The 65,316-nt window shown below is 34.9% G+C and overlaps 1 protein-coding gene and 1 long non-coding RNA gene across 2 annotated transcripts; one reads left to right on the forward strand and one right to left on the reverse strand.

Moving 5' to 3' along the window:
* Positions 1-5,998: 5,998 nt before the first annotated feature.
* Positions 5,999-51,584, reverse strand: Ced-12 (engulfment and cell motility Ced-12). Its single transcript, XM_069830943.1, has 7 exons — positions 50,561-51,584; positions 47,032-47,367; positions 35,648-35,893; positions 32,900-33,354; positions 31,793-31,923; positions 24,596-24,755; positions 5,999-6,593 (listed from the first exon to the last, which is right to left on the reverse strand). Exons 1-7 carry the CDS (start codon positions 51,416-51,418, stop codon positions 6,539-6,541), a joined length of 2,241 nt encoding a protein of 746 aa, XP_069687044.1. The 5' UTR covers positions 51,419-51,584; the 3' UTR covers positions 5,999-6,538.
* Positions 51,585-52,567: 983 nt separating this feature from the next.
* On the forward strand, positions 52,568-59,368 carry LOC138703234 (uncharacterized). Its single transcript, XR_011333007.1, has 2 exons — positions 52,568-52,716; positions 57,589-59,368. It is a non-coding gene; the product is annotated as an uncharacterized lncRNA (long non-coding RNA).
* Positions 59,369-65,316: the final 5,948 nt, after the last annotated feature.

Here is a 65,316-nt window from a genome sequence, read left to right on the forward strand (position 1 = left end):
AAAATCAGCACGAGAGAATTGTGAACATACGAAATTATTCTTCAGAGTATGTGGTTTCAGGATTTTCTCAGCCATCTGTCAGCAAATATATAGTAAGTGCATTAGTTTTTCTAATTACATGTCAAATTTGGTAAAGAATAGTTTGGTATTTTTATGCCTGCTCCTACAGGATGATTCAGAACTTATGTTACAGAAGAATACGATAGATAGAGGGTACTAAAACAAACATTTTTCATTAATCAATGTGTATCCTACTTCACATCAGTATGGCGCTGCACTTGTTTTAGTGTTCTGACTGTTTTTCACATTGTCATTGTTTGTTGTTGCTATGTGTATTGTTTCGTCATTGTCTGTTGTTTTTAGGTACATTTATTGAAAGCTCAGTCATCAGACAGTCAACATTAAAAAACTGGAGTGTTAGGGCCTGAGAGAACTAGCCAATGTGCATTTGGTTTTGTATCAAAGCACAGTGATACTCCAGTTTGCAAGTTGTGTGTTGTTCACTGATTATGCAACTTTCACACAGATGGTATTTTTAACACACATAACCAGCACATTTGGGAGCAGATAAATCCATATTCCATTGCAATTAGTTCTCATCAGATGCTATTTAGTGTCAATGTGTGGTGTGGCAACATTAACGACACATTACTCTGTCCACAGGTCATGCCAAATTGCTTAAGGGGAGAAAATTATAGGCACTTTTTTTTTAAACATTCTGCCCATTTTATTAGAAGAGGTACAGCTTACAGTATGTGCCAGGACATGGTTCCAGCATGACGGAAATCCTGCGCACTTCAGTCTTGTGGCAAGACAACAGCTTATGGCAACATTACTGGTGACAGATTGGTTATCAAAGTCTGGTCCCATGGCCAGAAACATCACCAATCTTAATCCACTTGACTTCTTGTGGGGAATCTGAAGACAGTGTATGCCACACCTCTAGATCATGTCGATCTTCTTCCATGAATTCTCGATGCCTGTAACACCATACATACTACACCTGGCATATTTGAATAGGTGTGGCAGTCAATGCTTCGACGATGCCAGTATTGTTTACAAGAAAGGGGGCATTAGTTCGAAGCTCTTCTGTAATGCACAAGTTGTCAAGCGTCATTGTCTGTTGTTACATTGAAAACTTAGTCAACAAAGAGTAAAGCCATTGGCCATTGAATGAATGATTGCCTACTAGCTACAACAATGAAACAAGTGTAGTGGTGTGAGATAGAGCATCCATTGCTTAATGAAAAATGTTTTAGTTCCTACAACTACTACATTCTTCTGTAACGTAAGTTCTGAATCACACTGTATATATAGTGCTGGCATTAAGAGGTATTGTACTGTAACTTTATTGTATCGATTTTTATGATAATTTTATTGTTAATGATTTATTTTGTACACATAATTATATAGTACAAGCCTATATAAAATAACGAGTACAGTGGGACATCGATTATTCTAACTAATTGAGACCAGGTAGACCTATAGTTCGGATATGCAATTGTTCGGATAATGGAACATAAAAATGGCAGAGTACATAAAATATGCATGAAGTTTCTTTATGATATTGTACTGTTAAAATACTGTACTGTACATACAAAATATGACACAATACAGTACGTACCTTATTGCTTGAAGACATCGCTGATTTTTCATTGCTGAAGTGATTTTGTATCTATAGTTAACACATTACATTTTTGTTATGTATTAGAAGATGCCATGCCTCGTAGTGTTTACAGGATGATCGAAAAACACAATCCAATCACTTTAGCACAGAATACAAGACAATCCAGCACTTGAACAAACTTCTTCAAACTGAAAATAAAACTGTTCGTTACAGAATGATCGAAAAACACAATCCAATCACTTTAGCACAGAACTCAAGACAACCCATCACTTGAACAAATTTCTTCAAACTGAAAATGAAACTGTTCGTGTTTATTCAGTAACATAAGGCTATTTCACTTGAACAAATTTCTTCAAACTGAAAATGAGACTGTTCGTGTTTATTCAGTAACATAAGGCTATTTCACTTGAACAAATTTCTTCAAACTGAAAATGAAACTGTTCGTGTTTATTCAGTAACATAAGGCTATTGCTTGTCAATGTACCGTTAGATTCCTTGCACTAAAAGACAGTGAAAAGAGATGGGTTATTTCTGCAAACAATAAGCATTCCAAGTGAGAGAGTTCTTAAACATTTACGGTCAGTAATTTGTCAAAGCTCACTGAAGTGAGATGATTTGCATAAACAATGTGCACAAGGAATTTTCGAGAAGAGCCTTGTATTGTAATACAGTGGACAGTACAGTATCTCTTTAATATCTCATCACTGTTAATCATGTCAACTGGGATCTTTCTCAATATGTTACAGAGGAAAATAAACATACTGTAGCGTGTGTACAGTACCTAATTAAAAAAATTAATCAAAGAAAGTATGAGTCCGGATATTTGATATATCGGATGATTGACATTCGGATTATCGACGTCCCAATGTAATGCCAATTTTGCAGCTTACAATACCAGTTTAATCTAAAACAATCGTAGGACGCAGAATTTCTATAAATTCTTTAGTCCTGCTTTTTGAACCAATTGGTCCTGTTTTTTACTCATAAGTATCTGGTAACCCTACACACATCTACAAAAGCAGGTCATAAGATGGATTCGAGAATGCAGTAGCATGTCACTCAGCAAGTCCATACACAATTGCCTTGTTAAAAGATCACTCAGTCATTGGTTAAAAAAACTTACCTAAATTTTTTTCAAGAATACGTACAATCATCAAAATAAAGCCTTCTCTGTCCAAACATTTTTCGCATCTTATCTGCTTAAGACATAGACCATTATGGTCTGCAATTATTTTCATGAAATGGAGGTTATTGCTTGACTAAAGTTTTTTTTTTTTTTTAATTCCTCTTAGGTATGAGAATTTGTCTTTTAGAGTATCCTTAAGAGTATCCTTAGAGTATCAAGGAGTTAGGTCGGGGGATTGAGGTAGCTACAGACTAGTAATGACAATTCTGTCTTCAAATATGCCCCATAAATCCGTCAATGCAACCAATGACAGTATGTTTCATGGTAGAATCCTGTTAAAAAAAGTGTATCATAGTTAAGTGTTCGTGTAGGCTTCTGCAGCTGGTGTACTTGGTCTGTGTAGAAACTTCAGGGCTTATACCACGTTGTCTTGGTGTTGGTGGCTGACGTTTCAACCACTGTGTTGTGATCATCCTCAGAGCAGTTGGATAAGGAAATAGTATGTGAGCTTATATATATATATATATATATATATATATATATATATTATATAGGAGTCTCAATGGGGGAGGACTTTCAATGATAGGTCGTAGGTTCTCCTTCTGGCATCTGATTGGTTCTTCATTTCCAATCCGATTGAGGTCTGTATGGAGGGGAGTGTTCGTATTAAAGACTGGCCCTGATAAGGTCCGAAAGAAGAGGGATTCCGTGAGGGGTGACTTTGATTCCGTGCCCGTTGTCCAGATGAAGGGGCGCCGCATACATGTGGAGACACTGGTTCATTCTTATGTATGATCTTGGAATAGACTTCCCCATGAGTTGCTGAGTTGTAACCCATCGTCCTTGTTAATGTTGTTGGGATGTAGTCTGATGTGAATGGCTTCTTTGACCAGTCTTCTGTATGTGTTGTCTTCTTTATCTATTATCTTGATATTGTCGAATTCGATAGAGTGGTCTGAATCTGCTGAGTGTAAGGCTATATCTGATTTTTCGTATGGGCCGTATTTGCAGAGTTGATTGTGTTCCTTTCTTCTGTCTTCCACAGTACGTTCAGTTTGGCCTAAGTATTTCAGACTGCAGGAGCAAGGGATCATGTATATTCCAGCTGATTCCATACCTCCAATCAGCTGGAATATATACAGTGTATCTAAATACACGTTGAATACAGTTCCTGAAGGCTGTGGTTTAGATTTACGAAGCAAACAGATAGTCTACTCTTTGTTGTGAAGAAATGTATAAACAAACTTAGGGATCACATTTTTTCATGACGGTATGTCATTTTTCACAGTATGTCTTATGGCCATAAAAACCAGTGGCGGTATTCCATACCGGCACATACTGTCTCACTTCCCTCGCTGACCACACAGCGGTCGAAACATCAGCCACCAACACCAAGACAATGCGGTATAAGCCCCGAAGTTTCTACACAGACCATGTATCTATAGTTCCTTGTATCGAAAAGCTGGAAAAAAGATCGCAAACCTGTGTCACATATTGCTTGGTATTAATTGGTTTGTTCTTAAAAATACAGGCCTTATTATTCTTTCGCCATTAAGTGCACACCATACACAAACTTTTCAATGTGGAAGAGCACTTCATGAACAAGATCAGGCTTTTCAGAGTTCTAGTATTGTACCTATTGCTTTGTGAACCGACATGCCTATGCAACTATCTGCAAGATCGCAACCACAGTTTATGGATTACAGTTATTTTATATGGTTTCATTTTCAACAGTTTTGGGACCTTGTGTGCAGAACCAAAAAACGGGAATGTTCCAGCCGAATTTCAATGTCAGCCAGTTTCTCTTCAGTAAGAACTTTGCGATTCATTTTAGATTTCGAATCTTCAACACTTTCCATCTTCCCAGTTTATTCACGAGTTAGTAAATTGTTGAGCAAGACAGCACTTCTAACACCAGGAAATTTTTGTTCATATTGTTTACAAACTTTACAAGTGAATTTTGTTTGTAACTTATAGCATACATAAATCTTTGTTCAACTAAAAATCTAAATTGAACCATTGCACAATTCTTGCTCTACTGTGTAACTAGAACAGTACAACACTGTGCCTGCACTGAATTACCAATACATCATCATGTGTAGCTTATATTGAGCAACGGGTATATTATATGTAAGCAGTTACTACAAATACCTTCACCATCATGGGCGAATGCTGCCTAGCATGGTTCGATTTCCAGCTGATGGTACATTTGATCTTTCTTACAGATAGTCCTCTTTTTAACTATTGCAAGAGGCATTATTATTGAAGTTACATTACATAGATTAGGAATATTTTGGTAACCCTTATTAAAATCTATATAAAAAAGATATTATAATACTACAATTATTTTCGAGAGATGTTGAAAAATACAATGAAACCTCGCTAATTAGGACTTCACTAATTTGGAATTCGCGATAATTCAGGCAGCTAATTTTTGTTTTCACAAGACACTTTGACATTAATACTCCACACATTCAAGTAGAAGTAAATGCAAAGAGGAAAAATGTAGTAATAAGTTCAAATTATCCAACATAAGATTAATTTACATATATATTAATTGATTTTTTGGATTGTAATCTGAAGTACTGTACCACAAATTTTATCTTGTCTTAAAATAACTGTGTCGTGATGTACGTAAAGGAGAGGAATGCAAACAGACGCAGACAACACTTACCACTTGTCGAAATCACATTCTGAAAATTTCAAAGCTAAATACTGTACTTCCTGTGCAGTATTCGACTTGGACTAAAGAACTTCAAAATCGTTCTCTTTTAAATAATGTTTCGTGTTCCTTAAGTTTGTAAAAGCTGGTTCCTTTGCAGTAATTGACTTGGACTAAAGAACTTCAAACTCGCTCTTTTTTTATTGTTTTGTGTTTCACAGTGTATCTTCGTAAAAAATAAAATAATTAAATACTAAGTTAGAAATTAAACAGCTATATAACTTTTTTTTTTCAATTGTCGAAATATTCCTGTTCCAGAATATTCTCTACAATTCGGATTTTCACTAATTCAGACTTTATTACTTTTTTACCTGGTTATTTAACAATGCTGAATCAACTACCCTACTAGGTTATTTAGCATTGATGGGATTGATAACAGCAAGGTGATTTTTGACGAGATGAAGCCAAGAATTCGCCAGAGATTACGTGGCATTCCCTCTTACGGTTTGGGAAAACCTCAGGAAAAAAAAAGTCAACAGATAAATAATCAGCCCAAGCGGGGATTGAACCCACACTCAAGCATAACTCTAGATCAGCAGGCAAGCGCCTTAGCCGACTGAGCTAAACTAGTGGCTAATTCAGACTTTACACCAATTATCCCAAATTAGTGAGGTTCTACTGTATTAGTTCATACCAAATGTGACAAATATATTAACATATCCTGATCAAAGAAAGTGATTCCAGCTCTAAAAAACATGTTCTTATGAGAGATATATCTTACCTTTTTATAAGATTTTTTCTACAATGATTCAAGTTATGCACTCCTATCACATTTTACGAGTTTAAAAATGCCCCTACAGTAACTTTCTGTATCACTAACAGTAAAAATGCAAAGCTTGTAGGACATCTTCATTGACATTTTAGGAGCCTCGCAACTACCTAATCCTTTTTAATACCAATCAGATCTTAGTCCAAGAGTATTAGAACAGGAGTGAATGGTAGGTAAGAACAGTAGTCAATCATCCATCATTCTTCATTATCTTCTTCATAGAGAAACATGCAATGTGAAGCCATGTGTTGTCAAAGAATGATTTTTTCCCTGTCACACTTGCAATGATTCTATTTAAGTGTAGAATCTCAAAAACTTCGTTGAATGATGTGTTATTATTTGCAGAATGCTGGAACAGAAATCTAACATAACTTCTAGGAAAGTGAAAACAACATACTGAAGAAATACACAATGATCAGATGTAGTATCTGATCACAGTCAGTATTTCCTGAGTACTCTTTTCTTTGAGCATGTTAAAGTGTGTACACAAGTAGTGAACGAACAACGAAAGAATGAATTTGCTGCCTGAATTCAGAACATGTGGTCGGTCCAGTGAGGGTGAACCAATTGTTTGGTTTGCCTTCAAAAGTGATCCGTCATTTGTCGGTACATCAAAGAAAGTCCACATTCGATGTTACTTGTTCGTAGTACATTGTAGCAGCAGAGCACAGCAGTTAATATAATTTCACCAACTGGCACTAGTATGTCAAAACTGGAGTGGACTGAAGTAATTGTCATCATCCCAGAGCCATATTTACATATGGGCCGTGGCCCTGGGTGGCAAATTTTTGGGAATAGTATCATACTCGAGCTGTGAAAACTTGAGAAATTTTATACACGAGTGCATTTATGACAAACATTTTAGCCTTATATTAATTTTTATATATCCAAACAATAGGCATTTTTACACTATATCTGAACAATATGTAATTCATTAACTTATAAGTAAGAGGAAGTACAGTCATCTGATTAAATGCCAGTCAGTGTTTTATTTCATATGTGCATCACATAATTAAAGCTCGTAAGTCGCTTAATTTTTACATGACAGCTCATGACATCTCAAAGCAAAATAATACCTGTTCTATGCAAAAAGTGGCAACTTACTGGTTAATACCTGAAAATTAAAGAGTCCGTTTGGTTAGAAAAATTAATTATTTGACTTTAACAAATTTATGTTCAATATTTTTCTTCTTCCATTGTTGATATTGTATTCTTCACAATAATTTCAAAACCATTCCATTCCGAGGTGCCAAAAATTTTAAATACTGTCCTACATCAACCTTATTGAATTTTATCAGAACCAGGAAATTTTTATAGAAATCATGGAACTCAGTTATTTCTAAACTTAGAATAAATATATCAAACTTGTATACGAATCCCCTGTTGCGAGATATTGAAGAGTTAGTGTCATCTTTCATGAACAGATATTGCTTCTTGCCAGTCGTCTTTTTTACAAATTTTTTACCTATTTTGCATAATAGACTGATATTTCAGTCTGTTGCTGAAATTCGAAAGAAGCCCTAAACTATCCCATTAAATTTAACATAAATCATTAAACAAGTCTATATTCTATACCGATTGTGACTTCCATATAGTGGCATCTGTCATCATTCCCTTTTATTTTCCAACTTCATTTTTGTTAGATTACCTGTAATAAATGCTGCACTGCTATAATAAATCTTCATCTGCCATTGTTGTAGATAACCAGCGAACATAAATGTTCTCTGACCATTTGCTGGTTATTTGTATGTTGCTCCAAACAGCATAGGTTCACTTCATCATTTGTTAGTTATTCGTTTGCTACATGTGTACACACCTTTATAGATTTTCAGTATGTACCTCGTACTACATTAGGATTACAAATTAAAACTATCTTAGAACATTAAAATACTATGATTTCATTGAATTCAAGTTATCTTTATTTATAAAAAGCTCTGGATTTATATCTTACAATAATGTCTATAATTTTCATAAAATAATGTGAGAAATTCTCTCTAATCATGCAAGTTTATAACACACAATACTATCATTTCTAAGAGTGTTCATTACCAATACCTAACTACGTCCTTGGCAAAAAATGAAACAGCTCTTTTATCGAGAATGGTGCCACATTCTTAGCAGAAAGAAATTCGCACTCCACATTTTACAGAGATTCAAGACTGAACACATATTTCCATCCAATTAATCAAATTCGGAATCAAAGATCTATGAAGACATATCAAAGATTCAACTATGAATGCAGCAAGATTAGTTCCAAATATAACCTGAGAATTAAAACCAATCAATGATTTTACACACAACTCTGGAGATGCAGGTCTGTACAAAATATATTGTATGGTTCTCTTGTACAAGTTTGTAACAGACTGGCACAGTGCCAGACACCAGCTATAAAAAAAAGAGGTCACCCAAATAAAGCCGTGTTCCAAATTCCGAAAATCTTGTGTAGGTCTATTCAAACATACTTAATCTCTTTCCATGATTTATTTATTATTACATCTCAAAAAAATTAAATAGAAATATAACAAGTAATGTAAATTATATATACTTTTTGTGTATAAATGGCAAAGTTTGAGAATATCACGCAGACATGAAAAATGAAAACATCAGAGAAAAATTAAAGCTGAGGAGATTGTACTTGACCGAATAACTGCAAGGACCCTGACTTGGTAAGGCCATGTTGAGAGACTGAAAGATGAGAAGATCAAGGAAAGTAATGCGTTGATTACCTTCACCAGGTTTACTTGGAGAGGAGTTGTAAGATGAGACTGGAAGATGAGATGACCATGGAGAATAATGGATGATATTAACCCTTAAGTAGTCACGTGGGGTTCAAATTGACCCATGAGTATTTAAATTCAGCTGTATTTTCATTATTACGTTGGCCTTACTGTTCTGTATTTCCATACTTTCCTAAAACAAGCATACCTTTCAGTGATTGCCATTGTTGTTAGTCTGACAGTTATCTTGGGTGAGTTAGGACGTGTTGATTTGTCACTGGGTCAGACTGACCCCCACGCGACTAACAGTGTAACTTTTTGTTGGCAATCACATTTTCATCTGAGAGAGTTCTGAAGCCTTCATCTGCATACTTATGCGGTGAGAATATCTTTATTTTATGTTATTTTGTTTTTCTATATATATAATTAATTAATAATTTAAATTATACATTATATTGAATAGGCCTAATTCAGGTAACCCCCATTTCTTCCAGATAAAAAAGGTAACGAATTACACAATCATGGCATCTAATGATTCTTATGGACAAGAGAGAAATTGTATTCTAAGGCTTTTTGAACAAGTAGAAAGAGAAACAGAGGATGAAGATGAACAAAATCAATTACCAGGTAGTGGCAGTGAGGTTGAAGAGATGAATGCATCTGATCACAACACAGAGAACGAACAAAGTGATACGTCAGATGGTGAAGAGTATGCAGATCAGGCGAATGCAGATTTCACTGGTAAGGATAAGACAACTCATTGGGTGAGAAGTCCTTTTACCAGAATTGTGAAAACTTGAGCAGAGAACATTGTCCTTCATTTTTCATGATCAGTTGATTTAGCAAAAAGTGCAAAAAAAAAGCCAGTTGAATGTTTCTCGTTATTCACAGATGGTATCATGTTACGATCTATTATAACCAATGCTAATTTGTATAATGCCAGAATTTCTCAAAATTTTAGTAGAGCTCGTGATGCCGTCCTTACTGAAATGAAGGCATATATAGGACTATTGTTAGCTGGCTCCCTGAGATCGGGTCAGAAAAATGTACAACATCTATGGGATGAACGGTATGGTGTTGGACATACTGTAAAATATTTTACTACACTTGGACAAATTTGCCATTTTTCGACAAATTTTTTAATTGTTTGTTGCAAATTGTGAAAGGCACTATACAACAGGAGATATGACCACAGTAGATAAATAGTTAGTTCCTTTCAGAGGTAGATGCCCATTTCTTCAATACTTGCCTAGCAAGCCAGCGAAATATGGAATTAAAATATTGACGCTGGCTGATTCACATACATTCTACACCAAACAATGGAAGTATATGTCGGGAACCAATCTGAAGGGTCCTAGTATCAAACTCTGGGAAGAACATTGTCTTGCGGTCAGTTTCTGATATTGATGGAACAGATACAAATGTTACAGCAGGTAATTGGTTTTCAAACATTCCTCTATGCATTGAACTCTTGGTAAAGAAAACTACGTTGGAACTTTGAAGAAGAACAGAAAAGAAATTTCTTCTGAAAGAACAGATGTGGAAGGTAGAATGGCTAAAAGCGATGTGTTCTATTTTCAGAAAAATATTTCATTAGTGTCATAAGTTCCCACAAAAAATAAAAATGTATTGTTGGGGTCTATGATGCATTACGATGACAAACTTGATGAATCAGATGATCTACATAAATCTGAAATGATCACTTGCTATAATTTTTCTAAGTCTGAAGTTAAAACATTAGATCAGATGTGTGAAACATACACTGTAGCAAGATGTTGCAACAGATGACCTTCGGCATTGTTTTTTTAGGATTATAAACATTGCAGGCATCAATGCCCAAGACATATTTATTCACACCAATCCTCATGCTACAAATCTTAGGAGATATTTCTTGAGAGAAATTGGCTATGAATTGGTCAAACAACAAATAGGGAAGAGAGAAATGACTAACAACATTCCAAGACATCTTCGAGCTAGTGCTGCTAAAAATTGCTAAACTCGACCCCCGCACCCCACAGACAAAAGAAATAGAGGAGAATCCCCGACATGCAAGATGCAGTGTTTTCCGAAAAACAAAGACAGAACAAGAAATTTTTGTGTCACATCCAGGAAAATTATATGTAAAAGCCATATGAAACACATATGCTTAGATTGTCTAGAAGATAGGAAAAATGACGAGCAGGTGTGAATTCCTCCACAAGGGTTATTAATCTTGAATTTTATTAAGTCTTGATTACCTTATTTGTACGATGCTAGCTTAATAATTTATGTAATGTAAATTCATATTTTACTCGATTAACATCCATTAACCTTAAATTTTTCGATTTTGTTTGAGGGTCAAAACAACCCCCACATGACTACCTGTGTCCATTTGTTTCACGTGGCTACTTAAGGGTTAATAATTTTGAGTTGTTACTCATCACTTGACAATTCCGAATTCTAACTTGCATGTGTATTAATAAAGGCACTGACCTTTGATCCCTGGGTAACAACTCTACATGGTGTAACAGACAAGTGACATGTCACTATTTGATATTAATAATTGTTACTACCGCTCATAAAATTGAGTTTACATTACCAAATTTTTTAGTCATCTCGTAGGTAACTCAAAATGGATGAATGAAGTTCAAAATCGTAATGGCGAGGTATATTATTGTGATATAACGCAGACGAAAAGGTATAAACCTCACAGAGAAACTTGTAAACATACAGTGGCTAGCACAGAATTTCTTGTAAGATTCAAATGGGAAAACAGGAAGAGCTCTCGATAATGGAATGATAATGGGAATTATCTTACGATATGTTGGCAATCCAGGTTTTCAAATGGAGTTCCAGAGGATATGGATGTTTCCCAAGATACTGTGTCATTTTTCGTTTCTTTTATTGTATTCCATAGATCTTATATTAGTATTAAAGCTGTAAGATATGAAACAAGTCAAGGTTACACAATGTTTTGGTGAGATGAAGTGAGGCCGGGGATTCCCCAGAGATTACCTGACATTTGCCTTATTGTTGGGAAAACCTCGGAAAAAATCCAACCAGGTAATTAGTGCAAATGGAAATCTAACCCAAGCCCGAGTGCAGCTTCTGATCACCATGCTAGCAAGTATGCCGACTAACTTACGCTGATAGCTTTACAAAGTTATACAATGCATAGCAAGCAGTTTCAGGAGTTGATCTATACAAAAATATAGAATACACAGAAAGCAGACTAACTCAATTTACAAGCATAAATTCTGTAAGATTAAATAAATAATAATAAATAAACAATTCGTCAGTTGTGTAGAAGGTATGAGTATGTAGAACTTTGGTTAATTCTGTTCTCAACCTTATCTTATGGCCCTTCAAAGCTTTAAGATAATTAATTAGTGCACTGAAGCATCTTGTATTAAAATTACAAATGTTTTGGGTAGGGTCTGTCCACGAGAAAGTATCTCGTTTTGGTGAAAAATAAAAGTGAGAATCTTGGATCTTACTTCTAATAAAATTGAAGTTGAGGCATTGAAGTTAACACTCTTGGCACTAAAAGTGATATTATCTTATTTATATAAGTTTTCATGCATATATGCTAAGATGAAATAGTATTGAAAAAAATCCCTAAATAAGGTACTGCATATATTTGTAAGATTATTGAACATAAATGTTTTGTAGTACTGAATAATTTTTTCACATTAATCAGTTCTTAACACCTTTAACTTAGATTTATCAGACAGAATTTCTTATTTCGTCACCAATTATTAAGGAAAATTATATCCTTAATTGAGATCTTCTTTGTCAGGATATTAACGAAATTTTAGAAAAATTACAATGAAGTCCTTTAGAGTGCAGCCATCTCCAGGATACGTCTAAATCTGCTAGTGCTACTGTTGCTCAAGAGGTGACAATAGCTGTCAAAGTTTTAATATCCCTCAGTGCATCACAAAATAGTTCTCTATTGTGTCCAGATACTAACACAACAACTGATCCTTGAAGCCATTTTGTTACCTGCAGTGCAAGTTTCTGTTTCTGTGGTGACTTACGCAAGTGAATAGAATAATCTTGTGAATAACAGTCAATAGGTAAGTTAACCTGACTGAAATCAAATTCGTTGTATAGGGTATACTGGGGTAAGTGGAACACAAATTTTAATGTGGTAAATGGAACCTAAGGTATTATAACAACTGTGAATGAAAGAAGAAAATGAAGATTGAGGGCTGCTTAGTCCCATTATACTTTTTCCTACCATCTACTAAATAACAATAGCCACTTGTTCCATAAAATATTCAGTGGTAGGCTGTGTTGAGGACACAGCCATTGTTTTTACGTGGAATATGTCTTGCAGTAACATTTTGAGTTATGTGTATGGATGTATGAAATAACAGCAGCTGTTTGTAAACCTCATATGTTCAGACTTTAAAGACTTATTCCACGTGAAAAATTGGTGTTTCACTTATCCTAGTGTACCTAACTATTTTAGACTTTTCTCATATTTTCTTAAAGATGTAAATTTGTTTTAGGGCTTAGTGACATAATATAACGAGAACAAATGCTAAGAGACAAAAGTTGTATATGGAAAGACATAAGAATGATGCTAATTATAACCTCAAGAGGAAGGCAATAATGAAGAAATATAAAGAGAAAAAGAAAAACTCAGAAACAGCAACAGTTAGTACTATAATGAAAGCTAAAGATGCAAAAAGGAAAAGGCTCAGTCCTGCTGCTAAAAAGCAAGCTGCTGTAATTAAATCTAACGAACTCTCTCCTTCTGCAGTGGGTAAAGCCTTCAAAAAAGTTAATACAGCAATGCCAAAGAGTCCACGAAAAAAAAGTAGCGGTTTTGTGACAGAGTTGGCTGAAATATGTGGGGTTAAAGTGATTGAAAATTCAAGTGAAATAACCAAGTTTGGGTCCATATGACTATAGGATATCGGTATTGTTTTTTATAAGAATATATGTTGGCTGGATTGGAGAATGGAGTGATGTCATATCATGATGTCACATCATGGATGCCGGTGGTTAGGTTGGTACATGTGTAAATTTTATTGGTGGTTGGTATTGATGAGGTTTGAATGGCGTACTTATCGGGATGTGTTTGGATGGTGAGTATATCATGTTATTATTTTTTGTTTAATTCGTGAGTAGTTGTGCTACTGGTGATTTGTTTGGCAATGGAGTGTGTTGCTGGGCCAAGTGGTGTGAAGCGGAGGACTGAACATTGCATTTCTGATTCAGCATCGGATAGTTCAGAGTCATCGTATGATGACGAACCTGCCGTAGTTCCTCGGGTTGGGGTTTTTGGGAATGTTTTGAGGTACTCATTTTTTAGTTTTATTATTTCAGGATTTGGGGAAGGGGATCGCGTTTTTAAGGGAGAGGGGTTTAATTTCGAGTGAATATTTTTGTCCCAAGTGTGACAGGGGAATGGTCGAGCATTCAGTTTCTGACAGCCAAACCAAGGATCGTTTCTTATGGTACTGCTGAAAGGATAATGTTTGGTGGTCCATAAGGGTTCTTGGTTCAGCAAGAGTAAGTTGTCTCTTTTAAGTATTATGTGTTTGACATTTATGTGGGTTTGGAGACAACGGATAGATTTTGTTGTGAATGAGTTACGTGTGAATGCGAAAACTGTGGTAGATTGGTTTAGTTTTTGTAGGGATGTATGCACTAAGTTTGTTGATAGGAGGGGGGCTATGTAAAATAGTAGAGGTTGATGAGTCGTGTTTTGGGAATGTTAAGTATCATATTTTTTTTATTGGGTTATTTTGCGACGCTGTATCAACATCTCAGGTTATTTAACATCTGAATGAAATGAAGGTGATAATGCCGGTGAAATGAGTCCGGGGTCCATCACCGAAAGTTACCCAGCATTTGCTCGTATTGGGTTGAGGGAAAACCCCAGAAAAAGCCTCAATCAGGTAACTTGCCCCGACCGGGATTCGAACTCGGGCCACCTAGTTTCGCGGCCAGACGCGCTGACCGTTACTCCACAGGTGTGGACAAGTATCATAGAGGGAAACCAGTGAAGAATACGTGGGTGTTTGGTGGGGTTGTTCAGGGTTCTGGGGGGCAGGATTGTTTTTTCACTGTAGTTGATAAAAGGGACAAAGTAATGTTACTGAAGGAAATAAAGAATCACATTCGGGAGGGTAGTATTATATTTTCTGATAAGTGAGCGGGATATGGGGGTTTGAATGATGAGGGTTTTAGACATTTTACAGTCAATCATAGAATTGAGTTTAAGAATTATGAAACTGATTGTTGCACAAATAGTATAGAGAGGATGTGGTCTGCAGTAAAACTTCAGGTTGGAAGGGGTAAAAGGGTGGGTTCAACTATACAGGGTCATTTAGATGAGTATGTATGGAGGAAGAATGTACATGTGGGTGATTGTATTGTGAATGCATTTTTGAGAGATGTGAGTGTTTTGTATGTTCCAATGAATAAGGATGTGTGAGTGTTGTTTTATTTTGGAGTGATATTTATTTTGTTTTTGTTGGAATTATTTGTTATTATTACCCTTATTGTTTCTGTAGAGGTTATATTTTTTTTCGCGAAGGAGAGCGTTTTATTTGTTTTTGTTAAGGTAGTAGTTACATACGAAGGATAGTGTTTATTTTATTTATTGAAGAAATAGGTTTTTATTTTTGTTGGTTTTGTACATATGAGTGTGTGTGTGGATCTGTTCGTGGTTTCTTTTTATTTTATTTAATTTAAGGTTCAAAATTGTGAGAGGACTGCGGTAGGAACTGGTATCTTGTAAATGATTTGAAAGTTAGTTTATTTAAATTCGATCTTTTTATTATATTATTGTACTGTATTTTTATTATTTGTGTGAAAGCCGAGGTATGTGACAAGGTTAGCGGGTTAGTTAAGGTGATATTTCAGTAACATGAGGTCGACGTATGTGAGAAGGTTAGTGGGTTAGTTGAGGTGATATCCTAGTGACGAGGTCGACGTATGGGAGAAGGTTAGTGGGTTAGTTGAGGGGATAGCTCAGTGATGTGACGCCGAATATTGTGAATTCAATGATATAAGTGCATTTTCTGTGTCGTGTTTAGTGTAGAGTTGCCGAAATTTTTCCTATGGGATCGTGTTGATATCCTATTTTGAATAAGAGTGGATGGGTTATATTCCAGAATGGGATGTTGTGAAATTGTTTTGCTGATATCCTATTTTGGATAAGAGTGGATGGGTTATATTCCAGAATGGGATGTTGTGAAATTTTTTTTGCTGATATCCTATTTCGGATAAGAGCGGATGGGCTCTGTTCCAGAATGAGATATCGTCAATTTGTGTGTTTATTGTTTCTTAGATATTTACTCCTGATGTTGGTTTATGTCGGCCATGTTGTGACGTCACTGCGTTGTAACGTCACTGCCGCCATATTGTGAAGTCATCGTTTGTCAAACTTGACAAAAATTAAGCGATATCCTATAATAAAAGAATCCCGAAAAGGCTAAGTAATGGGAACATTAAGAAGGTTGTTGATTTTTATAACAGCAATAAAATCAGTAGAGTTGATCCTGGTAAGAAAATTGCTTATATTAAGAGATTACACAGTGGTTCTAAAGAAATTGTGGCTCGGCAATACATGTTGTTTACAATTACAGAAGCTTTCCAGTTGTTTAAAGATCAGCATCCAGAGGTAAGCATTGGTCATAGTAAATTCGCAGAATTACGTCCCTCACAACTAAAACCATACCATGACATTCCTCACAATGTGTGTGTTTGTCGGTACCATGAGAACTTCGAAAATCTACGAGTTTTGGTTTCACAATATCTTCCAATTTTTGGAACATCCGACATTGAATTTGTCCACTCCATTGTTTGTGACTCAAGTGATAAGAACTGTATGAATTGTGCTGTGCGTAAATCAAAGTTTATCACTCTGAAGATTCCCTGGGTGACGAAAAATGTAACTTTCAAGTGCAGTATTGCCAGTGGAGAATGGTTGACAAGAGGTATAAATACATTTCATTGGTGGAAGGATTAAATGATGTCATTAATGAATTGAAAGAGCAGTTACTGTCCTTCACGCTCACATTTTTAATCAAGACCAATCACAAAGATGCTCTAAGACTGCCAGGAATATGTCTTCAAGTGAAAATGTGATGCAAGTGAATTTCGCAGAGAACTATTCTTACAACTATCAAGACGAGATACAGTCTGCACACTGGTCGAATCTCCAAATAGTGCTGTTTATTGCTGTGATATGGTATGGAAAAGATACTGCTACATGCGACAGTTATGTAGTAGTTGAACAGAGGATTCTTTTCACCATGGTTGCTCAATAGAGCTCGCAGAAACGTGTTAACACAATATCTATCATGTGATATGTTGTCAGAAACTGCTACATGCGACAGTTATGTAGTAGTTTCTGACAACATATCACATGATAGATATTGTGTTAACACGTTTCTGCGAGCTCTATTGAGCAACCATGGTGAAAAGAATCCTCTGTTCAAACATTTGCTTGTATTTTCAGATGGAACTACATCGCAATTCAAACAGAAATATAATTTTGCAATATCACTCTCTTGAAAGAAGATTTCAATCTGGTAAGTCTCAAATGGACATTTTTTGCATCTTCTCATGGGAAAGGTACTGTAGATGTTATTGGAGCAGTGGCAAAGCGTCATGTTTGGAACAATGTATGCTCGCAGAAAACAGTGGTTCGTAATGCTGATACATTCCATGATTGCTGCAAAAATCTCAGTATGTGTTATTTCTGTGCCATTAACTAAAACTAATTCTTATAAGTCGAACCTTGATCAAAAGTGGGAGGGCATAATTACAGTTAAAGGTACACAGAAAATTCACCAGGTGACTGCTCTTTCTCCTTATGTTATTGGCTATAAACATCATGCAATAAATTCAGAAGCTAATTTGGTGGTTGTAAACATGAGAATCTTAAAATAAGGAATAAGGAGAGAACAAAATATATCATTTCAAGTTTGTTCACATTGATTTAAACTCAAAACTGTTTATAACTATTTTAGTTAATTATTGTCTTTCTAGCACAAAATAACTTTCCTGTAATTCCAAAGACTGATTTAAAGATTTATTAAAGTTTAGTGTCAACACGAACATTATTTATTGCATTTGTTTTCAGATATTAATATTTGTCCTGATACTAATGCTCAAATACTAACAAGCAGAACTTTGTAACTATTAATATTTCATAGTAATGAAGTTATTAGAAGATAAAATAAATATGATTAATTATAAAACAGATGCTATATAAGTGTTCCCTGATAATGAAAACATTAATAAATCATTACAATGAAGAGAGATTTCATCGTAATTTATGTACCACTTTATCTTACCAGTTCCTTGTCCAGTTACTAACAGAAGATACATGTGTGTTTTATTCAATATATAAGAGGGAAAATGTTAATGAAAGAACTAAAAATACAAGATAGATAAATAGTTAATAGATTGATACCAGAAACATTGTTGTTTAATTTATATATTGTATGTGACATCAAGTTTTGTAATTGAAACATTTGAGAAGTGTCCAGATACTAACAATGGACAGAACCAGTAGTATTAAATATTCCTTGGTTTTTAATTTAAAATGTATCGGGAAAAGAATGTCCTCACAATGTACATCAAGATTTCTAAATTTTGGAAAATCTTTTTACATGATGTCCTTCTATGCCCCAGTCATTGTCCTAATAGCTTACTTTTATAAAACAAATTCTAATTGCTGGGAAGTTGCATATGCTTTGAAATTAGAAGCATTTAATTGGATTCAATTTCCAACAACTGTCCAAGAGCTACAGGATGCAAAAAGGAGTGGAAGTACTCATTTCTTGACGTCATCGGAGCTGTGGATTGTACTAATATTTTTGTAAAAAAAAAAAAAAAAACCCCAAATGAACATGGTGATCAGTATAATTTATTAGCAAAAAAACTGTTGCCAGCCTTAATGTACGAGCTACCTGGAATTCCAAGGATAATTATTTCTTGGCCTGGATCTGTACATGACTCCCATAGGCCTATATGGAGAAATTCAGATGTTTGTAGTCATGATTGGTAATAATGCCGATGCACTTCTTTTAGGTCATATGGGCTATGGAATTCTGTAGTTCCAAGGCAAAAGATAGTATTTACATTTTTTATGAAAATGAGATTTTGTGATATGTTGTGCATCCTGCTGGTATCTTTCTTATGGCAAAAGATGACATACATATTTCTATTATTTTTCTTTCTAATCCACTGTTATGAAACATGATTCCTACAGTTGTTCAAACTATATCTACATGTTCACACCTGAAAAGTGCAAGGAATGACTTTTTACATTTTGCCTTGGAGCCACAGAATTGCTCCCTGGCTTATGACTTCTTACCACTGTCCCATCACTCCACAACAAAGAGCCTACAGTAAATGTATACTGGTAATGGAAAAAAGTGTGATTATAGAGAGATGTTTCAGCCAAGTGAAACAACAATTTCCAATTCTTCGAAGCAAAATAAGAGCTGCAATGGAAAAAGTGCCTTTGATCATATTATGCTGCGTTAGTTACAATGTAGCTAAACACCTGCTTGAAGATTATGAAGTTCCATTACTGCAGGACGAAGAGGAGGAAGATGGAGTAGAATTAGCGAACAGTTATGTATGTCACTCAGACAAGTCATCAGAAAAGAGATACTAATAATTAATCTACAGCATGCACATATAAGTAAGTTTATCATCACATTATATTATTACACATTCGTAAGATTTTTTAGATTTGTGCTTCAGTGAAGACCTTGTTGCAAAATTCCTTTGCATTTGTCTTCAAGTCTTCAATGATAGAAAAAGGCTTCCTCCTTCTCACTTCCGGCAACTGATTTAGTGAGTAATATGTGGAGTTGTTTTAAAATACTAACAAATTAAGTTTGAAACTGCACACTTTCCTCCTCTATGACCGAAACAAAAGTACATTTACAAACCGAATGTGGTAAAGACTTCCCTCTGAAAGGAGCTCTAGACTGAACGATGAGAACTTACACAGCTGATGTGTAGGCAGTAGAGTCACGAGTGAGAATATATTTAATATAAAATGCGGACTAATGACTCACTCACCACTTTACCACTCATTTAACTGCCCAATACAACTCACTCACTATTAGAAGTTTTATTAATATCTTCCAATGCATTGGTCACTTCCAGGATGAAAGAAAAAAGAAAGACCATGGTTTACTTGGAAGGAGTTGTGAAAACTATGCAAAAATGTGGCATGGAGGAAAACCAATGGCAAGACCAGCAACAATGGTGCTTGGGACTAAGAGGCAATTGCTGATAAGAGAAGAGACCTTTAAAAGTACTGTAAATATAGGGTTTTTAGCATTAAAAGTCTCCACAATTCATAGTAAGCATATCTGCCATTATCAAAATATTAAATGTTATATTTTATTTAACGACACTCGCAACTACCGAGGTTATATCAGCATCGTCGGTGTGTCGGAATTTTGTCCCGCAGGAGTTCTTTTACATGCCAGTAAATCTACTGACATGAGCCTGTCGCATTTAAGCACACTTAAATGCCATCGACCTGGCCTGGGATCGAACCCGCAACCTTGGGCACAGAAAGCCAGGGCTATACCAACTCAGCCAACCAGGCCGATGCCATTATCAATGTGATAGTTTTGGGATCATCTTAAAGAAAAAGTTTATTCAGTATTTTGGAACTATTAAGAAGCTGAAAGCTTCAATTTTACTACAAACTGTAGATATTACATCATATTTACTGAAAAATTCTCTATAGAAGAAATAAGTTCCTTGTTGAGCAACATCATGGCTGAGATTTGAAAATCTCAACTGATTACACAGCCTGTTCTATTACAATTAACATTTAAACAGACTGAAGAAATTATGCACAGTTATAAGCAAGTTCATGGCAAATAGCTAAAACATCAGCGTTTTTTTTTACAGAAATCTAGGTTCAAAACCTAGAAAGTAAAATTTGTGTTGGACAAAGATAATGATTGCAGCAGGTTTTATTAGAGTACTCCCACTTCTCCTGTCGAAATTCCACCAATTCTCATTATCATTCAGATGTAGCCTAAAGGTATACCACAGACATTGTCAAAGACATCTACGTGATAAACAATTTCTGCATGTTGTTCATAAAATGGGATGATGTATAAGTTCAACTGATGAGACAGTATGCACCAATGTATTTAACAAAAATATAAGCAGCGCCACTTAACAATGTGGCTGAATTAAAATGATTTCTTATTTAAAACTTACTTTCATTTTGATAATGAACAGAAACTTCATTAACTACCTCTCCAAACAGAGATACTAACTAGTGTTTGACGTTGCTTAACCTGATGTTGGTCTATGTGTGAGTACAGTTTTCACTTTCACTTTAACAACATTGAGTAGTGTGAAGTTTGCAAGCCTGCCTAAACCATATAAGTAACAATATTTGTCTTGGTTTATGAATTTAAGTTTTTCACGGCTAATATGGAAATATATCTTGGGCAACAGCCTGAGGATCCTAATTTCCAAGAGATGTTACACCCAGTGCAGCAGTGAAAAGAATGATCTATCGAGGGAACTGCACACAATGTCATTATGAACAACTGGTTCACGTCAGTGATTTGATTAATGAACTAGCATGTGACAAGGAACTATCAGAAAAAAACAAGGAAGATATCCCAAATATTATTATGGTAAAACTTGAAGCAGAGCAGTTTGCGTTTGAAGAAGAAGGAACAATAGTTTTATATATCCCAAAAAGGTAAAAGAATGCTCTTGCCATTTCATCCATATATGACAGATATGATATTGATGGAACTACATGTGATGTTTCTAAACCTAGATATGGTCGACAAATCCAAAGCAAATATTCAGTTGCAAGTATTTGTTTCCAGTGGCCACATCACATTTTCTTTTAATTCATGAACATTGCTGGTATTTTATAGCACAGGTTATATTTCTTTCCAACACCAGTATGGAAATTCCAAGAAGAACCTTTTTGAAAAATCTTGTACTTGATCTTACAAAGCCTCACACAATTTCAAATACTTCAGCACATGGTCTTCGTTCTGGACCTCGACTGAGACTGAAAGAAAAACTTAATCTAAAGGAAGATCAGCCATGTACTAGTGACAGAAGAATCAAATATCAGTTCTGGCCTAAAAGAAAAAATCGAAAAATAACAAGGTGTTTTGATATTGCCTCCCAGTTTGTGAAGAACACACTATTACAGTCTGTAAGAAGTGTCACAAAGATGGAGATGATGACTTACATGAATCAATGTTGAACAAAAGAGATTTACAGAAAGGTTTTTTGTAAAGACTGAACTGTACATAGTATCATTTTAATTGTATTACTGTATATACGCAAATATTCCGCGCACTTTAATTTTGGGAAAGAAAAAAAAAGTGTCTGAGGTGAAGCGATACCAACCTTATTTCAAATAATGCGTGCACCCCAGTATTTCTTTGCTAAATTCCAGAAAAAATATGCACAGAGTATTTGCGTATATACAATATTTAATGTCCAAAAAGTATACATCATAATTATAAAAACAGCTATTTTTAAACACAGAATTTTACTTAGAATGTTAGTTTTCCTTTTTATTACTTGTGAACTTAATGTTTGTACTGTGACTCTATTATTAAAAAGAAAAAAGGGCTTAAAATATTTTCGAAAGAAGAAAATCTAACAAAAACAAAAAATTGCTGTTATATAAAAGAAAGTGAACAATGAAAATTGTGTGAATGTTATTTGGAGAAGCACTTGCGTGTTGACCAATGGCAGGAATTATCGACCTAGATCAACAACGGGTTAAATTACATTTATTTTTAATGTGCTTGCACATATTAATGCACACAATTCAGACTCAGATGTATATCAAACAAACTGCTTGTCCAACCCTGAGCTACCTCATGAATGAGCTGAGTTTCATTTTCAAGAGTGTAACATTTCAATAAATAAGTTTTTGAAAATGTATCAAAATCTGTCATTTTCAGCTGAATGTTTATAAAATTAGTATTCTAAATCTAATAATATCGTATGAAATTCATATACGAGACTGGTTCAACATACTGGGAATTCCTCGATCAAATTGATCAAATGACTTGATTATCAACAAAAACTTTCTCTCCTATCTGGCAGAATGATACAATGGCCTTACAGACAAATGACCCAGTAAGCTTCTAACAAGTAAGTTACCATACAAAATTCAAAATATAGTTTCACAAAGTATTTCTGGACTCTACTGCCCCATCATCTTCAATAATTTGCAAATTGGTAACAAAATTGATCTCAACAGCATCTTACAACAACCAAAACTTTGTTCTGTTCGAGCAAGAATTAGACGAAATTGGGACCCTTTTGGAACTTCCAAGCAAATCTTAAACACGTAGAAATTAAAAAATGAATAAATACATGGAGAGCAACTAAAATGTTAAATCTGCGAGCTTAATGAGTAAATTTTGGCATTTGTAAGAACTCGATCATCAAAAAAGGAATAAACCTCTGTCATTCATATTTACATTCTGAATACCAACTATAATGGAGATTATTTGTCGATTTCTATACTTCATTACACTTTCTTAATTCAATACAATGGAACCCCGATTATCTGTCACCCTATTAACCAATCGCTGGATTATCCGACTGTCTTTCTCTAGCTTTTTTTTTTTTTTTTTACAGAAATACAGTACTGGTACACGAAGTAATATAACAAATTATGTTAGTACGTATTTTTCTTTCCAGAGAGTGTTATTAACTTATTAGTCAATACAAACCTTTACCCTTACACAGTATGGTCTACTGTTTGAGTTGCTGCGTTATACTGTATAACTCCTACATAAAACGGGTATTAAAAGAAAACATGTTGTGCTAAGTCTAAAAAAAAGTGCAAATCATTGAGTGGTTTGGAAAAAGAGAAATTGTGGCTCATGTCGCATCAGAATGCGAGAATGCAGTTAAACTGTGAGCATTTAATAAAAATCAAGAATAAATTATTGTTTAAAGTACCGTATATAAATCTACAACATGAGACCTCCGCTATTCTTATTTCTCCACAGACAGCCCCTTGAAAACCTATCGTTGACAACCAGACTTACATTAATGAACTTCTGATCCACTACCTAGGGCATTAAATACAAGACCACGGAGGAAATTACAAAACTGCGAGTATTATTCACTTAATTCACAAAAGTCTTTTATGGTACAATCTAACCATTTTTATCGATTAACTGCTCAGTCCACCCCCTTCATTACTACGGATAATAGAGGTTCTATTGTATTTATTTTTAAAAAGCTTGGCAAGATCAGCAGATATGAGAATTTACCAAGAATGTGTTAAAATATGAACACTTTCTCTGTTAAAATGAGCACCTTCTGGTAAATAAATTGAGAGTTACTCTCAAGTAAATTTCCACAGTTGAGGAATTCTCTGCATAATACATTCTCAATTACGTTGTTACATTATGTTCTAGTATTTTAAAAAATATCAAAATATTAAATGCATAAAGTATGAAATATATTATAAATATATTATGGAATACTGTTTAAAACTGGTCTCTAAACTAAATTTCCTAAAACTCACAAATTAAATATGTTGTAAATAAGATCTAAAAACAGATCTTGAAATTAATCAAGCATTATCTTTGGCAAGTTGTATCAATAAAAACTATTCTGTATTTACTTGAGTTCGTAGCAGAAATCGTAGTTTGGAGGATCTGCAGGTATTGGAGGAGGATCCTGTGGAATGTCTACTCCCTCTGCATCTAAAAGACGAAGTTTGATATCCATCGATAGCAACGTTTCCAGATCATTTTCTGTCTCCTTACTCAACATCTTGTTACCTGGAACAGAACAATTTATTACACCTCCAAGCTTAATATTACTATTAATTATTAAAAATGAAAACGTCACGAAAATCACAATACATTCTCATTACACATTATTTATACTCATACATTCTCATTAATCATTATATGCATACATTCAGTGCTCGAAATGGAAGTTTAGAAGCACCAGCATACCTTATGAAGATAACATTTGGTTAAACTGCCTTCAGTTAAAAATGTCTATGATAGATCTATGTAACAAATATAAACATATATAATATATTGAAATGCAGTTACACATGTACAACCATGGCTGGCAGTTTAGGAGCAATATTTCCATATACCATGAAAATAAACAAAAAATCTATTACACGTTTTGAGATTAACTCATGAAAATAAACAAAAAAATCTATTACACGTTTTGAGATTAAGTGTATGGTTAATTAAATAATTGCATCGAAAGTTTAAACTCGCCGGCAAGATTCCACACAGAGGTATTGAACTCATGTGAAGTGAGATGTAAACAAAAACTTACTCACTGTACAATCACGCGACTGCTTCGGCCCAGGTTTTTCTAGACCAAATTTAAAATTTTCTCTTCCCTGTCAACAATTTCATCAGGTCATTGTCGACCCCAATTGCGAAATGTTGGAATTATATTGCCCATATCACGGACCAGCTAGCAGACAGCTCGTGTTATCCTATCAGAAACCTTTCTGCATACAAGCGTTGAACAGCATGCAAGTTGCATTTCATCTCTCCGTAAATTAAAATCATGTCCATACATTCCAAATTATAAAATCTCAGCATTGCGATACACTAAATTGAATGACAATACAAACTTCACCTAAGATCGTAAAACTCAACACTCACTTTCACTGGATATTCACGTAATACTGGGACAAGACGATTTTTACTACAAAATTATCCCCTACCTTTATCGAAAGAAAGTCGAGAACAGCTGATCAGTGTTACCACAGCTAGTCTTGTTAGTCAGGCAACAAATTTGCAATAATGAAGTAAAGGAAAGTAAATGATGTGAAAAATACTCCCTTGTGAAACCATATTTATACAAACAGTCCAACATTCAATCTAAAATATTCTTTGCACAAGTGTTGTTCAGTTTCACTAAATCACAAAAGAATGTACTGGGATCAGAGGAATCGGGAAACACAGTTCTAATGCAGACAGCAAGAGCTGCTTTTTTTCACTTACACTGGTGGATCCATCAATCATTACTCCAATCTTCAAATTGAGAATTGTTATAGATGTAAATAAATTGGCTTTCATTGAGTTTAAAATGTTTTTCATGATATCTGCGTATGAGTGAACACACTGAAGAAATCTACCTACTTACAAACCATTTATATTCTGCATATCTAACAAACTGGCAAATCAGAGAATGGGCTGTTGAGTTTTGTCAACATGTACACTGTTCTGAACACACGACATATATTTTCGTGATAATCTATTTCTTGTGTGGAAACTGTCTTCTACAACTTCTTTTGACTGAGATAAAATGTTAATTGCTGATTGATGTGCTTACTGTTTATGTGATCAAATATTTTCTTTGGTATTGATTGCCTCCTTTTTTCATCACTATCACAAAACACTGCAGTCTTTCCAATCTGTAGAAAGCCTAGTCCCTGAGTTTTAAAAACATTGGGAGACCCAGCATTACGACATACTCTACAACCTAGTTTCTCATTTGGAACCATAAGCCATTCCTTTTATTTCAGTTTTTGAAGATACTGCACTGTGTTCTAATATGCACGAAACTTTTAAGAATCTAAATCTGTTGTTTCGGAACTTTACAAGTCACTAATTCTGAAACATCAACATTTACTGTATTGTTACTAGTATGTGCAATAACACTGTTGGTTTCTCTTCTTTAATTTCAAACCTGTCTAATGTATTCATTTTTGCAGTTAGATTTGAACTACTTATTGTCCTGTTTCTTTAAAATGTGGCATCCAGAATTTACAATAATGAAAACATAGGACATTAATTTTAAAATAAGACAAGCTCCTTTAAGGATAAAAGTCGTGCAACTAAGGCACACTTGCTATCTCAGCAGTTCACAAGCAACAATGGAAATCAAAGCTACAGTCACGCTCAAACCTCCTGATGTTTGCAGATGTGTCCGCTTATCGGCGATAGCAAAAATGGCAGTGCTGCATTGCAACATATGGACATGCAGACTTGCTACATAGATAGTCTCAAAATCAAATAAGTGCGCTCGGAAAATTGGTATGTTGTAGGGACCCTGCATGTACAGTGCTTTTCTTTCACACTGCAGCCAGCACATAGTGGCTCGCACGCTGGCCACAGCGGCTGGGACTCCTGCCAAAACAGTTATAATATCCCCACTACCAATTCATGTTCTCATAGTTACAGTTACAATTATAACGATAATAACCACATTCCTTATCATAAGAGATGCTGGAAATGTTGTCCTTCTCTATGCACACATTTCTGGCATCTTTTAAGAAAATTTTCGTTCACACTCGAAAGTTCAATATCCGAAATTGAGTCAATTTCTCGCCTGATGTTTTCTTTTAGTTCTCCCAATGTATGGGGATTTGTTGCATACATTTTATTTATCAAGTTCCCCTACAGATAAAAATCCCATACAGTTAAATCAGGGGATCGTGTTACTCTTTGCTTTCTATTGCAAATCGACTCCGTTTCCCTGAATTTGTTCACAAGTCTTTGCACAGTTTCTCTGTGTGGGATAGGTAAATTGGGAAACTGTGTTTCAAATCACCTTCTAACTTCCCTACAAGAGTTTGTTGTCATATATGTGTCGTTCATAAAAATCCTTTGTGGTAATGTGTAATTATGTCAAGGAATTATGGAAAACTGTGCAGGCACTGATAATATTAGTAATGTAATTAGCACTTTAAATTCGTACATTTATATGCATGGAACAAACTGCTAACACTCGTAACATAATTAGCACTTACAACTCGTACATTTATATGCACTGATTAGGAACGAAATAAACTAGACAATGGCTTCATATATGCATGGAACAGGAACGAAACAAACTGATAACACTCGTAACTTACTTAGCACTTAAAACTCGTACATTTAAATGCATGGAACAGGAACGAAACAAACTAGACAACGAAATAAATGAGAAAGACGAATAGCCTGAAGATTTTATGAAGACACTGTTGCTTCCAATACCGAATAAAAATAATGACAATAAATGTAACGAGTTCAGGACTATCAGCCTGATATCGCACTCGGCAAAGATTCTCCTACAAATACTGAATCGACGTATATATTGTAAGATGGAAGAACAGTTGGAAGAAGAGCAGTTTGGCTTTAGAAAGAGAAAGGGTAAGAGAGATGCAACTGAACTGCTATGAACAACCAGCAAAAGATACCTAGAGAAGAATAAAGAAGTATATGTAGGCTAGTATTTGAAGACCTAGAAAAGACTTCTGACAGAGTGGATTGGAATTAACTGATGGGGATCCTAAAGAAAATTGATGTGGATTGGGAAGAGAGAATTTATATGAAACGAGTCACAGTCAGGATAGGAGAAGAACTGAGGATACCGGTATATTCCATTATGTTACTTTTACAGTCAAGTATTGTTTCAAGTTTGAATATCATAATCATTATCATCTTCCTTTTATGTATTAGTCTCTAAAAAAACTGTTATGGTCTAAATAAGTATGAATATAAAATTATTAAATTAATATTTTCCACTTCCCACCATTATTTCCACAACATATGACTCAAAGTGTTATCTCCCTACATGTGAAGCTTCTGGCAGCTTACACACAGGGCCGTAGAAAGCCGAAATGGGCCCCCTGGCTAAGATTTTACGGGCCTCCCTTTCAAACGATATACGAGTGTTGAGAATATACGAGTGTTGAGAACACTCGTAACACTCGTATGTGAAGTAGCATAACACTGAAGAATGCTTTTTATTATAGACATTACAAAAGTGAACAAATATTTTACACTACTCTATTCTCTATTGTTTATTTTAAATATAGACACACATACACTAAGTCACTAACTTATATTTTAGGAGAACATTACTTTTAAGAAATCTACAGTGGAGCTTTTCTTGTCTTTCGACTCGCAAAATAGTCTATTATTTCTTCAAAGTCCAACTCTCGTGCAAGACTGCTTTCCAAAGCTAAGGTGCCAAGACTTGATAGTCTCCCTTGCGACATTGTTGAGCGAAATATGTCCTGCGGACGCGCTAACAGGCTAAACAACTTTTAATGGCAATGTAGTAAATATGCGCAAGGCAATGCAGAATTTGAAGATAGATTGATCAGTTTCTTTTGAGTAAGGACATTCAGGAGTTGAAGAGTTTGTAAGTTATTCTTAAAATTTACTGGTTGAATAGACTAATTAATTCTAAGATCCCAAGGAAGTTGCCACTCCTGGGATCACCAATAAGGTAGGTATCCCCTCTCAGTGGCAAGCCTCTTTCGCCTAGACACAGAATCACATCCAAAATACAGATTAAAATCTTCCTCCAATTGTCCACTTCATTCTTAAAGGTTTTAGAATGTAACATATCAACTGCTAAATCCTCACTTAAAAGTTTCTCCAAGCTCTGCCACTCTCGATAACAAACCTTATGACTAGCACTATTTTTATGTGTAGGTAATTTATCATAGAGTCTCTTCCACCAGAAAAACCAGGAGAACATAACACTGAACGTGCAACTTGCTGAAGATACGGCAGTCCGTCTCTTGGTACGCTTTCTCCATTTTTCAAGGTATATTGCAGAACACAATGAGAAAATAAATTACACATCCATGTCACATGGAAACTCTTTTGGGAGTGATTTAGGCCCACGATGAACTAATTCTTGAATGAACCCAGTAGAAAGCTGCAAATTTTCTAGTGTCCCGATGTCAAAATCAAAAGGTCTAGAGGTTGCTGCCCATGATGTTATTGGTCATGGTGCAAGTGGGGCAAGGAAAATCTGATCGTGTTGTATTTATTGATTCGGAACGTTCATTAGATCCTGATTTTACTTCGACTTCATCTTGAATAACTTTTCTTTGATCCAAAGATTCACTTTCCACTTCCTCCTCCTGTTCACACATTCTAACTTTCTTCAACACAAAACCAAAGCTTTCAAATGTTATCTGTCCTTTCTTAGATAATTTTTCCTTCGCCTTCTTCTCCTTTCTTTTCTGAGCACTAGATTTATGATGATAACTCAGCCACCGGTGTAGCTCAGTCGGCTAAGGCGCTTGCCTGCCGAGTCGGAGTTCCACTCGGGCATGGGTTGGATTCCCACTTGGGCTGATTATCTAGTTGGATTTTTTCCGAGGTTTTCCCCAACCATAAGGCATATATCAGGTGATCTATGGAGAATCCTCGACATCATCTCGCCAAATATCAACTCACTATCACCAATTTCATCGACGCTAAATAACCTCATAGTTGATACAGCGTCGTTAAATAACCAAGTAAAGAAAATGATAACTCATGATCTGCAAACAAAATTGATTAAAACATGAACATATACGGTTGTCAGCTTCCGAACAAGCCAACCAAACGACTGTTAGTCTGTGTGTGGGGTGGAATGGAGATGGAACAAGTGTGTACTATCTGTCGTAGCAGAGAACTGTTTTCCCGGTAAATGCCACGCCCAATGCAACAATTTCACTATGATCCGTGTGTGTAAAAATGTCGCAAAAATTAAATAATATTATTACTTTCAGTTTTACATTTTAAATTATCTATATACGAGGAAGAGTTAAAAAGTAACCTTAATAATTGTTTTATTAATTGAATATGTAGAATAAGACTACAAACACTTCATCACTTTTCACTTTAACAGGAACACTTGCATTGAAAGTACTGGGGACTATATTGAAAAGTGAAAAAGTGTTTGTAGTCTTATTGTACATATTCATGTAATAAAAACAATTATTGAGGTTAATTTTTTACTCTCCCTCGTATTACTATCAGCACGTTATCCGGGCCCCCAGGATACAGCCATTCCTTCCATACGCTCTTGCCAGGCCTGCTTACACAGTAACAGAAGTGTTAAAATATTCTTTTAATATTTTATATTGAGAGAGACGCAATTTTCCAATTCCAACTAAACTTGCTTCTGATTCTACAGTTCATAAATAAATAAATCTAGAATAGAAATAAAAAGCAGTGCATTAATTTTGGAGTTACCTTCGTGTTTAATAAAAATGAAACTGAAATGCTTTTACCACTGCCAAAACGAATGTGTATAATCAATCAATCAATCAATCAATTAATCAATCAATCTTCTTAACATATCCAGCTGTTTGCTGACAACATAAAGTCCACTATAGTCTATTCAGTTTTTGTCTTTCATGAGAAATGAGGGGTATTTTGATCAGTGTTCATTATAGATGCCTGTTGCTAGTAGCCAGAGTTGGGGTGTAGTCAATGTAAATACTGCAGAGCTGTGTCTTCTGCAACTGGTACTGATGATTTTAATTTACGTCTTTTGTGGTTTATGGATGGACAGTATAGAAGAATGTGTTCCAGATCTTCATCATGATTATTACACCACAGACAAGTCGGATTATCAGAAAGGTCAAATCGGTGTAGGTACAATTTGTGTGACAATGTGACCTGTTCTGGCTCTTTTAAAAGTGTATGTTAAAGAAAACTCCAAATACATTTTTACTTGAATTAATGTACAACAATCAGTTATTCATGTTAGTAAGTAAATATTTACTGTTAGTCTAACAAAATGTTCAAACTAAGTTGAGGACTTAAAAAATAGATCTCCCCGGAAAAAAGGATGTAGGCCTATCGTATTTTTTAAATGTGTGACAAATAGAAAATATAATTTTTAAGCATTTATTTATAACAAATTACTGCATTCAATAGCTGGATGAACTTGTACTTGTGTCCTTGATTAGCGAAATAGCTCTGCTGGTAAATATAGGCCTAATAAAATATGCCCCTGAAATTATTTTCCTTTCTCGTGAAACATGAATTATAGTTTTATTGGTTACATCCTTATTCCAGGGAGGTCTTCAATTAAATAAATTTTCTTTAATATAATTTACCTAGTAATGCGTTTATTCCATCAGTCCAGTAATCAAACACTTGCTCATCTGGAGCCACAAAATCAAGTGATGTCACTTCTACTGAGTCAAGTGTGAGGGAGAATGCAAGCTGATGAGTTGTTTTTCGTCCTCTGCAAATGAATACCAATTCATTTATAACTTAGTATAAAATCACCCTGGTATTTAAAATAGCTCATGAAACAAGATTATATTCAATACCAGAAAAAATATAAAGCTTACAGAAGCACACTGAGAGCTTCTATGCATTACAGGTACTTGATCACAGAGAGGCAGAAAGTCGAAAGTTTGGAAATTTAAGTCAGTAACGAGAAATATGCACTCAAACAGACTCTGTTGGCAGAAATGCACCCACACAGAGTCTGTTGGTAGAATAAATAATTGTAGGTTATTGACGGTGCGTGAAAAGAATAACTTGTAATTCAAGATGTATAAGCAATTCAGAAGTGGATAACATAACGATGTTAAAAGATGAAGACAGCATTTGCATGAGGCAGATCTTGCTGCAGTTGAAGTTCTAGGCATCAATGTGATACTAAAGGAAAGGACTGCAGAAGGCCACATGAATTGTAAAAGAGGTCAGAGGTCATCGGATAAACTGAAGATGAAGAAATTTTGGCATGGTTTCCTGAAAGAAACAGATTTAAGACAAATGTAAAAGATGAACAAAACAGAACTCCACCACAGAATATATAGAACGAAATTATGATTAACCAATTCGAAGCAGACCATGTAGCTATTAGGCCTCCTATAAACAGGATATATTATATTGCCAACCAAAAGAGAATAAAAAACTTATTAAGGACGTGCAATGCGTATAAAAATAACAACGATGTTAAACTCTATTTGTGTGCAATATCATACAACTTAAAATTTCGTATACAGCCAGGGACACAGGATGAAGAAGTTGAGTAAAATTATGAAAATATATTGGACCTTTTTTACATTGGACATTTATGTAATCAAATCAGTGGATATTGAATAAATTGGATATTTTTTGTGGACATTTTCATGTAAGAAATTCCTGTCTGTAAACATTTTGTATTGAACATTTTATCATCCGAACAATCATGCGTATATTGAACTTACCTAACATCCTTCATGTGCGGACATTCTTTACCAGTTATTAAAGCTTTGATATCCACTACTGCCAACTTGTTAGGCAGCTCCTCCAGAGTTGGGACACTTTTCTCATCACAATCACCATAATGAAAAACTTTGTGGTTGGGAGAGAGACGGACATACCAGAATTTATCTTTAATTCTTTGGCCTCTCATTGAGTATTTTGTGAATCTTGTCCCTTCCACAAGAAATCCAAGCCTCTGCTGCTGAATCAATTCCATGATCTCTGGCGTGATTTGTTCTTTTAGTTCAACAATTGGTCTAGCATGAGATTCCCATTCTTCCCTGTTGGTTCTTTCCTGCTGCCAAAGATTTGTAATTTCTGAGTATGTTAACACTTGCAGCTTTGCTCGAAATTTGTCCAAGCCTGTTGGCTGAGATACAAGTGCTCTTGTTATCTGCTCACGAACCACACTGAAGACCTGCAAATGCAGTCAAATAGTTTCATGACAAAACATTAATGTACTTGATCAAACAATACATCATCTTGAGACACACAAGTAGGAAAATATATACACACACAGAGGTACATACAATTAATTAATGGCGGTTGAGTGAGCAAATGAGTTAATAATGTTTCTTTTTTACATACAAATATTTTTCTTCAAAACATTTGCAAAACATTAAATTAAATTAAAAAAAAACACATCAATTTAGGTAGGTATTGAAGGAGAAGTTTAAAACAGTGTTAATTGCATTTTAAGTTTCACCTCCTCACCTCCATCCTACTTTGAAATTTCAAATTGCACCCCTATATTATGATATTTAAATTTGAAAGAGTATTAAGTAATTGTTTATACATATTATTCATTTGTTCTCACATCATTCGTTTTCTATCATCATATGGAAAATTGGATTGTTATTATTGTAAGGTTGTTGAAGGATGAAAACACAGTTTACTTTGGGTCATTTCCTAAATTTAATTAATTGAATTTACTAAATTAAATGTTCAAAATGTACTCCATTGTTGGCTAGACAGTAATACAGCCTATTCGAAATCAGTTGTTTATACTCTCCACCTGAGGATATTCAAGAACTGAAAAATAGAATAATCCAAGAATGTAAGCGGATTAGCCACAAAACACTCAAAAAAGTTCGCGAGAAGTTCCAAAATAGGCAATTCGATGCTACTGCGAAAACTACAGTTATCACAGAAGCTGTTAACTACAGCAATGCTTCAACTTCAACAAAAATTCTAAAAAAAACAATTTCCTACAATTTTGTCAGGAAATCTGAGTTGCATAAAATTTAACAATGAATGCATAAAGTTCAGAACTGTTGAAAGACAGCAAAAGGCCAAATAAGTGAAATCAAAATTTAATTCAGTGCTCTGTCGAAATGGTTGTTATATCACTATGTACAAGATACTATATCCTAAGTGGAGCTTTGTGGTAGCGTATCTGCCTTCAGACTAGCTGGCCTGGGTTCGATTCCCAGCAGGCTCAGAGATTTTCGTGTAAAATTTCTATCTTGAGACTAGGAGAAGTGGCAGTGCACAACTTCTAATCACTAGATTGTGCACCAATATCCCTGGGTTAAATCCCAAATCTCTCCGCATATGAAGAGAAGACATATGACACTGTTGATAGTGATTCGTCTGTCGGACGGGGACATTAAGCCTGGCAGTCACTTTGGTGCTATTCGACAGGAGTAGGCTATGTGCCAGTGCCGGGTTTGCCCTTCTCCTATTCTCATCTTCATCATCATCCTCAACCATTCCTTATATTACACTTCACTTACACGAACACTTACACAATACACTCACCCTAATACACGACATAAATCTCCATAGATACGTCATACACAGCATGGCCCATTGAAGTGGTGTGCAACTTGAAAATGGGTCACAGTCTTGCCATATATCCACAATATGCGGAATCCGAATCACGTAAGTGAAATGAGTGGGCATCACACACAAACATAAAAACACACACACACATGCAAAGTGAAACTAAAGCTACACTGGGTGAAGATAAACAAGCATTAAACAGCAATAATTTAACCCTATTCAAATATGCTCCAGTGAAGTCGTGCAATGTCAAAAAAAGTTTCTCACACTACAAAACTGTATTGAGTAACAATCCAACAAGATTTTCATTCGAAACTTTGAAAATCAATGTGGTTATAAAATTGCAATGCTAACGGAAAAGAATATAACAGTTTAAAATTTGTTCATTTGTAATTAATTAATCAAATACTCAGAACATTGGATTTTGCCCCCCATTTGTTTTTTAATATGCCAGTAAACATCTGTGATATTACTAACACTTTTATCTACTGTCTGCAGATACAAGTTCCTAATAAAAGGTTGTTCTATTGAGTTCCATCAATACCCTCTATAAGTATAGGAAAAACCCTTTGGGACATTCTGTGCAAACATGTTAACTGAATGTCTCTAGGGCAATCTTAAATTACAAATCAAAAGGGAGATGATCACTTTAACACCCCATGAAGAGATGGTGAGGAAACTTTTACGGACCATAACAGTTCTTTTAGAGGGGTGATGGTGTTGGTTGTTTTAGTGGTTGTGGTGACACAAAAAAACAACAAGTGCAGAGACTGAATTTACAGTAGAAGAATACAATAAAGTGTCGTGTTTTATGGACGTAAACATAATAGGTAATTTTATTATCAAATTGTCTTATAGAAACCAGTAAATTAAAAAAAAACTTTACATGAAATTATTACTCAAAACATCCTGTATATAAAAATTACCTTAACAAAGTCTTCTATTGTAGCTCTCATTTCTTTCCATGTCTTATTAAGAAGGATGATGCAGATACAGAAAAATTCCTCAAAAGGATGATCATGTGTAAAAAACATTGGATGGTAGTTCTGTCCTTGTTCACTAGGTGCCTCTCCAATTCTTAGCACTTCACACAATAATTTCACTAACTCAACACTGGTTCGGCCAAAGGGACATTCATGTTCATCAGCTCTACAAGAATTCTCCAGTACAACCTAGACAAAGACAAATTAAAAAAGAACAGTTATAGCCTACATGTGTCTCAAATACTAACCAGGAGTGTGGAGTAGAAGTTCAGAACCAGAATTGGCTTATTTCAACATGAAATCTATTTGCGCTTGCCACCATCCAATGTGCATGTGTGCAAAACACACTATTGCTTCCCAATACAAATTGGTCATATCTTTTCCCATACACTTAGTTCTTTCAAGCATACACTACACATATACAAAAGCACATTTTTCATAGCATCATTCACAAACAATTTTCCTAAAAGACAGTATCACAGACTATTACAGTAAGCAGTAATTCTAGAAGTAAATTTTCTATATCTTTAATGTATGGATTATTCTCCAGCAAAGCTGCATTTTGAAAGTAATATTTTCCAAAAATTACAATTAGAATAAAAATGATTTTTGTATATTTCTGCCTTAATCTTTACTAACTTTATTAAAGTACATTGATCATCTAGATAAAATTTTGGTACTTTAGCATTAAATCCACTTTAAACATTTCACATGTCTACGAACATCACAGTAGCCCTTCTCATGCTCAACTTTTTACATTCCCTACTTTTATCAGTCTTCCTCAGTTTCTAAATATTTTGATCTACAAATAAGAGAAAAATTTATGCAAGCACAAACTGCACAAAAATCCATTGATTGAACCCAACATTTTACAATTGCTAGTTTAAAACACAGCTTAAGTTTCATTCCAAGTTATCCAATTCTTTTATTAAAAAACCCTCAACTAATGAAATTCATCAATGACATCTTATTTTGGGATAGTACTGTTGGATGGTAGTGGGCTACAATTCAAAAACAAGTTATAATTTAGTTGCAGTGTTTTATTTTATTTTAATGAGAAAAATTGTAACAGCAACAATTTTAAAATAAAAAAACAATACAGTTACAGTTATGTATTCAGCTACATGTTACACCATTAATGGTACAGTACCTGAACAAGCTTATTCACAATCATGCTATTTAAAGTGTACAGCTTCAGCTGACAATGAGAGCTAATCAGATTTCTTCTTTTCAACTCTTTGTCTTGGCACTACAGACTGAAGTATAATAACAATCCTTATAATACAGCTAATGTTGATAATCACATTTTTTCTTTCTTCTCTACTTTAAATTGCCTGTAGAACCAGTGATAAGCACTAGACATTATTTTGAATTTGCATAGGGTTACCATATATCCATAATGGAAAAAGAGGACATTTCTAATAAAAAAGAGGATACTTCCTGTTGGCAAAAGTTCTAACATAATCATCTTTTTTAAAGACAAAACTTAATTATGCATATCATATTACTATCAGGCGACAACAATTAAAAATAAAATGAACATCGATATTTAGGCTAATAATAATTAAACTATGCTTTAGCTTTGTAGAAATGTGAAACAGTTTTTGATAACATTTTGTAACTCTGTTTGAACTGTATTTGCCAACAAAAGCGTAGAATACTTAATATTCTGTACACAACACAGCGAGATTGCATTTAAGGGGAGTCTGTACACCAAATTTTGACAAAAAATGAAATTTTAGTTTCTATCATTTTTCGGTAGTTTAATGTGTAAAATAATATGATTTTATTTCTTCTAATTGTCAGCTTTTAGCTCTATCGTCAGTAAAAATACTGTAGTAATTCTTAATGCAAGAAATATCAATGAAATTTTTTTTGCAACTGTTAAGTGGAATTTTAAATTTATTGAAAGGTATGTTACATATGCCGTCTTTTTTCTAGATTTGTATCTTCTATTCTTAATGTGTCCAGCTGTTTGCGAATAACATAAAGTCCACTATAGTCCACTGTAGTCTATTCAGTTTTTGTTTTTCATGAGAAATGAGGTTATTTTGATCGGTGTTCATTATAGATGCCTGTTGCTAGTAGCCAGAGTTGGGGTGTAGTCAGTATATACTGTAGGGCTGTCTTCTGCAACTGGTACTGATGATTTTAATTTACTTCTTTTGTGGTTTATGGATGGACTGTATAGAAGAATGTGTTCCAGATCTTCATCATGATTATTATACCACAGAGTTGTATCTTTTATAACTTCTGAGAAAAGTTCATCCAAAATTGAGGAATTTAACATTGTAAGATATGGAAATACAGTCTCCCCTTAAAAGTAGTTTTTTTCCTTGAGTAAAAACGAGGACATATCGTTCTTTTCCATAAAACTCGCACAGACACTTTTTTTACTTAAAAAAGAGGACATGTCCAGGGAAAAGAGGACGTATGGGAATCCTAGACTTGCACGGGTCTAGAAAATCTATCTTTTTCGCACATTGAGATAGCCATCATTGTTAGTGAAAAAGAGTGGGGCTGTAGTAGATGTTTTTACAGCTTATGTAGGTACCTCTCGATTATTTATTAACTCAATCTAAAGGACTAAAGCTACCTCACCATCACTAGGTGAGTACCTACAAGGGTTTATTAAGTATTGAATAGATATAGATGAAAAGGATAGTTGAAATGATCTCCTAGGCCTCAAATGCTCAAATACCATCAGAGTCGAAAAGAACAAGAGTTAGCCAAGAGAGACTGGATAGGAAAGAGCAAAAGGAAAGGAAAGGGAGGCTGATAGTAGAAAAGAGAAAGGATCAGTCTCTGTCATAAGCCCACCAAGCTGACAAGTGCTATTTGGTGGGTAGCCCATCCCGCTAGTTCATTTTGCATAAGCAAAATGGTAACAGCTGCACCACGAGAAGGTAGGGATTGGACACTAGGTTATTGCTCAGGCCAGTTCCATCAAGTCCTCGATATGGGCGATCAATATGTTGCTGGTGCAACAATAACGAAGATTTGGAACATATCCTCTTAAACTGCCCTGTCACAAACTTCCACAGGACTAATCTAAAATCTGCAATCCCTAACCTTGGACAATTCTCTCCAATATATACTGAATACACCTCATCTTTGGAATGTGGCTGCTGAAAAATACAACCAGCATCGTGCTTTTTACCCATCATTTGTAAGAACAGGAAATTAATAGTAAAACACAGTGGAACACGTGCTGTCAGCAAATAGCTGGATACACTACGAAGATAGATGTTTTTTGCACTGGAGAAACTAGGAGATTCCTCATAGAGTAGAGAGAGGACTGCTTCAATATTGCTTTTGGTTCTTGTCTTTTGTTTGTCGATCATGAACTTCATTAATTCGTCATCTTTGTAAGAATACGCATAGTAAACAGGAGTTGTCCTTCCTTACTACAGACAGACTTCTTTACATCATTCTATTTGAATTTCTCATTACTGGTAGATGCCTGAAAATTGATGCCAGCATTATTTTTCAGTCATTTGGGTAAAAATGGCAAACTGGCTTAGGATATAAAGAGGACTCTTATTACATTTTTTTACCTATGCCTCAATTGTGGAACATTTTTGAACAGCATACACATATAACAATTATTCATTTAACAATAAATTATCAGAATAAAATAAAATTACTTTCCCCTACCCCCTTTTGCACACGTTTTTTTTTCTTATCTTTTTATTTTGTAGGTAGTTTGTTCTCACTGGAGACTCTGCATAGCTGACAGCTTGTAGATCAAACATTGCTGCTAGAATTCAAATGAATATCTAATGATGCTTACATTTTCTCTTTTTCTTCCACTGAATTGTTTTCATTAATGCTCAGTTGCATAAAACTCTAGATACCATATCTATTCCATAGCTGTTCTATAACTTTATAGAATAGATAAGTCTGTGCCAATTTCTGAAAGCAAATCTATCGGACCAATAGATATGCATTCGATAGTAACTTATGCATTAAATTTGGCCCCTAGATTGTGACACATGTTTCAGTTTGATTTTAGCAGTCTTGCAAACTTAGTGAATTTTAACTTCAATTTAGCGACAAAATATTACACATTTACTACGGTTGATATAAAAATTAATTGACTTTTTAACTTCTCACACAATAAAAATATAATATTCATCATCGACGATACAGGTATTTAACAACTTCAGCAGTTTCTTTAAGGACCTCCATGAATTGGAGTTGCCATCACAGATTTTATGTAATTATTCGCTGAAAAAATGGCCACCAAACTTGGAAGAAATTTCTATGATGTTTAAAAGAATTTAGTTATGTTAACATTTTTTTTACACAACTTTTCTGTTCTTATATTTCAAGAATTCTTATTAGGAGAAGGTTGTCATCTATTCATGCTGCTGATGTTTGTATGTACTTATAGAATAACATCAGATTTGACAATAACAAAATAAATATAGGAATAAAGAGAGCTGATAAAAATACATGAACTATACTGTTATTGCAAATTATCTTGAACCTTACAACCCCTAAGTCTGTCTTTCGAACTGCTTTGTACGGCATGTACTCATCAACGTAACAGCATGGCAAGGATGCCCCTCCCTCAGGTAACGTGACTCTTTTCAGAAAACGTTGGTTTTTTCACATCATGGCTCTCTACTGTAAAAGAACTTGGTTCAATACAGACATCATCATCTCACGACACTCTGGTTTTGAGAGGAGAACATGGTTTCGTAGCAGGTTTTAATTAACCTGTAATGAGTGAGTATTTAAATAAAATCGTGTGTACACTCCTCCTCTCTCATCCGAGCTGGGGACCGGCAATGGCGGAGTTACTACAGCTATTTCTATACATTATCCAGGCCTACATGACTTACACCTACGGCTGAAATGTACATATTCTTATAACAATATTTTACAGGCTTATTATTTGAATTTACATTAATTTATAATTATATACAATCTATATCCCTATCATTGCTGTTATTATCGTCATCGTCTTCATTGCTTTGTCAAAAATTAATTATTATTTCGTCAATGGCATCATCAATTCCGAATTATCTTCTCTTAAATGTAGGTACTACTTTCTGAACAAGATAGAATTCTTAGATTGTATCCCGAATGACATGTTGATCAAAGTCGTCCACTTCAACTTTACACAAGTCCTAATTCTGGAATGAAATAGTATGTTTTGCAGAGCTATAACAAAATAATAACTTACAACAGTAATTCATTATGTCGCTCACAGTACACACACTATTGTACATAACTATTATAGCAATAATTTCTAAATATTACATACCTATTCTTTCCCGGAGTAGTGTGAGGTTCAATCGGTTGTAATTCAGTATTATTCTTAATTATCTTCACGGAACTAATACCTTTGTCATAGTATTTAGCCGCTCTCTCATATTCCTTATCAAGAGGTTTCAGCAAACATTTGTTTAATTTTTCCTCATTACAACATTTAATTATATTTGCGATAATTTCTCTTTGTCCGCTGTGGATAACTGCGTTACTTTTTTCTGCGGTGGTGTGATTTCACCATAATTACTACCATGTGGTTGCTGCTCTATATTAACACTACTGGTACCCAGTGAAGGAAATAGTTCTATGTTTTTTGACAAGAGATTATGATGCGGAGCATGCGCAAACAACTCAGTTGGCTCCACCCACGTTACGCGCTTCCTTCCCTCTGCCCCTCTGTCCCCGCTCAGAAAGTTCAAGATAACTTGCAATAACAGTACAAGAATACAGTAATACAGCGAAAGAAAAGAACTAGAAAGAAAAAAGTAGGAAATGCATGTATTCGATCCACTAACCTCTTGGATATGGAGCTAATGCATTATCCAATAGGCTACCGAACTCTTTATGCTTACAACTCCTTAACGCACCTTACCTTCTTACTTTGTTACAAGGATGAGAATACAATTCAAAAGCTCAAATCTTGAAAACTGACGCCAATTAGACAAGGATTTCGGGTGGATATTGATTTGTCCGCATATCTGAAGATCGAACATAGCTTATTTTAAGACAATCTCGTAAAATAACATGAAAAAATATTTATTGTTATTCAACATTATTCTTCAATGTTCCTGAAATTATAATTAACTTAATGTAATTATCATCACAGTCCAAAGGAATAAGAAAAATGTGATTTTGCTCCTTAAATAACGTATGTACTAATTACAATCCTACAAGCTGCATTCCCTTGAACATCATCAATTTGTTTAACAATGACTTTCTGGCTCAGGTATCAGCTGTTCAGTTGCCATATTCAATGTTTATTGAATACATAAGGAGTTATCTGTTCATTTAGCTTCAGATGAGTTATGGGAAGATTTATGTAGTCGATAACTACTATCCGGCATTTCAGAAACACTTACCGAACAAATAGTGCTATCAAATAGGTGTAACATTCTAGAAACCGGTCGTGTGACAAGAAAAAACACTGATTCTTTATTGGAACAAAAAATTCAATGTTAAATTTAGTGTTGAATACTTGTTCAAACGTCCTCTTTCTCTCTTTGTTTGTTTCTCTTTTTTTAAAGGTTTCCCCTTTTCATCACAATAGTTTTTACACAGCCTATACATTTTACCCACCTACTGTCTTTTTGTGTCATCTGTATAACAGTGACACTCCTGACTTTTAAACATAATGTCATCTCTGATATCTTGAAATATCTCAGGTTCTACTTTTGGTTGGAAACCGCGAAGGTGGCTCAGTGCTAGCATGTTGGACTTATAAGCCAAGGGACCCTAGTTCAAATCCAGTTGATCCACTCTGAATTTATAACTTGTGCTGGACAGATTCGTGATCAAGGGGTTTTCTGGGTACTCCGGTTCCCCTGTGACATCCCAACAATTCTCCTCCATCATCATCATCATCATCATCATCATCATCTATTACGAGTGCACTTCAGATAGTCTCTAACGAACTAAGTGACCTATGCTTCTCAGCACTAGTGACACCTATGAGCATGCTTGTAGAGTCGTAGAAAATGACGACAAGTTAAGGGGCCTTGCCAATTGACAAAAAAAAAATAAAAGCTTCTGTTTGGAAATTGTCTTCCAAGATTAACAAACCAATGAAGGGCAAAGGAAGAAGTTTAAATTAAAAGGTACACAGTATCGCATTCTTGCAAGTGCTCTTGGGACTCATCTTGACCTTTATGTGAGCTCCCAGTCTAAAGACCACTTGTCTCATCTCATTCCGTTCATACTGTCCCACTAGTAAATTTTGCAGGAGGAAAAGTCGAAAGAATCATGAACCAGAAAGAACATTGAATGGACAGACAATTAAACCAGACACACACGAGTACTTGCAACAGGATAGACAGCTACTAATGCCGCATCCCACAACAGCTCCTGCCCAGTTGTCAAGTCAAAGGAGAAAAACAGCACCACCAAAGCCAAGTACCCAATGTCTGCCAGAGATTTAAAAAGCATTGCTAAAGTTCCACTGCCGCCCAAAGATGAGTGAATGACAGAATTCAGAAATCCAAAATGTATACCAGTGGACAACAGGTCCATGGCACATTAAATTTCTTTCAGGGCTCATCCCGACATTTATCTTAACACCTTAGTGAATCATAATCAGGTTGAATGGTCTCAATTTAGGAGACCAACCCATTTTCCCCATTAGTAATTCCAATAAAAATCGAAGATATTCCAAGACCATCTTCTTCAATAATTCTAGAACTGATTTCTCTTTTAACAGTAGTTAAGAAAGTGAGATTTTTGGCAACAGTATCACAAAACATCTTTTTTGCAGATCTTTATTATTGTTACTGTATTATTATTATTATTATTATTATTATTATTATTATTATATGATATACATATATATTATTTCGTCACAGCACTTCTTTACATGTAATGGTACACCTTACATTTCTCATATCTGGTGATACCAGCGAATAGGGATTATATAGAATGGACAATGAGCGAACTTTCCTGTTTTGTTTCTCTGTGCGCCGGCGTTTAGTTCCACTTTCAGGTGCTAGAGGTTAGTGTAATAGAGCACATGCTAAGATAACAACTGAATATAAGAGTTGAGACACAGGATCCAAACATCACCTACCTTATTCCATAATCCAGTAACGCTTTTCTTCTAATAAATTCAAGTTAACAGCTTTTCCTTATTTCTCAGTGACAAACTAGTTGTAATAATAATTGTTTATGTTTTATATATAATAAATTATATTATAAAATAATACATTATAAAATTATGTCTCAAATTCGTTTAATATTTGTTTATAATATAATATAGGTATACGGTTTTACTTCTCGTAGTTTTGTTTTTCCATTTTCAGCACTATCAAATCATTGTATATTTTAATTGTTGTTGGGGTCGTCTCAACTCTTATTATAAAGAAACTCTAGAGTCTATACATTACAGTTAATGACGGATTTATTATTTCAATGGTCCAATTTATTTTATTTGAGTACATAATGTACCTACATGTATTAATTGTATGTGTTATATTTCCACTGTGTCGACCGCTAGCTGGCGTGATGTCAGTGCCAACTCCAGAGAGAAAGCAGAATCTCACGCTCAAGCTGGTTTGAAGGTCATTGAAATCAGTCCTGCCACATCAAAGGTACCGACGCGAAGTGTCCATACTATATAATTATCTATACGCTGGTGATACCATTAACATATTATTACAATTATTACAATAACACATTATTTGCAGTACCGTCTACATAAATACTCCAATTTACATTATGTACTGGTCCATTGTCAGAATAATTATTTAAGACAAATGACAGGTTTTTCAATAATATCTTGCATTCAATTGGCTCTCTTCACGTTTCTCAATGTAATTGCTTAGAGGTTACTTTGAAAAGGATCATATCCAAGTTCAGTTGATTCAGTTACCTCGTTACCCAACACGAACAGAATTCCAGTAGGTGTTCTTACTTCAGTAATTAAGAGATTCTAACTTCCATTAAAACCATTTCTTGCCACTATAGCACAACAAAAAAACATAATATTATTACACACTTTTTAGAAATTTAATAAATAAAATATTATTAATGTCTATACTGCCTAAATAGCAATATAATATTGAGTAAGTCAATCAAATAAACTGGTTTTCATTAGGCAGGCTTCAATATTAAATAAGAATTGTACAAAGAAGAAATAGAACAGTAATAATAATTTATGACGAAAGCCTAATACAATAGCTTATACTAAAGTAAATGTTGAATTACACTATTTCATAAATCTGTAGTGCTCGGGAAAAGTGGCACAAGTCAAAAATGTTAATTTTACAAAAGAAGGAAAAAAACTGTCTTCACACTAGTTTATGTCGATTTGATTTTCTTCTGTATGAATGATTGTAATGAGAGAAATACTTATGTCTCTTTTCCCAAGCGAGCAGATGTTCTGTAAGTTGTCAATAAATTAATAAAAAATGTTTGTGGAAACTGACTTATGTCACTTTTCCCAAGCATTGGAGAAATAATATTTCATAACGTACCTTTTTCTCTTTTGCTCACTGCAAACACTTTCTTTCTTCTTAGCATCATTTGGTACTTAAATTAAAAATAAGCTTTTCCATCATTAATACACCAAGCACAAACAAAACCTACTGCTGATAAAAATAACCTTAAAAATGGTAGTGTTACTAAGAGAATAATGAAAAATACATTTTCTTTCTCTTCCCCCTTCTCTCCCTCCTCCAAAGAGAGTACAGAGTCAAACTAAAGATACATTTGGGGATATGAGATATGCTCCAGTGGAATCAAATCTCCTGACATTTTGCAAATACCAATAATGTACAAGTGCGATGTTGTCAAAGCTACAGAACTAATAAAGATGACATATTTTTCACAGAGCCCATTTGGCAAGCAGACAACCAGTACTGTGGGCCACAGCTGAAAGTTCAACTGCTTGCAAAGTTTAGTTGTTAGTCTCTTGTCACAGTAAACATACTAGAAAAGCATAGGTTGTATTTTTTTGTTTCTGTTTTACTATTGATTGAGTTTACTTTTTTTTAAGGAGTATCATTATTGTAATATTACAACAAAGTTCTCTAGTGGAAGCAAAAAGTACAACCTTGATAATTTGTGAATATCGAAAGATTTTTTTTTAGTGCAATACTTACGAACGAAGTAGACATTTGCTTGTGCAATTTTGACGTGTGAGGTAGTTCAATTTCAGTGATTTCAAAAACTGAATGTTTATAAACCTGTTTTCGATACTTCAGAATATTAAAAATAGCAATAGTTTAGAACGTGTAATTCATTATGTGAGGAGGAAAATAATATATTATGTAATTAACTAATTAAATATTTTTCAATAAGCATGTTTAGTATTACTTTCCACCAATATGGTATTACACTTTTTTTTTACATACAACATGAGCTATAGTATATTCATTTATGAGGCCTCGCCATCCTCATTGAATAATCAAGACTACTTTCTATAAACAGTCAACATGTAGATATCTATTATTGGAGAAAAATTCGTTCCGGAACTAGGAATCGAACCCAGGACCTCTCAGCTATGTGTGCTGAGCGCTCTTTCCATCTGAGCTATGCTGAGACCCAATTCACAGTGCCGGTCGAACTCTCGATGATACAAAGGAGGAGAGTTCGGCCAGCACTGTGAATCGGGTCTCAGCATAGTTCAGATGGAAAGAGCGCTCAGCGCACAGAGCTGAGAGGTCCTGGGTTCGATTCCCGGTACTGGAACGAATTTTTCTCCAATAATAGATATGAGCTATTCAGTCTGGAAATCTGCACTCCCTCCTTGTATATAGGCCTACCGAATTATGCCCCTGAAATTATTTTCCTTTCTCCTAAAACGTGTATTATAGATTTGTTGGTTACACCCTTATTTCGGGGAGGTCTTCAATTACACTGCCTTCCTCCAAATAATTTAACTGTTCAAAACTATATCTGAAATGAGTTTTCTCGCAATAATTACTTTTCTAATCTAAATGCCTATTTGCTATTAGGAATGAAAACTGTTTTAGCTGATCCTACATGATAAACATTCGTATGCTCCTTCCCTACAGGCACAGGCTAGTATCAAACAAGCAAACACGCTACAAACGTCAGGAGGCTTGAGCCCAACAGTCAGTAGTGAAATGGCATACCTTGCCCTTAGTGTAAGATGTTCCTTAAGTGATGTGCAACTTGAAAATGGGTCACAGTCCTGTCATCTATCACGGAAATTATCGTTTCTAACTTCGAGAACATTGTTTATGAACCTATATTTCCTAGAAGAGTTTTCTTATTTTTGTGAATACTACTTATAGTCAAAATCTAAAGTAACATTACTTTTGAGCACTCTGTAGAAAATATAGTTCCAACTCTTAAGTTTCGAAAATAACTCTCACCTTAGTGTAACTTTCAGTATGATTGCGAGCAAAGTAGACCATGCAATCCAAAGCCAACATCCCTGGTGGTGTTTCTGTAAAGTCTAAAGCTGGATTAATATCATATTTAAATCCAAGCTTCTTATAATCTTTAGCAAACACCCCAAGCTGTCTTCGAGCAGTAACATCCCCTGCCACACCAGCACCATCTGTATCAAATGCAATTCGTCGAAGCTCTTTGATTTTATCATGTGCATCTTGATCCTGAGGATCCATTTTTGAATTCATTCTCTGCTCCAGAAGTCCCAAAGTCAAAGTCTGCAGAACATAAAGCTGATGTGCCATTTCAGCACCAACCTGAAACACCATGTCAAAACAAAAGATATTCGAATATTTTTTCTTTTTCAATGTCACAAAACGTTATTACAATATAGTGGTACTTGGTATATCTAGGTATCATTGTTGAGAAGGCATGGGCGATCAGATTATTAACTTCTGTAAGACAAATCTACAAACACACGCACATAAAAAATTGTTAATTTACATTTTAAGAAAGAATGTGAAAAATATGTAGTAGCAGTAGCAGTAGGAGTAGTAGTAGTAGCAGTAGTCGTGGTGGTGGTGGTGGTGGTGGTGGTGGTGGTGGTGGTGGTGATGGTAGTAGGCTATTAGTAGTAGTACTGCAGTAGTGGTAGTTGGTAGTACTGCAGCAGTAGTAGTAGTAGGTTATGAGAGATAGCTTCTACTAGGTTATTTAACAATTTAATGACGCTATATCAACTGCATGGTTATCTAGAAGTAATAAAAGTAGCAGCAGCAATGGTGGTGGTCATACTGTGGCAGTAGTAGGCTGCTATCTTCAGTATAGTTAGGCTGTGTATCAAAGCTCAAGTCCATACTACACACTAGTGAGTAGCAACTAGGTGACTTGTGAACTACATACTAGGGAGCTTTGGAAATGTATGCTTGAAACATGGCCTTCTTCATAGACTATTTTTCTAAAAACCATGACATCACGGTGCAGAATTGAATTAAGAAGGCAGTGTCCTAATGTAGTTTCATTACGAATTATGTGGAAAAGATAAGGGCTTAATATATTACAGTAATGTTTAAAAACATTGTACAGAAGGTACTAACAATGTCAGTGTTCAAATTTAATGTATTATTCTACATTATATTTACATTATTTCACTTCCAAAGCATTTTCAGATTTCATAACCCCAATTGCTGATGAGGTATCCACGTTTGTTTAGTGAACAAGTCAACAATCGAGCAAGCATTTTCGTTTACTAGCTACTACGGACTTGATTGCTATGCACTATGTAGCTTTGGATCATAACTTCTGACGTCACATCCGGCTAGTTCACTTCAGCTGAAAATGTAGCTTTGAGACAAGGCCTTAGAATTCTGTGACAATAATTACACAGCAGGTGCAAGGTTTAATGTACTACACTCTGATCCAGGTATGAGAGTTGTAGCATGCACTGCAAAAAATCGGGAGTCAGTAAACTAGTTAAAAATGTTATGCAAATGTCACACCAGTCCGCATGGAATGGCTGAATAGTAAGATGAAATAATGCAAGAAAAGTTTTTGACCTATTACTCAAAATTAACTTTAGACATGAACAGTGTTCTAATTAAGTTTTACACTAAACATATTTAGTATAACTTGTTGCTTGTGGGCCATCCCAAACCCCGACCTCCACCACTAACAGCGCCGGTCCTTATATACCCGTCAGTCAAGGCCTTCTGAGAAATAAAAGCAATTGACAATAGATATCTCAGTCATGACAACCTCATAAAATATCCTATCAATTGAATAATCGATCTTGCTACGTACAACATAATTATATTATATTATTACCCATTTCAACGAGTACTGACGACCACTGCAAAATACGATAATTTGGTCCAGGGAGCATTCTCTTTTGGCACAAGGATGATTTATGTAACATGTTTCTAAATTATTAGTCTTTTAAATACCGGTACATTCTTTAATAAATCACTGAAAAACAAATGTGAATATATAGGATGTGGAGTGAGTACGAAATTATTATTTTTTGGCGCATCATTTTTACGTAAATAACGACAAATAAAAAGGGATTATTAGCAAGTATGTACACTGCGTTTGTCAAATGCGCATCACCATGCTTTCGAAAAGGCACTTTTCAGTGCCCGACACCCCGCTTTTTTTTCATCATGTGCTGCACGTCGGATCATCATCGGGGCTTGCAGCCCCAATACCCCGCTTGCTACTTACTTACTGGCTTTTAAGGAACCCGGAGGTTCATTGCCGCCCTCACATAAGCCCGCCATTGGTCCCTATCCTATTGGTCCCTATACCATGCTTGCTACGTACAACATAATTATATTATTACCCATTTCAGAGAGTATTGACGACCACTGCAAAATACGATAATTTGGTCCAGGGAGCATTCTCTTGTTGGCACAAGGATGATTTATGTAACACGTTTCTAAATGCTACCTACAACATAATTATATTATATTATTACTCATTTAAGCGAGTACTGAAGACCACTGCAAAATACGACAATTTGGTCCAGGGAGCATTCTCTTTTGGCACAAGGATGATTTATGTAACATGTTTCTAAATTATTAGTCTTTTAAATACCGGGACATTCTTTAATAAATCACTGAAAAACAAATGTGAATATATAGGATGTGGAGTGAGTACAAAATTATTATTATTTTTTATTTTTTGGCGCTTCATTTTTACGTAAATAACGACAAATAAAAACTAACATGCTACATAACATTATTTTAAGAAATACTGGAAACAAGCATGAATAATATTCACTATTCTAAATGATCTTGGAATAGAAAAAAAACGTATGGAGTAGAAATTACATACAAATGTGAGTGTAATAAACAATAAGCAAACCATCTTCGATTAATCATTTCAAAACAACGTGAATATAGCGTGGATTATGTAGGAAAATATTTTCTTATAAGTTGCTCCCATGTGCATCATTGTTAACTTATGAAAACAAATTAAAATTAACATGGCATATAAACAGTATTTTAAGAAAGATAGGAGATATTAAGTAATATTCATCGTTCTTAATGATCTTCGGGTGGGAAATAACAATGAAATATATATAAAATAAAAATTACGTAACAGGTGAGCGTATAAAAAACATAAGTAGAATCATATCTGATTAATAAGCTCAAATTACTCCAGTTTAGTGTAAGAGTGGTCTATAATCTAACGATGTCTCCCAGCAAATTACTTAATTATTTAAAAACAAAAATATCGTGTTAGAAGATTGAATTTGTGAATTTTCTCTGAAACTTTCCAAATATCTGTAGGCAGTCTTTTATATTAGATTGCCGAAAATTGGTTTATAGCGCATTGGCAGTGATAAAAGTGTGAAATATTCGTTCAGTGGGCGGTGGATACTCTACATTGACCCTCTTAGACAGGTGCTTTTCACCAAAAGACGGCCCTAATTACACTTTAACTCTAGGGCCTACAAGAAACCACAGATAAATGACCTAATAGTAATTATTGTAATATAAGCCTACTTACCTGTCCTGAAGCTGATTGTATCACATTGGTGAGAATTACATTTCGGACTTGCTTAGAAGACAAGGTAGCAGCAATTGCTTTTCTCTTTGAATTGTCAGCTTTCAAAAATAATGCATTAATCAGAGCAATTGCATTCTGTTGAATTACTGGATTTTGGCTCTGAAGATGCATAACAAGGTTAGGAAATGTAACTTCTTTCTCAACTTGACCGTATTTACCAGAACTATTTAAAACGATGTTTTCCAGTATAGAAAGCGATGCCTGTACAACTTTGGCATCTTGTGTTATTGACTGATTGTTCACATAACTTGCAACTTTATTGATAAAAGGACTTTCCAAAATATCCCACGAAACGATTCCATGATCCATTAGCTCAACAAATGAAATTAATGAAAATGCCAACATGTTCCCTTTACATTTTCCACCTTCAACAATACTTATTATTAACGCTAATCCCTGTTTATTTATGAATTCAAGAGCGAATGTCATATCAGTACTCAATTTTGACAGTTTCTGAAGAGCAGCTAACTTCTCTTCATTTGTCCCAGTATTTAATTTCTGTAATATATCATGTGCAGTTGTAGAAGGTGAATGGGTTAACCTTAACACAGATCCATTTTTTATTTCATTCCTATTTTTTTCCGTGATATAATTCTGGTTATTATTTTCAGAAAACTGCAAAGCATACTGGTCAGGATCTGATAACCCCCAACCATTACACAATTCCTGAATTATAGCAGCTAGAGGCTGTTTTTGGTTAAATTCTATAAGTTGCGGAACTTGTTGTGCCATTTCAACGGCAATTTTGACAATATTCGAATCCTTCATAGCAGGCATTTTGAAGACTTTGGTGTTCATCTGCTACAAGGAAAATTTAATTGTCTCAGTCCTTATATTTATCTTCCTAACTTTTCAAGACTTCCATTCACCAACACAAATGTCAAAAACTACATTCCCACACCGATCACACCTTCAATACTCGAAGCAGTTTTATACAGAATAGGCAACACAACATTCTACATTGGCTGGGCTGGAATTGGTGACATCCTGCCATCTATTGCGTAAATATGCTATTACAATTTTGTCAACGTATAAATGTTCATGTCTTTCTTCTTAACTTGATATTAAATTTCCCAATAAGGTAAAATTAGATAAGCTTATTTGTTCCATTATTATATTTTAATTTGATCATTAATAACGATCCGTAGTTGCTCTTGGCAGCGGATAGGCTACCGGTACAATTCCCGTTTGGCTGATTACTTTAATGATTTTTTCCAAGATTTTCTCCAACCGTAAGGCAAATGTCAGGTAATCTATGGCGAATCCCGCCAAATATAATTTTGCTATCACCAATCCCATCAACGCTAATAACCTAGTAGTTGATACAGTGTCGTTAAATAACCAACTAAAAAAATTAAAGAAATCATTAGTAACAATTTTTACTGTTTGTACGTAATGTAATATAATAAATAACATCAAGCAAAAATGTCAGTACGTAGGCCTAGTTTTATTATTTTGAGTATTTTAACAGACAAATCCTACGTAGTTTTGCTCTTCGAGCGTATCTGTTAAGTTTAGTACAAAGACGTTACAAGGACAGTCTAATACATATTAGACTGTGGTTATACTATAGTAGTATTTAATAAGCAACGAGACAACGCTGTTCGTTCGCCTCCTAATTCCCCTCCAACAGTTTTTTTGTGAATGAAGCTGAGACTGATGAGCACAGCAGTGTCGCCAAGATATAAGTTTTCCCGCTAGAGCTAGCGTTTTTCAGTGTTAGTTTAGCGGGTAAAAATTTATGAAATTTCTATTGCTCATATAGGGATTCAGTGGTCTTTTTTTAACACCCACAGCGGTAAAAAAATTTTACTTCACATTGACAATATAGCAATTTAGCGGTTTCTGCTCTGTACCTTAACAGTTTTTTAGGAATCGAGTTGGCAACACTGGAGCACAGATTACACACATGAGTGCTGAATGTTGGATTCAGTTCAGGTCCTTCGGTTCAGATCTCAAGTTGCTCTGTATGTGGATTAAGGGTAAGGTATTTTGGTTGGTAGTCCTGGCGGCAAGAGCTCCGGCGGAATAAATGTCTTACTTTGAAACTTTTTCAACTTCAGATCGTGAAGAACTGTGGTTTTTATTGTATATTTGTAAGTATGTAGAAAACTCGCATTAATACACTTTTGGATATTTTCTTTGTAAGAAATTAATTCCGAATATATTATTGGGCATTCAAGAGTTCAATCATACAATAGCGGAAATTAAATTTCCGGGTCCCATCGCTTAAAAATGTTTCTTATTTGAAAGGTCTGCATTGCCTTGCATAGCCTACAATTAGCATTACGTAAATATTAATTTGCATTTCATAATTACAAATCATACTTGTATTTATTTCCCTGTACAATATATTACAGACTGCCAATTTCAACTACAGTGACATGCAGTCACTACATGTACATCTTTTCAAATTAGCATTAAGCCCTATCTGCTGTTCATATCTATGAATGAAATACTTGGTTAAACTGATATAGACATGATACTACACGTTAGGTCGGGGAGGAGGGTTCAGTTAGAGAAGTTAGACTTTTTCTAATAAGCCTATTGAATAACTTTTTTTTTTACATATTGTGTTCACGACTGTATAATTTCCATGTGATTTGGTTTCGTTACAATGTATTGAGATACCGATAATCAGCAGAGAATATTAGGTAACTTATTGTTGGGGTACAGAGATACAGAAAACTCACAAAACTTTACTTTCCACGGTCCCGTTAATTAGTGTCTTGGGGTGGGAATAACCGAAAGAAAACGTACACTGAAGTTTCACCTTAGAAATTAACAACATAGTGGATTTAAGTGAATAAACACGTAAGTTCACAAGTACTATTAATACAGTACCGATATTATTTATTTGTAGAAACGTTTTTTCCCTTGTACGGAGAAGGGACTCGACAACTTACACTGCAGCTTGAGATTATTGTGCTTACCACTCCTATTCTGTGAATGATTGGGTAACCAAACGCCCGCACTCTTGTAAAAGTACAGCACACTGCACCGTGAACTTAACTCGGGCTATGGTATAGATGATGGTGATAGGCCTATGTGAATTAATGATGGCGAAATGAGTCCGAGGTTCAACGACGAAAGTTACCCAGTAATTCTGCACCAATTGGTTGAGGGATAAACCCCGGAAATAAAACCAAACCAGGATTTGAACCCAGGCCCGCTCGTTTCATGGTCAGATGTACTAATAGTTACTCCACAGCAGTGGATCAGAAACATTTTACTACTGTACAACTATGTACGCCTAACTATGAGCTGTCCACACCTGTGGAGTAACGGTTAGCACGACTAGCCGCGAAACCAGGTGGCCCGGGTTCGATTCCCGGTCAAGGCAACTTACCTGGTTGAGGTTTTTTCCGGGGTTTTCCCTCAACCCAATATGAGCAAATGCTGGGTAACTTTCGGTGTTGGACCCCGAACTCATTTCACCTTCATCTCATTCAGACGCTAAATAACCTAAGATGTTGATAAAGCGTCGTAAAATAACCTACTGAAATAAATAACTATGAGCTATATAATGTAGAGAACTTTAAAATTCATTTTTAGGCTTTATTTCCAATACGTCTCATTGTGTAAGGGTCATTCTACGAAATTAAGGACAGCTAAGTATTGAATTTTAAAAAAATTATCATTTTATCCGAAATTTCCCTATTTCTTTGAAGTAGGCTATATGAAGTGAAGTTTCACAACATTAAATTTTCTTATGGAAATGCGTTTTTCTTGTATTTTTTCCGCGAATTAATCTGGTGATTATTAGCGCTTGCTGCACCAGTTTGTTTACAGGCAACTTTTTCAGTGCACAGAATTGTCTGGTATGGAGATTTGTATTAAGCTATATAGCCTACATGTTAGTATAAACAGAAAAACAGTGATTTAAGTAAGTTATGACATGTTTAGACCTAACATATTATGTTCATTTTGCTTATTCATTCATAATTTTTTTGCCCAAAAGCAGATCTTTCACTGCAAATACAGCATTCTCCAATTTTTTTCTATGTTGTACCTTTCTCTTTCTCTCTGGATATGATCCTATATCTCTTAATGTCGTCTGTCATCTGATATCTTCTTCTTTTGTTCGCCATTCCTTCCAAAGCATCCTTCAGCTGACAGTTTCTTCTTAGCCAGTGACTCAACAAATTCCTTTTTCTCTTCCTGATCAGTTTCAGCACCATTTTTCACTCTCTTTCTAACACATCTTCATTTCTTATTCTGTCTGACCATTTCGCACTTCCATTCTTCTCCATATCCACATTTCAAATCCTTTTAGTCGTTTGTCTTCACTTCGTCTTAATGTACATATTTCTGCCTTATACATTGTTAGACTCCACACAAAACACTTCACTGATCTCTTGGTTCTTTTTCCAGAGGTCCGCAGATGTTGCTTCTTTTTGTATTTTAATTCATGACTTCCTTTGCATTCACCATTTGGATAAAACAACCTAAACTCAGTACTATTTTCTCCCTCACTTCTCATATTCTCATCACATCCACTCTATTTCTTCCTTCAAGTTTTCCGACTTACCTGCTTGCAGAAAAGTCTTCACATTCGACGTTCCAATCCTCAATCTTCTATTCTTCTTTCGGTTGGGTTGCGTCAGAATGTGTCTTTCCCTAGTATCCCCCTTCTGTATGTCTGAATGGGGGGATAAATTTTGCTTATAATAAGAGTTAAATACAATCACCTGCCGTGTAACGTGAGTTACGAAAATAACCTCTTTTTTCGTAGATGTATTAATAATCACATCTATATCTTAAATTGTTTAGTCCTCTTACTACTCATCCTTCATTTCAATCACAGCTATGCAGCATTGTCCGTATAATATAAGAGCCTATCGGAACTGAAATATGTAACGTGAGTGATGGTAGCGTGAGTTTCGCATATGTAACGTTAGTTACAATGACATTTAGATTAAATATTTTTTAAGTACGTTATTTTACGATGCTTTATCAACATCTTAGGTTATTTAGCGTCTGAATGAGATGAAGGTAATAATGCCGGGGAAATGAGTCCAGGGTCCAGCACCGATAGTTACCCAGCAATTTGCTCATACTATTGGGTTGAAGGAAAACTCCGGAGAAAACCTCAACCAGATAACTTGCCCTGATTGGGAATCAAACCTGGGCCACTTGGTTTCGCGGCCAGACGCGCTAACCGTTATTCCACAGGTGTGGACTAGATGAAATGTTCCTTACATATTGCTCTTAATGAGATATTCAAATTCTTGAAATTAGGAAGCAAGGAACAAAATTACTTCAGTTGTGTGTCAGCAGCAACATTTTTAGATTTGGTCTGACGTTTACCTTTGTATTTGATTGCTTCAATGCTTCATGGCAGACTCAATTTTTTATGTACAATGTTTAAAAGAGCCACAACCATAAAAGGGGTAGGCCTAACACAAGTACATTGCATTAAGTCTACCATACCTACGAAGGAAAAGTTGCTACATTATTTTTAAGCAAGGAGACTAGATGTGATTGTCAGATAGGTATCAGCTCTTCGACTTCAAAGTCTATTTCTAAGAATTCTTTGGTGTATGGTGCAGAAACTGATGAGTCAGCAGATAGTTTTTTTAAGGAAAGGGGTGAATTAATGTCTGCGAATATTGAAGTAGGAACTTTTGTATTATTACTCAAATTGATGTTAGCAACAGAAGTTTCAAATATGTTGCAAAGTTATATAGATGACGTTAAAATGTTTCTCAAAAGTACCGGCAGTTACGGATTGCTTTTTAAAATCAATCAATGAAGAAGACACATCACATGTGAAACTGAACCAGATATTATGCAAGTTACCGACATCCGTTGTTTAAATGAAAGCCCATTGTTTTACAAAATTGTTAAGAAACTTGATATCAAAGCAGTGTAACTGGGTTTATATTATATGTAACATCTTTGAATTTGGAGTTCTTTTGAAATAAAATGTTCAATTTGTCATTGTGTATGCACTGAAAACTTAAAATGATAGGGGCATCATACACCATGCAATGAAGTAAGAAAATCACCTTGAGTGGTAATATTATAAAAGACAATAGTTAAAAATAAGTTTGTCTGTGTTTTGCACAAAGATTTTATGAATCACTGTGTAACGAAACATAATTTGACAAAAAGTATCGTGAGTTATTAGCACTTCCTAATAAAATTTTCTTTTATTCTTCTTTTTGTTATCTATGGTTCAAGAAAGTGACTGTATAGCCCTATTCTAAATATATTCAACAGTAGGCTACAATTTCCTTGAAAAAATGAGAACACAAAAAATATAAAAAAATCCTATATGAAATCTAAAATATCCCAAAACCTTATATGATACAGCAATTCCGAAGGCATATTCGGATTCTACAACCAAAGAGTGATATGAATTGATGTATCACACACCAGATTCAAAATGGCTGTCAACCAGTGTAATTAAAAGAATAAGTGGTCCTTGGAATTAGGCTTTTGGGTAATCCACCGTGTCCTGGAACTCGACATTTCCAACGTTTCAGAACTACATACAGGTTGCATCATCATCAGGGCAAGACCAGAGGGATCACCTATTCTCTTGGCTCATTATACCAGGTTAATCTGAACGACTGAGCCAATACAATATACCCTATGATCCTATTTGTGACAGAGGAGTCTGGTACATCAGGACTAATAACGAACTTAACAGCCTATATAAAGATGTAGATATAGTAACTATATTATTCATAGTACGCAATTGTTACGGAAAAAATGGTGGCTCCTTTGGTCTAACTCTTCTGCATTTTTAAACCTGGTAATTGATAGTGGCAATATTGCAGATTCCTAAGATTCTTTTGCATCATATTTCGTTTTTAATATGAAATGTAAGTTTTAATTAAACTACATACTGTACTTAAAACATATAATTTAAATGTAGAATTTATTTTATTCAGTAGTACCACACTTAAGGGCATGTTGACTTCGGTACTTACAGTTTCTATATTTGTTTTACTTTCCAGACTTTGTGACTTAATGGCAGATAACGATGGTCTACTCTCTCTTCTGGAATGTCCAGTATGTTTTGAATACATTACACCACCTATATACCAATGCATCAATCAGCACTTGATCTGTTCTTGCTGCCACAGTAAACAACGTAGCTGTCCAATTTGCAGAGGGTCGTTGAAAGGAGTTCGCAATATATGCATGGAGAAAGTTACCAACTTTATTTTGTACCCGTGTAAATATGAAGAAAAAGGGTGCAGAGCCAAACTTACTGTCCAAGAAAAGGAAAATCATGAGCAGACATGTATCAAGAGTGGTACTTATAAATGTCTTGTGCCAAAGAATGAAGATGATTCTGTTTGCGATTGGACTGGATTAAGAAATGAATATGATGAACATCTCAGATATTCTCACACTTGTTTAATTATTGATTCAAATGATGGACATTTTAATTCAGAAGAGATGAAAGACAGAGAAAATTACTTTATATCTTTCGATGATAACATATTTCGTGTTTTAATATATAAAGATACTTTACGAACATCATCAGTTTCAAAAGTTTACACATTTTTCTTTCACATTGTTAGTGTTTCATGTGAGGAAGAGAAAATCTATGCATATAACGTGAGCATTCAAGATCAAAATGATAGTTTTGAAGGATTTGTAGGAGACATAACCCATTATCCTGAAATTAAAGATTTAGCTAGTAAAAATGAATGTTTTCATTTTATGGGAAATAATCCAGATTTTAAATTTGAAGGATACATTGTCAAAATTGTGTAAATCATGATATCCAGTTATGCTGTTGCCACAAAATATTTTACATACACCTGATACATAGACCTATTCAAATAGATCTCCCAGCTGTTACTAACATCTGTAAATTATGTATTATATTGCAGTTAATTGTTTATTTCTTGTTTAATATGTGTATGCTTGAACAATAAGTAAAAATGAATGTGTTGAGTTCTGTAATAACAAGAAATTTCAGTGTGAAATACAACAAGCTTCTGTTCAATATGTGCTTTATGTTAAGACTTTTTAAAGGGATAAACTATTTTCATTAATAATCTTACGTTATTATCTTATATAAGACATCTAAACTAGAATGAGGCCAGCCAGAGTTGATATTGTTGCCAAATCTTGCAGCTAAGACACATAGTTTATCATTCAAAATGAAAATGTTTTAAATGGTATCATTGTTTTCAAAGCACTTTAAGAGTTTGGTTGCAAATTTTGTAAACAACTTCATGTAAATTACCGAAAATACAAACAATAATAATAATAATAATAATCAAACAAATTCATCAAAACAGAAGATCTTAGGAGTAGATACTGCAAGGGTTAGTTCTGGCACGGATGTAGTGCATGCACACACAGGCAACCAAATCTGTAGGACAGCCAGAGTAATCTCTTTATTGTGCTTTTAAACAGTAAGTTAAGACTGAAATACTGATTGACAGTACAATAATAAATATATGCAGCATTTTCAATAACATAGTTCTCCTAACATTAATCTTGAAGCAAAATTGACGTTGCTATTTTAATTATTTGATGAAACTGAAAGGAAAATTTAATTATATTCACCCAAAAATGAACATTTTTTTCTGGCTGGTTTTGTAACATTTCCAAGGAAAAAAATACAATATTAGTTATTACAGAGTAAGCAGTGATAGCTTGGTTAGATAGAACTTCATAAGTGAAAGCTATCACTGTCTATGCATAAGTAGTCTGATCTATCATGTAAGAATAGTTTGCAAATGAAGAATAAACATAACATATGTATTGTTTTCATTTTACATTTATTTTAATGGGTACCTTCGGTACCCGCACAGAAAGTCCACAGTTAATGATTTGACTGAAACATATTTTAACATAAGTTCTACATTTTAAATTTGGCTGCAAAAGGGTATTTGTCTAATACAGGGAAGAGAGCCAATAATCCTTCCCACTGAAGGCTTTAAGGAACCAACCTGGACATACCCAATGTCCCATTCCTCCTTCCTGTGGTGCAGCTGATAGTAAGTATAATTTTACAAGCTGAACTAAAGAGGGCTACTCATCAATTAGCACTGGTCAGCTTATGAGTTAATGACCGAATTTGTATAATTTTTCTCTATTCAATACCTAATTGCCTCTTTACCCTTTCCTAGCCAGTCCTCTGACTGAACTCTTGCTTTCTTCGACCCCGACGGTATTAGAGCATTCGAGGCCTAGGGGTTCATTTCACTTTCCTTCCTACCCTTTCTATTTTTCTGTTCCTAGTGCTATGGCACTAAAATCGACCTCCAGTGTCTTAAGGAGGGAAAATTGGTGATCAACAAGATCTTCCAACTAGCTCCAGTGGACTCATCTATCAACAGCATGTGTGTGGTCCTCCAGACATTCTGAGGGTTGTATGTGGATGAAGCAGCCACCAAAACGTTAAAATATGGTGCTCACTTAAATTGGCTACAACTTGCCATTTAACTACTCCAATATGGCAACTCAAACCAAGAAATGGATTTGGAACACCTCAAAATCTGTGCTTCTGTGGCTGACCATCTTTGAAAAATATTGGAGTGCAAGAGGGTCAAATGACTTTATTGTCAAATGCCTGGCATTAGAAAATGACAACATTTTAAATTTTAAAGAAATCACAATTTTGTCTGTTTTCTTGTTGCTTTTTGAATTGTAATTTTTAGATATATTTCTACATCAGAAGTGAGTTTCTTGAGCACCACCTTAGTAATTAGCCTTTAGGTCAGTAGTATGGAGCAGTGTATGGGCTATTCCATATGAAATCGATCAGTAAAAAACCTCGCATTTTTTATACTCTAATTTTTTCCCTACTTATACAAGGTGCTGAGGGGAGTGCATTTTCAAAAATATACTACCGAAAGTCAAACGGTTTTCGTATTATTGAGCGACAAATTTAGCGTATTTTATAAAAACAAGCCTCTTTCAGCGCTCAGAACTCTGGAACCATTTACTGCAGAACATTGAACGAGAGCTCATTTTGAAGCTGACATTTGGTAGGTTATGTTAAGAAGTAATCCTTATTTTTATTGTACACAGAGAGACAGATAATCTGATTTTACTTGTTTTTAGGCTTTTTGATCATTTGTAAAAATGTAAAAAAATATTGAGAAAAAACCTTGAATTATTAAGAGGGATTCGGCATTGTTTGCTTAGTGGTTCGGCAATAAGTTTCGAGGGTATTAAATAAATTATTTTCACACACCTACGTAGACTTGAACGGCGCAATGGCCGAGAGCTGTAGATAAGCGAGCATTGGGCATCATTTTTCTCCTGTGTTTATGAAAACTTGTGATAAAGCTAGCCCAGCCACGACTGCTAGAGGACATATCACGTGTTTATGTCTCCTGGCCTTGCTTGTCTGGACTACCTCCCGTCTCGCAGTCAGCTGCTTAGTTCACGCGCGTACTATTTATTTTCTTTATTTGATATTTTCAATACTGTCTTATCAACGTACCACCAGTAAAAAATATGTTTATTTGTACTTTCAATGCGGAATCTAACCATATATTTTAAAAATATTTTTTCGTTGCCAAAGGCGTCGTAATGAAGAAAAGTCTCAATTTCTCCATTTCCATAAAAAGTAAGAAAAACTGTTTACATGTCAATATAAACTATAATTTCTTAGCATCAAAATAAACCATGATTTTGATGATTGGGTGAAAGGGTTTCGGAGCCACAACAGTTTAAAGTTGCTAATTTTATGAAAATACGATAAATTTAAATATTATTAATTTAAACACTATTAAGTTCTGATGCCTCAAACTTTGCACAAAGCATTATATCACAGTTGTCTACGGACAGAAAAAGTTTCATTGTATTTAAAAATTGCAAAGTCAATTTTCTCTATATTTCAGTCGATTTGAGATGGAATAGCCCGTATGCACTCATAGGAAAAAAGAGCAAGCAAGCAAGCTGTGTACAGAAATCTACTCATTGAAATGATAATTATGTGGGCGATAAAAGATAATCTCCTAGTGTTATTGCTTGCACCCTTATAATCAAAACATTTTGAATATGCAGCTCGAGTTTCATCTTTGTCGCAGCAACATGCTGGGAAAAGGAATATAAGTATGTATAGCATTGCTGATTTTATTAAACTTGTGTGATAGTACAGAGCATAATTTTTTCAAGAGAAAGGAAAAAGTAATTACATATCAATAGGCCTACTGTACATAAGAATAATTCTGTAGAAAACATTGGTGAATATGATGGACATCAATGACATTATTGAAAATCAGAATCAGTGCTGGTATGAATTTTTCTCAAATTTATACATTTAGAATAGAAGATAAATCATTAAGTAATCATATGGTTTTAACGACTGACTGAAGATTCCTAGGAGTTAAACTGGGTAATAGAGAGGATACGACAAACAGATCTGAAACCCTGACCCACATAGCTTAGCAGTAATGTCACTCCCTGTTCTTCGCAAACCCACACCACTCACACCCCACCTTACTCTGCTCATTACAGAGATCTATAGCTTCCACCAAGGAAAAAGACAAGGTCACCAAAGAAATAGATGTTGCAACATTACATAACTTCAAATCTTCAAAGTTATTCTGAGCAATTCTTAAAATAAAATGAATTGTTTTATCACTAACATGTATTTTATTAATATTATATAGAGATGCACACACACCACCAATTCATAAGTGACACAAAAAGTGGAAGATTTAGCACATTGGTAACCACAGACTCACTAGGTAATATCTCAATTTGTGAATTAAACAGATGATCAGGCTCGGGGAGGAGGAAATAGTTCGGAACAGGGACAGGTTCAGGGGAGGAAATGGTTGCAAACAAGGTAGCAGAATCATGCAGTTTCGTTCACAAATTTCTTGGGGTTTCAGATACAGTTGTCATATAGTAGAAAACAAAGTGATATTAAGAAAATGATATGGAATGAGGAAAAGAAGTTTTAGTAATATTAGACAGTAAGCGAGATTGGAAAGAACAAAATGAGAATACCGTAAATAAAGGAAATGTTACACTATCACAATAGATAAATGTTTACATAGATAGTAAAAAATAAAATTATATTTATAGAAAGATGATTGAAGCAAATATATTATACAGTGCGTTTGTAGCTCGGCCGGACTGTTCTGCGGCGGCCTCGGACTGGGTGAAGATTAGTGTGCCTGCCAACAGAGTAGTGCTGTAGCTACCGCTGACATGCCAGTCAGTCGAGTTGGATCTGTCGTGAGGGAAGGACGTCTGTGCGCGTGTTGTGAGTAAAACTGTGTTGTCTCGTGGTGATAAAGTGTGTATTAATAATGGTTGAGTACACTTTAGAACAACGTATTTTTCTCTATGATGCATATGTGAAATACTCTTCTGCAAGAAGGTGTCGAAGAGAATTTGAACATCAGTTTGCAGGTGTTCGAATTCCTAGCAGGTCAACTATTCATTACCTTGTCAATAAAGTCAGGTGTACAGGATCTTTTTTGATCAAGAAACGTGTTCAACAATGCCGTGTACTGACAAGAGAAGCTTGATGAAGTAGGGGCCCGTTTAGAGCACTCACCCCGCAAATCACTGCGACGTTTAGCACAAGATGTTAACATTTCCAAGATGTCAGCTTTTGTGGCGACAAAACTTCTGAAACTTAAGCCGTGCAGGGTAACTGTAGTTCATGCTTTACAACCACAAGATCCTGTAAGTAGGGTTAATTATTGCAATTGGTTTGTGCAGTCTATTCATAATGGCGATGTGGACCCACTTTTAATGTTGTTCACTGATGAAGCGTGGTTTCATCTTCACACTCAAGTTTCTACTCGGAACAATAGATACTGGGCTACTGAAAATCCCCATATTATTCATGAAGTTCCTCACCACGCTGCAAAGGTTGGGGTTTGGTGTGCAGTGAGTGCGAGTAGAATTATCAGTCCCATATTTTTCGACACAACAGATGATTCACACGTGTATGTAACTTCAATTTTAAATAATTTTTTTCCGCAACAAACAAGAAATGAATGATTGAGTGGCTGGTTTCAGCAGGATTCAGCTACAGCGCACATCACTGCGAATTGCGAAGTGTGCTTGGTGACAGAATAATTAGTCGAAGATTGTGGCCACCTCGTTCCCCTGACCTATTTCCATGCGATTTTTATTTATGGGGAACGTTAAAAGAATAAAGTGTATGCATCAAATCCAAACACGTTACAAGAATTGGACATCACGAGAGAGACACAGGCAATCAGTCAACATTAACTTTCGTGAGTGAACCAGAATTGTTTTCGGAGATATAGGGAATGTGTTCGAGTTGAAGGTCATCACTTTCAACATCTGTTGTGATGCAGGTAAGCCTAATGTTAGTAGAGTAGTTAGTGTTTTGTACCCATGACTTGCTGGTCGTTTACGTGTAACTCTGATGGTAGGCACGCCAATCTTCACCCAGTTAAAGGCCACCATGGAACGGTCCGGCTGAGCTACGAATGCACTGTATAATATTAAGATATGGGGAAATTACTTAGAACAAGTAAGATTGGAAATGAGTATCGATGGTACTATGGGAACATTATTAGTTAGAAAAATTAAATATATTTTAGAGAAAGAGGAAAATTATATAAAGAAAAAAAATGCTTAAGATTTTTATAAACGACGAAAACTAAGTCTAACAGTATAAAAGAATTAGAAAATTAACGTAAGCAAATTAGGGCTAAATTGGTTATGACAAGAAATTGGCGCAATTAATATAAATTTAATAGATACAATTATAATGGAAAGGAGTAATGAGATAGCAAAGCAAAAAATGTTTAGCAGTTTAAACACTATTAGTCATTAAAAGATGATAAAGAAATGAAAATCATGTGGAGACAGGAAGAATACACAAAAGTTGACACTAGGGAACAGATGGGTCTAGTATGGTGGAGGTTAAAAAATAGAAAAAGAGACACATTTTACTTGATCAACTTAGTTTCAATTTAACACTAGAAAGTTGGTTCTATAACTAAATCTTAAGTGATATAAAGTGTTAAAAGTGTGTAATCAAGATATATAATAGTGATGGGACAATAAATACATCACTGGATCGTGAAGAACAAATTGCCATCTCTAGATTTAAATCAGGTTATCACAAAATCGTCAAATATGTGAAAGGAATTCTAAAATTTCCCACTTGTGTGAAGTGCAAAACTGAACAAGCCTCTCCATAAACATATTGAACTGCAACAGCTCTTCAAAGGACGAACTTTGGCAAAATCCAACAGAAATTAAAATTAGGCTATGTTTTATGTAACAATGCCGAGGTTACATCAGCATTGCTGGTGTGCCAGAATTTATCCTGCAGGAGTTCTTTTACATGCCAGTAAATCTACTGACATGAGCCTGTCGCATTTAAGCACACCTAAATGCCATCAATCTGGACAGGGATTGAACCCACAACCTCGGGCACAGAAGGCCAGCACTATACCGACTGTGCCACTCAGGCTGACAAAATCTAATAGAAGTCCTTAAAAAACTGAAGAAACTTTTAATCAAACAGGATAAATAACAATAATATAACAAAATCTTATGTTTTGTTGAAGAAACAAACCTAACTAAATAACTTGGGGTCACATGAACAGAGTTCTGTAAAATTAATGAAAGTGGAAAGTTTCCATGGGAAATTAACACTTTCTATCTACAATGTACACAATTGATAAGTCATGCTGTTTAACAATGCATGGAAACTAACATCACGGTTTCAAATACTGCCTAGGCCATTGACGTTTTTTCCC

This window comes from Periplaneta americana, chromosome 7 (genome assembly GCF_040183065.1).
Source record: "Periplaneta americana isolate PAMFEO1 chromosome 7, P.americana_PAMFEO1_priV1, whole genome shotgun sequence".
NCBI classification, from domain to species: domain Eukaryota; kingdom Metazoa; phylum Arthropoda; class Insecta; order Blattodea; family Blattidae; genus Periplaneta; species Periplaneta americana.

Bases quoted from the DNA above. Each gene is read 5' to 3' on its own strand.
- Ced-12 (XM_069830943.1), bottom strand. From the start codon at position 51,418: ATGAACACCAAAGTCTTCAAAATGCCTGCTATGAAGGATTCGAATATT. The intron at 24,756-31,792 runs GTAAATTATATT...GTTCTGTTCCAG, and splicing joins TGGAATAAACGCATTACTAG to GTAACAAGATGTTGAGTAAG. The intron at 6,594-24,595 runs GTAAATACAGAA...TTTCTGTTCCAG, and splicing joins GATTTCTGCTACGAACTCAA to CATTCTGCAAATAATAACAC.